The sequence below is a fragment of the Excalfactoria chinensis genome, chromosome 3 (assembly GCF_039878825.1).
Source record: "Excalfactoria chinensis isolate bCotChi1 chromosome 3, bCotChi1.hap2, whole genome shotgun sequence".
NCBI lineage: Eukaryota > Metazoa > Chordata > Aves > Galliformes > Phasianidae > Excalfactoria > Excalfactoria chinensis.
Genome location: NC_092827.1, coordinates 28,882,279 through 28,954,367, shown reverse-complemented (window position 1 = coordinate 28,954,367; position 72,089 = coordinate 28,882,279). Strand labels below are relative to the sequence as shown.

The window sequence follows — 72,089 nt, the reverse complement described above, 5'->3', positions numbered from 1 at the left end:
CTGTCCAGTCCCCCTGAAAAAATTTTGTGTGATCTAAGGTTTATGCCAGAGGCCAAGGGGGCTGAATCACTACTGTGTGCACAAAGTCTGTCAGACAAACAGAACTTGGAAACAGGGTAATGGTCAAAGAGGGAAGAAAGAGCTCCTTGAGTTTTTTATCAACAAGTCCTTCTCATCAGGGCTATTCATAATTCATTCCCAGTTCAGCCTCTATTTGTACTTGAGATTGCCGCAACTTAGCTGCAGAACCTTGCTCTTGGCCTTGTCCCACACACTCATGCAGACTCTAGTCATCATAGTATCATAGTATCATAGTATCGTGCGAGTTGGAAGGGACCTTAGAGATCATCGAGTCCAACTCCCGGGTTTCGAGCCCTCTGTGTAGCGAAGTGGCACTTCTACCCCTGTGCCACAGGGGGGGGGGATTCGAACCCGGGCCCTCCAGTGCCGCAGGCAGCAGCTTAAACCACTGCGCCACTGGGGGCACACAAGTCCTTCCAGACAGTGAAGTTTGAACTTTTGTTTCCAGTTCCCTCGAGAAGTCTAGCAATGAGGCAGTTCTATAAAGCATTGCAAACTGACTGCTAGAAAGCCCCAACTCCAATATTGAGCATACTGATGAATTTCATTCAAGAAGTACAGCACAGACACTGTCTGTCAACCAGTGATTCCACTCCCTTTGTATGTTTTGAAGAAGATAAGTAATGATTTTCAACTCAAAAGCATAACTGTGAAGTATTTTCTGTCGAGCTAAATAAATGTGTAGCTTTTTGAGATTACGGTAAAACAGTTCTGATTACTTCATTGCTTAAAAAAGGCACCTGTTGTTGATGCCATTGGAATTGAGAATCTAACCACACATTGCAATACTTCAGCAGGCAGAGGGGATTCTCTGCATGGGTCTTTTTTTCCTGGTTACTTGATCATCAAAATATCACTTTAATTTCAGAGATGAACATTAGCTGAAGAACACCATGGCAATAGGAAAACGAAGCAAATAGATACTTCAAAGAAGAATGTACATCTTTAAAGAAGAATGTACATACATTATGGCAGATTCATGTACATATACATCTTTTAATTCACCAGTTTACATCTTCATTGTTTTCTAATACTGTGTCATACTGATGGGATTTTATAAAGGTATTCAAGTCATTGCAAGTATCTACAATGAGGCTGCTCCTTTTGACTTTTCTACCAAGAGAGATTTTGACATATTTTGACTCTCAAATTGACTCTCAAAGATTTCAGCATCCCTTATTACAGGAACATAAAGCAAGTAGATCTGAGCCCCAACTCTATTTCCATCCTAGAAAAAGGGAAGATTTAATACTCTTAATATCTAAGTAGGAAACCTAGTAGAACATCTGGAATTCTGTTTTCCACTGTAACTGAACTTTCTTCAGCCTGAGGCAGAAGACACTTCAGGAAGGGCTCATCAAGGCACTGATGCTCCAAGCTGAAGTGTTATTTATATCAAGAAGGTTTTCAGCTGTTTTACTATTAGACTAGATAGTGTAAATGTAAATAATACACACAGATGAAGAAGTGCAGGCAGCTGATGTAGCTAACCTACATGTATTATTCCCATAGACATAATACTGTACATAAATAATACAAATTTATTTTGATACAGTAAGCTGTCTCAAACAGGAAAACGTGGCCTACAAAAGAATAAGAGAAGTTATACAGCCAGAAACATCTTTCAGAGGCATCAGAGAAAATAAACTCTCTGTGTGACTATTGCTGTGTAAAATATTTAAAAGTGCGTAAGCTACACAACCGTCTGACAACTGCAATTTCTGTTATAATTATCCTTCTCTGGGTTTCTCTGAGCAGGAAAATTCCTGAAATGTTTTTCATTAACCTCCCTTATGTAATCATCTAGTTTCATCTGTTTATTCTAATTACTTTCTGCTTTTGCAATTGGAAATATTCAGCCTTTCTCTCCAAGGCCTCGGGAAACTGGACTACACTACAGCTACAGGACAGTGCTGAAGAACTGCTCATGGGCAGACAAGAAGAAGATGAAGAAACCAGGAATCTATCAAAACTGTTCTGCAGATTTTTTCTGGTTCCACATAAAATTTCTCAGCTAAATGCTGTTGTAGATATAATCCTGCAGAGTTTAAGAAAATAACATTTTTATTCCACACTATTACTATTTTTAAATATATATATATTTTTTTTTCTACCAGTGTTTCATTTCAGCCTATGTAGCTGGAGTGTGGAGTCTCTGAAAGAAACAGCTATGTGGAGAGATGTATTCTAAAGAGATCTTGCTATCAGCCATCTAAGCCACAGGGGTTCCTCATCAAGTAAAAGATCTGTGGTTTTGAGAACAGAAGTGAATCAAAGGCTGCCTAGCCCAACATACTCTCCCTGCTCACTGGCCAGTGCTTAGGGAAAGAATACAAGAAACAAGGAGACTACATGTTAAGTTTTTCCCCAGTGGATTTTTCCAGCTTCTTGAAAAGAATAGATAAGGGACTTTTTTTAGCCAGAAGCGCCTATCATGTTTAGTAGCTGCTTCATAAATCCATCCAATCCTTTCATTTATTTTGAACATAATGTCTGTTGGTTTCAGTGGATATCCCTCTCTGCTCATGCCAAATAAAGCAGTGTTCCCAGGTATACCTCTTAGAAGGTTTGAGACTGTAATGTTTAGTGTACTGTCATGAAAAAATGATCCTGTACCATCTTTCCTAACCATCATAGTTTCTTTTCTTCCAAGCCTAACATGAGCAGAGCTCCTCTGAGCATGTGCAGTTGGAGTATGTGTTTTATGAGAGATCCAAGACATAAAAATATGGTTAGCCACCCCACAAAGCAACAGTCTTCATAATTCTAGACATCACCAAAATTGAGCTCAATTATAAATTTCACATATTAAGTGCTTAAATAAGCAGGCTTTAAAGTAGAGAAATGAACTGCATAACAAAACAATAGACACTGAAATTAAATTACATTCTTACCTCTAAGTTATAGAATTATGGTTATAGCTTTTATGGTTCTTATTTTAATTATTAATTTTAAAATAAGGCTGTTGTGTTCCAGCAAGCATTTTTTTCTAAATAATTCTGCAGTAAACCCAAGTTTAACTGAGAAATTACAACCTAATACTACAACAGACTGTAAAGTAACAAACATAAGAATATGCTTTTCAAACATGAGGAAGAGAAGAACTTGTGTAGAACTGTATCTAAATTGAAAGGTTTCCCATTCAAATATAAATTTCTTATGCACAAGTGGAACACAACAAGAAGTACACCGTTTCTTCTGTCAGTTCTTATTTCTTGCAGTAATAATCCTTCTAATGCATTAAATTCATTTAAAAAAATGCTTTTTAACCCTAAATAGCATGCTAAGAACTTGGCCTTCGATACAAATGCATAAATTAGCTGTCCATGTCGGTACCAAATATACTAAATAACAGCTTCAGTGATAATGAACTTTAACAAAGCTGCAGTAACAAACCACTCATTCAAACAAAGTAGAAGCTGTCTGACCTGTTACAAGAAGAGTGCTATGTGCCTCTGTGTGTTTGCTGAGCAAAACACTCTCAAAAAGCGCTGTTTAAATATCATGTTAATCTCATTCTTTTCAGGGAGATGTATTATAAGTCAGAAAGCACTCACAACTCTCTAAACCAGGAGATAATAACACAACTGCTTGTACTGTGAATCCAACTACAATGTAGTTTACACCCAAAAGGCAGAAGATGCTCCAGATTGATCCCTTTTCTTCATAATTGGTAAGTTATGTGGAATATAAGGACGTGAAAAATCTCAAAATATAACTTGAAGTCATCTTAAGAAGCCATGGAGAATATCATCTCCTCTCTTAACACTTTTAAATATCTTTTGATGCAATAGCTGTTCTGGGGAAATAAACTTAAGTGTTCTACCATATTGAGGATAACAGTGGGATTCTGTCAATTCCCAGCAGGTAATTAAGACACCGAGATCAATACACTCATTTCTCTTTTCCAACAAGTTTTCATGATATGCAAAAGGCCTGGAATATGGCCTCAGACAGAGACCATTCTACTTGGACTTCCCATTTCAAAATCATTCTTTGACACCTAATACAGAATAGGTATTTGCAAGTAATAAATCATGAATCCTCATGAGGAAAAAACCTCAGTTCTACTGTCTTGGAATTTGCAGATTTACAGGATACACCCAACTCATTTCTTTCAGTAGCAGCTATAGCCCAGAAGCAATTACTCACTCCATAGCTTCTCCAATGATTTTGAGAAGACAGACACAGAAAGAATCAATCAGAAGATTAACAAGGACAAAAATCAACATCACTGAGAGAAATGGGGATTAGTCCTAACATCAGAAAACTGATGGTCAATAGTGCTAAGTAAGTATATGACAAAAACCAGAAAGCTTATTGAGGAAGAGGAAGATATAAATTGACTGCATCCATAAAAAAGAAACTATGTGCACTGAACAATTACTCTGAGTCTAGAAAACAAAGTGTTCTTGCAGATGTCAAGCTTTTCACTAGAGAGTGACTTGATTTTTCTTGTGCAAGAAAAGGGCAAGGGAAAAATAATTATTACAGCTACAGATATTTTCCAAAGCATGTAGGAACTGAGGTAGTTATTGACACAAACTGAATGCTGATTGAGTATTCCAGCTTCATAGCACTCAGTACTTGTGTGACCAGAGTGCTGTGTCTGGTTCTGGGTTCACAGGGTACACAAACAAAAAAAAACCCCAAACGAATAATTCTCAGTGATTGAGTCCAGTGAGAGTAATTGGGATGGTCAAGTGCAGAGTACAAAATATATAAAGGCTAAGATAAATAGATTTTTACAGCTTTAGAAAGAGGAGGCTTTATATAGTCTTCAGCTATGTATACAGTACTGTGTACAAGACCCATCCCATATTATGGTCTATTACATTTTGCCTACACCTTCATGTTCTAGCTACATCTCTAGACAAGGCTTACATTCACAGCTACATTGTCAAGATATTATGGGCCTTCATACAGTCCTGTGGTGATGACCTTTGGTATGTAAAGACTTCTTGTTACAAAACAGTTGTCAGGTATTTTAAGTGGGGAGGGAAATGAAACAGCTCAGGGGCATTGTGCAGAATTTTCATGTATAGCATTACAAAAAAAACCAGAGAGGTCTTACATTCAAGCTCATTATTCTACTTTCCAGGTAAAGCATATCCTGTTTTTGAGGTGCAGAACTCTCAATCCTTAGGTTGCTACTTCTATCAGCCAGACAAACCTTTATTTGTTTAGCAGAAGTGCTTAAAATATTGTTCCAGTGTTAAGAATAATATATTCATATTGCAGGAGATTTCTGAATGCTGTTTATATGTCTGGCCTACAGTACAAAGTCTTTCTCATATCAGTTGAGGAAATCTGTTTATAAAATATACAAGTTTGTCTTCTCTCATAAGAACAAAAGTAGAGCTTATAGAATAAATGACATCACTGAAAAGTATCAGTTGACAGAGCTACAGAAACTCGTGTAGATTGCTACTGTCATTTTGGTTTAGCTAAGTGGAGAGAGCAAGATTTTCAAACAGCTATTCACATTTCAAGAAACTCCAGTCCCTTCCTGGTACTTCAATTAGTGGCAGAATCCAATACAGGTAAAATCCCACCAACCTTGAGGGACTGTTTTGCTGGACTCACAGAGCTCTGCAGCCAAAGATTTGATGTAGTCAGCTTTACTCAGTACTAGTCTGACACTCTGGTTTATGTCTGCTATCTAATAAGAGTAAAGGAAGTTTTGTTACATTGAAGGGTTGTACTTTGTCTTCAGAAGAACTAATCGGTAACAAATAATATAAAATTCACTAATTCCCCAGAAGATCTCTCAGTGTTAACAGAGCTTTGCTTGGCTCAGTGAAACAAGGAACTGTAACTTTTCTGATATCCCCACATATACCCTAAATTTCCCATTAACTACAATGCTGTAGATCTGGTTGAACAGATTTCAAGAACATATTGGTTGTTTGTTTGTTTTTTTTTTTCATAACAGTTCAGAAGCACATGAAAAAACATACTTCAAAATTGTTCCTAGAGGTACTTTATTTAAACTTTATTTAACTCAAAAATTATTTGGCCCCATCATTCTGTACTAGCTTATTTTCATGCCGGTGAATGCAGTAGATTATGCTAGTTTCTCTGAAAGTTGAGTTCTCTAATTTTTGAATGGATTATCACATTGCATTTAAACATTAATACCTTTAGACATAATTTTATTTATTTGCACCTAAAGAAACGGAAAGGGGCTGCCTGCATTCTTCAAAGAATCACAGAATCACAGAAATGTAGGGGTTGGAAGGGACCTGTAGAGATCATCGAGTCCAACCCCCCTGCCAAAGCAGGTTCCCTACACCATGTCGCACAGGTAGGCGTCCAGGCAGGTCTTGAATATATATTCTTAAATTTGACATTTCAAAAGGAAGTATAGAATTAATATCATATTAGATATAAGTTGTTTCCCTTCTCAAAATACTACAACTCTGTGCTTTACATTCTTCAAATTAGTTTGCACCTCGTATGTAGGAGAACACCATTGAACTTGCATTTCACATTCAAAAAGATGAAAAACTTGTAACTTCATCAAAACATATCTCCAGCATTTATCTAAATGCTATTCATGCTCCCTATAAAGCATAACAAAACACTGTTCCCTTCCTGTTATTTGAGAACATGATCTAATTCGGTTCATCTGCTGAAGCTTTTAATACATATTAATGTTGATACAAATTTATACATCTCTTCTTGCAGCCTTTAAGGCAAAGTATGATCTTGATTCTGCTCTCACATACATAAGAGCACTAGCTGCTACCAAATCAATTAAAGTCTAAGGATCTGTTTAAACAACATAGTTAATACAAGGTCTGATGCAAGGAGTCACACATTTTGTATAAATAAATAAAATAAATTGCCTAATACAAATCCTCAGAAAAGCAGAATGATCATATATGTTCTGTACACATTCTTCAGTTTAGTGCTGAAGCACTGTAACAGAACAACTTGGGATGGATGGGTTTCTGTCATAAGAGGTACCCCAAAAGTCAGTCTTAAGCTAAAATATAAAACATTTTTGTGAAATAATATTTGAAGAAAAAAATCAATCCATTATTTTTTCTTGTAAGGGGAAAGGTTTCCTGATTTGATCCTTTGGCTGTATGTACGTCTTTGTTCTTCTCGTGAGTGACAACTGCATTCCCATGAAAAAATAAGTACATTGTCAGGACTCTAAAATTTACTCTCAATGAAAGAAAAAAAAGGTATTAAAACAGTAACTCACATAGTCAATAAACTAAAGCCAATGAAAAGAAAGTGGGAAAGATAGATAATATTTTAAATGCTGAATTTAAATGAACAACATAAAGTTACCTTAATCTTAAGAACTTGCTAGGAATAAGAATGCAGCAGGACTGACTTGATGTTGACATTAATAAAGTTCCAGCGAGCCAATTACCCAGTGGTTTACATTCAGCTGACCTCTGATTATTCCCTCGTGCCATTTTCTTCTGAGAAAATGTTATTTCTCACATTTTTTAAAACTCTACTGAAGAGTAGCAAGCAATTTAAAGTGAGACAGCCTTCAGAAAATGGATCCCTTGGCTCTGAAAAGATACCAAACAATAGATTTCAGTTCTACAGCCTTTTATTTATTTTCCCAGCTTACCTATTATGTGTTCTATGCATGTCTCTATGTATTTGAAAATAATTCCCACTTTATCCAAAACTACAAACCTGCAATCAAGTTAGGACACGGCACAAAACAAGTAGCAATAAAGTTGAATGATCTATTCTTCTGAGGCAATTGCATTGCTAAAATTCGTCATGCTTAGAGACTTTTTTTTTTTTTTTTTTTTTTTTTCTTCTCTGGGTTTATTTCGTCTGTTTCATGAACTCAAATTCAGAAAAAGAGAAACAATTTCCAAATAATTTCCTAAAATAATTTGGATTCCCATAGTAACAATCCTTGCCACACGCCAAAGAAGTGTCTTGTCACCTCAGTGTTTACAAAAGAAATGATAAGCATGTATATTTGAGTGTTTAGTTATCTAGCTGAGGATTTAAAAGTATTCCCCCTGAAATTAATATACTGAAAAATAAGCAAGAACACCAACGTGAACCAAATTCAATAAGTTTCTTCCATGACCTGAAGATCTCACATGAAACAAAGTATTATCTTTCAAATTAAGTATATGATTCCAGTCACAATTTTTTTTAGCCATCATAGAGAATTAGAATTTACCCCTTTGGTTAGACAAAGAGATTTCATTAACCAGAACTCCACTTTTCATAAACAGTTGTGTAAGAAACTCTACTTATGGAACATTTACTGAAAAATGATCAAAAGTATGTTTTTAAAATGAAATTCTGAATCCACAAAATCGAGTTGGACTCGATGATCTCTAAGGTCCCTTCCAACTCGCACGATACTATGATACTATGATACTATGATGATACCAAACTCTCAAATGATCCAGATGTGGAGATATCTCTACTTCCTTTAACAACTAGAAAATGTATAATACATGTAAATAAACACTGCAAGGGTCTGGAAAAAAATATTAAGAAGAAATTATTAAAAAGGTATTCACTTGAACTAGAAAATAAATATTTGTATGACTTTCCATCAATTGCGTAAAAATAGTGTCTAATATATATATATATATATATATATAGACTGTGTCTATCATTATGTAAGCCTAATTACAAGAAAAACATGCAAACTATTTACAGTTCTAGAAGATTATAAGTTAGTACAACATACTAAAACAAATTACTTCCAAGTAAAATGGTTGCTTAAATATTCAAGTAGTTCAGTCTAAATCCCTCCTTAGTAGGTAACAGGCATCCCAGCTGAGAGTCCCAGCACTTCTTCAAAGCTGTAGTGTTATCTATAATTACTTCCCTGCTATGGTTAACCATAAAGCTCATAATTTCTGAGAGGAATATACAGGACTCAGAAGAAATATAGCTCTAGCATGTTACAACTCTATGAGGAATTCGAGTGAAGCCAGAGTGCAATAGAGGCTTAGATCCCCTTAGAATGTGGTCTATGAAAATTTTAAAAATGAAAACAGATTTAATTAAATCAACACTAGCCTCCCACCCAACCCCACCCCCCCCAAAAAACAACCAACCACAAAACTACCAGACAGAGCATTTCTTTCCCAAATATTGTCAAGAGATGTTAACACCATATTAGTCTACATGATTAAAGGGAGATGATTGAAAGGGAGATGGTATTGTTTTACCAGTCTCCAAAAGGCCATGTCAGATCTTGGCCAAGACAATGAAGGCTTACTGACCATTTGTTTTAAAACAGTAACACCACCAACACCAAAATCTCAACATTTTTTATTTCACCAAAGATTCATACAATTTATTGTACTCATTAATTCAGCAGAGAAAGGAAAGCATCTCATTGCTATCTACAGCTACTTTAATGGAAGATTATAGAGAGGATAGAGCTAGATTCTTCTGAAAAGATTACTGTAAAGCATAGGAAATAACAGAAAAAAAATAGGACCACATACCTCTTATAACTCCATATCATTCTGTGAATCTGTTCAAGTATTTATCGGAGCTGCAGTACAAAAGAGTTTCAAATACCACCTAAGAGAACAGAAAGCATATTAAAGGAGGTACAGTTCCACACAGTAGCAATAACTGCATGCACTGCCTGCAAAGAATTGTAAAGTCTTAGAAACTTTAGTCTTGTGTCGATCTCTGTATTAAGAAAGCTGAATTTGTATGTTTTATCCTTCATATGTGTCCTTTGCTGAATCACGAAGTCTTGGGCTATTTATTTAAGGGGAAAAAAGTGAAAAAGGTCATATGCATCTTTTCACATAGGTTCAAAAAGTTACTATTTCTAGTACTACTAGTACTAGAATCTGAGCCCAAGTAGCCAAAAGGGCCAGCATTACCCTGGGGTACACCAGGCCCAGCTTCCCAAATGTTGATATTCTATTTTTCTATACTACTACTACTATTTTTACAACTGCTATTAATTACTCTGCTTTTATACTTGTCCCCTGAATATTTGCCATTGGTCTTCCACAGGGGTAGAAGACAAATCAGAGCTAGTATTTGGCCTGACCTGCTGTGTTTGTTTATATCTTGGGTTTTTATGAAGAAAATGTAGAAAATGAGATATACACAAATACTTTGTCCACTATTTTGAAGATGATACTTTTATACTGTAATTAAACACTTTTTTTTTTTTTTAACTACAAACTGGTATATAAGTTTGCATTAAAAATATGATGTAAATTACCAAGCAGCCTCTAACAAAGAATTTGAACACCAAAGACTAAGCAGATTCTTCTACTTAAGTAGTACAGTCACCATTATATACTGCTTAGTTGCTACTCATGAGTAATACTAGAATAATAAGCTCTATTACAAACAAAATAATATTAAAATGAAATAGAATAAAACAAAACAAAAAGAGAGATGAAACTTTCATAGCAATTCTCAGTAACCTTGTCCAGGAAGGATAATGATTTCAGAATTCTTTCCAATTTTTGCACATCCATGTTGTTTAATGTTGTACTGCTTTATAGAAATGGTGGAAAAGAATCATTCACACCAAAATTGAGCCAGAGATGAATTTTTAAGCACAGATAAATGTACTTTCTTAAATTTTATATTCAGCAGGTGCCTTATCAGAAATGCTAGGATTCTGTAAATGATTTATACCATTTGGATGGTACAGTAGGTGTGGGATGAGCAGAAAACAGGTTTCACGGGAATATCAGATCACTGACTGACATTTTGAATCAATCAATATTCATGGTGTCTCTTTAAGAGCTAAAAAACTTTGCCCTTATAAATGCTAGTAGGATTTAATAATAATACTCTACACCTATTAACTCACCTTTTAACTAGGGGTCTCAAGACAATTATCAAGAATCCATGAATGAAAATCAATGTTACATCAGATTATTCCGGTGAAAAAGAAACAGGAAAAGAATGGTTCCATCTCTTACTGGATTTTTCATGAGAAATGTTGTAGAGGAAAAGAAAACAGAACTAGACACAATATCCCATTAAGTAAAACCCACTATGTTACATGGAAACTCCACTGTGAGTTCAGGACCACTTCTATTTGGGGTATTTATTATTATTTTTTGGGGTATTTATATTATTTTACATTATTGTATCTGGGTGGCTCTGTATTAAGACTCCAATATAGGAGTAGTTCTACTGCTTAGCTAAATATGAACCAGCAGTGTGCCCATGTAGTCAAGAAGGCCAAAGGCATCTTGGCTGGTATGGGAAATAGTACTGCTAGCACTATTATATCTAGAAGGGGAGTGACTATCCCCTGAAATCAGGTCTGGTGAGGCCACATCTTGAATATTATGTTCAGTTTTGGACTCATCACAACAAGAAAGTTGTCAGCACATGCAGAGAAGGGCAACAGAGTTGGTGAGAGAACTGGAGCACAAGTCTTATGAGGAACGCCTGAAGGAACTGGGATTGTTCAGTCTGGAGAAAAGGTTCAGGGAAGACCTCATTGCTCTCTGCAACTACCTGAGAGGAGGTTGTGGTGAGGAGAGGGTAAGCCTCTTCTCCCACTTAACTAGCAATAGCACGAGAGGAAGAGCCTCAAGTTGCGACAGGGGAGGTTCAGGTTGAATATCAGGAAAAATTTATCATCCAAAGGAGTGGTCAAGCACAGGAAGAGGCTGCCAGGGAGGAGGTTGAGTTGCCATCCCTGGAGGTGTTCAAGAAATATGTGGTACTATGGGATATTTTTTAATGGGCAATATTGTTGGTAGGTGGACAGTTGAGCTCAATGATTTTGGAGGTCTCTTCCAGCCTTAATGATTTGATGATTCAATTATTCTTTCAAACATACATTACATTGCATATGTCGATAATAAACTTACTGCTAAGTTTCCTGATTGCCTCTAGAGCTCCGTTAAAGTTCAGATGTAGAATGATATATATGAAATATAGATTTGAGTAAACCTAATACACTGGGACAGATTCTATTCTAAAGTATGAGTCAAAGAAGATGAACAGATTTCTGAATGCAGACAAAAACCTTTAAGAATTTTAATCAAGAAAGGGATACATCATTTTTTGCAATATATTCAATCTCTCTAAGCACAAAATATTGTTAAATAATATACAGTTCATTTTTAATTTTTGCTTTACATGTATTGTTCTCTTAATAATCAAAGACAAACTGAGCTAGAGCACAAATTCATTTCCATAGGATTTTTGTTGTCTGTATTTTGTTGTATGCCTTCAAAATTTCTGATAATTTTAGAAGAAGGAGTCTAGAAAAAGTTCACAAAAAGGAGCAGAGCAAAAAAAGTTCAAGAGATCTCTCTGAATCGAAAAATAAAGTTTCTATTCTACACTTATGTAAAGAAACTTAAAGCAGCCTTTACCTTCTCTACAAATAAGCTATCACTCACGATACAGGAACTGCTGCAAAGATGATAAAGATGATACCTGAAAATCCATCTTATAGGAGACATAAACAGAGAAAATGTTCAAAGCCAGGATTTGAGTTTAATTCCTCAGGAGAGATATTTTCAAATAGATTTTTATAAGGAAAGTGAAATTGTATGGAGAAACATTACATCAGCAATTTAAAGGCAAAAAAGAAGACCTATAAAGAATTAGATGTCCCCAGAGTCCACTGACATTTCCAATATAGAAAAAATCTGTCAGGGATTTATTTTTTTATTTTTTTATTTTTTATTCTTGGTGCAGTAGGGAGCCAATGGGAGTTACATAAATCCTAGGAAGATATTAAAGGTAACTTGGCAATGACGGGCAGTTTGTCTTTTTGTCTTCAACAGAGTTCAAATATGTTTTCCATAATAATTCCCCTGATGAGTCCTCTCTAAATGAAAACAGAATTGACAAGCTAGAAGTTTCTTTGTTAGTGATCTTTTTTTTAAACTATCATTTTAAACTTGTAATTATATTTTCTGGTAATTCAAGGAAAACATTCTCTTATGTAAGAGAGGAAACATATAACATTTTGATTATAACAATAACTTATTTAAAGGATACCAGCTTCATTATAAACCAAAACAAACAAAAGCTTTAGCAGTATTTGCTGTTAACCAAAGTATTTCAAATATGGCATTTAATACAGGAACAATGTAGATGCATAGGACAATTACTAAACTAATATGAACTCAGGAATGAGAGTAAAATAACAATCAATCATCCAGACTACACAAATGTTACTCTGATACCACAAACAAGATATCTGTACACACATATTACTATCAGTGAATCATAAACTTGAGCAAACACCCTGCAAGCACCTTTTGAAGGTATAGGTAAGGTCAACACCTAAACACAACTCAACCTTCCAGTTTTCAAATGCTTGTGGTACTTCCATTGCTGTCCTAAAAGCCCTTATTAACATGTTCCTCCTCCTAGAGCTTGGCAAGTTTTATGGAAATCAGTTCAACTGTTCAACAAAGCCCCAGCTCATCAAAGCCTGGAAAATCCCTGACTCCTCCAGACTGCAGCCATGGGGATCTGGCTCAAGGGCTTTTCTGAAGGTCACACAAGATGCCTGTAGCTGAAGAGAAAATTCAATCCAGCTTTCTAAATCCCCTAACATTATTCTAATTACAGTTCCTTGAATTCCTATGCTTCAGGGAGATTGCTGAGATAGTTTTCCTATTTGAGCAGTAGTCTGATGTTTTACATATAGATACCTTCTGTCATATTAAAGCTTAGTACCATTCACTGGCAAAATATGTGAGAGAGAAAACTGATAGTGTTTTGTTGTTTCAGTGAGCTTTCACATTTCATGGATCAGGATTATCTAAGTTACTTGTTCACTTGACAGTGTCATTCACTGCTCTCATTCAAATAATACTCAATAAGGCATATGAGGCAGCATTTGCACATATGTGAGATTATATTCTAAACACCAGCTTTGGCTGCACCAACCCAGCCTCTTCTGTCTATGCTTCTTATCTACAGTGAGTGGCCATAGCCTGAGGAATGTGTTTAGCTGCAGTCTCTGATTCAGACATTAGGTGTCCCTGTGCACTGTGAGGGACTATGTTACATAGCCCCCTGAAAACAACACAGAGATGAACTAAACTAGTTCTGGGAAGTTTGCTCATTGTATTTGCACTTGTTACTATCCTATTAAATCAAACGAGTGCCTCCTCTAAGAAAGTCTGTTATTTACCAGTTCACAGAATCCAAGTAATTGCATATCCAGAAACTTCAACCTGCTAAACCTAATTAAGCAGGATAGCTCCTTTTATTCATTAGTACAAGATGATGACAATTGGCCTTTAAGTCAACCCTTTTGTGTTGCCCCAGTTTAGAGTAACACCTCCACCACTGACAACTACAGATCAGACTCAGTTCTCATCTCTGCATCTTCCTTTTCCCTCTCCACTTACTTCTATGTTTTTCTCCAGCTGCATAGCCATTTCTCTCTACTCATCTTCCTCATACAATAAGCAGTCCCCTGAATAATGGAGTATATTCTGTGGGTTTGAAGACTTGCTGATTTTCTCAGAAGTTTTCTGTTTTTCATTAGTTCTGAATTTTTCCATCAGCAATGTCACAGCCATGGTCCACCATATTTGCCACAAATTAGCAAAGCATACAACAGTAAACAATTAATTATATTCATGTTTGTATTTTATAAAATACCGCATGATATTATTTCCCTTGAGACCATAGTCAATTCCAACAGGAGCAACGACTGCACAATTAAAGTAAAACAGTCTAGTTTGTGTTATATCAAAAGAATGATTATTTCCTGCCTTATCAAGGTGAGGAATGTGTTTTCACAGTGTGCATAGCAAGCAGTGGAAGTTTCAGCAGCAAGTCCAGTACCAAGGTATCCACTGAACATCTGTAGTCTTGAAATAAGCCTCGTAAAAACAGAGAAGTGATTTTCTGCCCTCTCACTCTGCAAACTGAACTTGCGCCTAACACTATGTTCTGATTCCCTTTCACTTAAGTAGCTGTCTTGTGAATTTTGTAAAGAAAATATACTCAGAAGCAGATATTAAGTGTTATTAAATGTTTTCTCCCTGTAATCAAGTCTCCATATATGTAACAAAAAACTAATTATGATTCTAATTACTTTTCTATAATACAAACAGAAATGATGGCATTTTAATGGCAGTTTAACCTCTGCAGTTTAACAGATGTGTATCTCTGTTATTTGCCTTGTATAGTTTAATGTAGAACTATGTGGGTTTCCCCACTCTCAAAAGATGTTTCAGCAAAAAGATATTTCCTGAGCATTTTACTGGTAGAAAATGCCATAAATAACCTCTTTGTCTTTAAAGAGCTTCTAACAAAACGAGTAAATGCTGTGATTTAGTCTGAGGAAAAGGAGGCTGAGGGGAGACCTTATTGCCGTCTTCCAGTACCTGAAAGGTTCTTACAGTGAGAGTGGGGCAGGTCTCTTCTCACTAGTGATAAGTGACAGGACGAGGGGAAATGGCCTCAAGTTGCGCCAGGGCAAGTTTAGGTTGGATATTAGAAAGAACTTCTTTACAGAAAGGGTGGTTAGGTACTGGAATGGGCTCCCCAAGGAGGTGGTTGAATCGCCATCCCTGGATGTGTTTAAGAGCCGTTTGGATGTGGTACTCAGGTATATGATTTAGCAAAGGGTTTTTAGAGATAGGGTACTGGTTAGGCTGTGGTTGGACTTGATGATCTTCAAGGTCTTTTCCAACCTGGGTAATTCTATGATTCTATGATACGTCTCCATTCTGAAACTACCAATCTTTCTAGAGTCCAGATGCATTTAAATTCTTGTGTAAAAATAAAAATAATAATAAAGTCTCCAGTGAAACTGCACCCAACTTTTAGATTCCAGTCACAATCTAAAATAATTGAAATACAAAATCCAAAAGAAATAGGTAGTTTGTCTGGTGTATTATTCATGCCATGTCTTTGCCACTTATTTAACATTCTAAGACAGCTGAAAATCTGAGGAGACAAATACATTATGTTGAATTAGGAAACTATTATACAAGCTTCTCTTAAGTCATGTTAAAGGGTTTCTGTCATGCAAACACACATACATGCTACACTTTGATTGCAAGTGGAATCAGTAGTTTCGATGAGACTAATTATGTACTTAAATCATGTACCACTGTGTAGAACTCAAGCCAAAAAGATAGTAGAATCAAGCCTTTTACTGAAAGTGTGCTTGGAGCACTTTGTTACAGGACCCTTCAGATTATAGCTCTCCATCTGTTAAGTGTTAAGGGAATTAGAATAAAGCTAATTTTAGACTTGAAAGGCAACGCACTTTCACTAAAAAAGCACAAATCCAGTCTACTAAGAGGGTTACGAGAAGAATCAGTAATGCATATATAAGATACTTAAGTGATGTTGCTGGCTCTGTGTAACTTTCTGGAAGGAGGAGACATCTTCCCATTCTTTAGATGTCCTACCTTCCATCTCTGCAAGTTTGCAGTAGGTTTGTCTGCAGCAGTTCATACCTGAATTCTGTAGTAGAAAATGATTAAATCCCAAGCGGGACTTTTCAGTTACTCTCATAAAGAACTTCAACTAATAACTGTTCTACAGCCTGCGATTCTTTAAGGAATGTAATACAACTTAAATGCAATAAAATTAATCTGTAGCTTAGTATATAACAACCAAAATTTGTGATATTAACTGCTTTTCTGCAAGCAAATGCCATATAACATGAAAACATTTCTCATATGTTTTCACATATTCTGAAGTAATGATGATGTCCTCTAGAAACCTTTCTGTACCTTTTTGTTGGTTCTGTAATGTTGAAGGAGGAGATGTATATCTTTGTTTTATGCTTCTCAGGTAAGAAGTGTTTGCTCTGCCAGGTGAATCATTTGTATGTGAAATCAGCAGTCTCCCTCACAGTGAATGCCATTTTTAGCCAGCTTGTTCCCATGAGACATGCAACACATACGGGTTCAAAGCAGATTCTCCAAACTCGGGATTGAGATGATTCTATTCACCAGTTTTGCTTATTTGTTCACCATGCTGTGATATTCTCTGTGAAAGTAATGTTTCCAAGGTGCAACAGGAAATCAGTGTCAGAAGTCTTGCTGGGGGAATTATAACATCTAGGAAATAATTTACTTAATTTCTGTTGTTACTTAATTTCTGTTGCCTTTCTTACCAGGAATTTTTTTCTTTCTTTCTTTTTTTTTTTTTTTTTTTTTCACATCTGATAAGACATTTTACTGCATCCTTCCAAAGACACTTTTCTTTCATTCTAAGTTATCCAAATTGCTTGAGGGAATACATTGGAGCTGCCTCTGATGCCACATGCCTCCAGAGTCTTCATGTGAAGACAGGTTAATGAGACCCGTGTGTTTTATGTGCTGTTCTAGAATATTTTTATGTAAATTAGCACCCAAGAATATGTATAATTCCCCCAAAAAAGCCTTCAGCCTTGTCTGATAGTGTCAGTGAAGGCATTCAATTCTACAAGCAAGACCTGCTTGCTGCAGCATACCTCCAGCAAACCCCAGTAAAACAGTTGTCATTAACACCATACAGACATGGCAACAACAGCCTCTAATGACCTTTGGATACAGCATGATATTAACACTCACCGCATTTGTTATCACAGTACATAAGAAAGTGGAGCTTGCACAATATCTACGTAGCATCCCTTCTCCACAACAGCTTCTTATCTAAATAGACAAGCATATAGAAGCTAGAGAATAGGATTAAATATACAAATAGAGAAAGAGGAGCATCAGCCTGCAGATTTCGTATCAGTTCAGCTACTCTCGTTTATTTGTCTTTTGGATAGATTTTAATTAGTAAGGGATTAGATAACAGACAGACAGAGGATAAGGGATGGTAAAGAGAGAAAGTGGCAAGGCAAGTGAGAGAAGCAGAGGGTTTCTGGCATGAGGCTGAGATGACTCTGTGAGAAAGAAGGTCGGGGGTTGCAGAAGGTGGCTGTATAGAGCATGGTAGAGGAAGTCATAACCCAAATCATTAAAATAATAATAATAATAAAATCTGATGTAGTGTTGACACTCTATCCTGTCTTGCCATTTGGCTTATAGCAAGGAGGCAGCCCTGAATGGGTAGTAAGGATACACAGATTGCCCAAAGCGTGACTCATGATCTTTACAGAGATACAGCTGTTGTGCAGAACACTATTTGTTTTACCATCCTCACAGCCAAAATCAGCCATAAGCTGGCTCCTCCAGAAGCTGCTGTCTGGCTGAGTGCCAACATGGTGTAAAGAGCTGGTCCATCCCAGAGGGTGTCTGTGCTTTGCTGTGCTGGATCAAAGAGCTGAAGAGCCCCAGGGACTTCCAGCTGTTTAATCCCCACATTCTCAGGGCTGTTCTTGAAGGAATAAAAAGAAAAATCATACATATATATATAAAAATAAAATAATCCTTTTCTATCTGCTTGAGCAGAGAACCAGCTGAAAATAAGGCTTGGTTTCAGGAACCTTCTTTGTATTGCAGCATGAGAAGGCTGGAGACCACTGCAGTGGTAAATTCTAAGGTGGCAATTAAGAAAGAAATGTCACCCTTAAAAAGATTCAGAAAAAGACATGAAATAAACCCTTACACTAACATAGTCCAATGCAGAGGATGTGGAGAAAAATACAAAGATGTTGTTGTTTCCTCTTCCTAATACAATATAAGATATGCAGTCTTTCTAAGTGATAACACTTGAAAATTCTGAAGGCAGGAGCTACCCACAGACTGCTGTAGGCTGCAGTGAAATGCAGAAGGAAGGAAGGAATTGCCAGTGGAGGGTGGTATTGTACAACATAAAATAAGTTGCCTTTTCCTTCTTTGGGGTTGCTGACAAAGGGTAGAGGTTAAACCTCACAACAGCCCTCCAGTCTTAATTTCCAAAATAATACATAACTTCAAATCAAGGACATGGAAGAGATGAGTAAACTGCAGAAAGAAGCTGAATTAAATTAAGAGAGAGGATGAAATAAGGTCAGAGAAGAAGGAAAGTTGATGCAGAGAGGATGCAAACCTGAGGAAGGAAGACCAGATGGGGCTGATAGTAGGACAGGGGATCAAAAAGAAGAAGAAAAAAAAAAAGCAATATGAGTAAATACTGCCTTGGTGAACCGTGACTGAATAGCGATGAACAGGACCTATGTAAAACAGATTTCCTGACCAAGTTTCTCCCTTCTTGTCATGTACTTAACACGATGGAAAACACAGTAATGTTGGCACAGCAGGAAGGTCCTAGGCTTCAGCAAGTGAGGATCTCCTCAAACGCAACAGCTGTGAGCACATAAATATAGATAAAAAGCTGCTTACCTTCAGAAGGCCTCAGGTATGCAGGGACCACCAGTGAGATATCTTTGCCTCCACTCCCAGCCCTTAAATGGGGTCTGGGAAGGGGTGGATCCTGAGACCTTTGGCCAGAAAGCAGTATTCTTTTTCAAAAATTAATAAAATCTAGAATTTTTTTTTCTTGTTACTCAATCTAAAGTTTTCTTTTCTTTCTTTTTAGTCTTAATAGACTCCTAACTTTACACTGAGTTATTCTTCTTGTTCAATATAAAGTATACTTTAAAATATTTCTGTGTATTTCTATCGGCCACAATATCACACTGAAAGTACTGTTTGGAGCTAAAGGTGGCTTGTGGAGGACCTACAGCAGGCAAAATGAATTTTAAAAAGTTAATTGCCTCTTTTCAGCTGTTTTTGTTCACTCACTGAGAGAGGCTTATAAAACCACAGAACAGCTGAGGTAGTAAGGGGCCTTGATTACCATCTTGTTCAACTATGCATCAAGGCCAGAGTCAGCTAGAACAGGTTGCTGAACAGCATTCAGTTGGATTTTGAATATTTTCAAGAATGAAGACTTAACAAAATATCTGGATAACACTATTCCAGTGTTCAATCAGCCTTATATAATATGTCTGATTAAATGGAATTTCTTGTATTTCAGTATGTGCCCATTGCCTCCTATTCTTTCAACCATCTACACTGAGAAGAGCACAGTTCTGTTTTCTTCACTCCTTCCCATCAGGTATTTGAAAATGCTGTTAAGATTCCTCTCGAGCCTCCTCTTCTCAAAGCTAAACATCCCAGCACTATTCAGCACGCACAGTAGAGCATGTATAATACATTCAGCTCTGCAGAATAGTACACTGATACTGGAAACACTTCCAGAAATACACATCTGTAAGAAAGAGAGGCAGCTTCATAGAAAACCAAGGTCATAACATTTTTAAATAATATATGACAACTCCTCAAGCTGCTTAATGAAAGTGAAAAAGCAATTTTTAAATAGGAGAATGACTTTGCAGTGGTCAAAAACATTTTTTTTTTTCCTGTTTGGAATATATAGTGAATAGAAGCACATCTAATTTATATTTCCCTTAAAGTTTATAAGTAAAAAAATAAAAAAATAAAAAAATTCAAAATGAGAAAGAGCAACTGAGCAACACAAACATGAACTATAAAGTGGTTTGAAAGAACAAGCGCAAACATCTGTGTCATTAGGTTGCATTAGCCACATTTCCAAAATGAAAGGAATATTGGAATCTATTGGAACAGGCTTCCCAGGGCAGCAGTCATGGCACCAAACCTGCTGGAGATCAAGAAGCATTTGGACAATGCTCTAAGACATAGGGTTTGATTTTGGGGTGGTTGTGTGCAGCCTGGAGTAGGACTCAACAAACATTATAGGTTACTTCCAACTCAGGATATTCTGTGTTTCTATCATTGTAATGCAGAATCAGGATGCCACGGAGCCATTTGGAAAGAATGTGAAGTAATAATACAAGTTTATTTAATAGTCTAAGATAAGGTGACTAATGATACAAGGAACAAAACTTGATCTGAATAACGGCAATGTCATACTGGTTATTCTCAACAAATCATAAAGCATGTGAGATTCTACAGAAGGATCCAGAAATAAAAGCACTAGAAAAAAAACAGGTTTTGCACAGGCACAGAATCTTTTATCTAAACAATGACACGTACAATACTGTCAGCTGCAGAAAAGAGACAGGAGTGTATCAAAAGCATAAAACAAGATTGTTTAGATGGCTGGCCAGTACGTGAAAAGTCAGCGTGCAACTTACCTCTGGAAAAAAACAAATTTTTCACAGAATTTCGTAGTTCAAACACATTTACTTTATAACTGAAAGTAAATTAAGCAAAAAAAGACCAATAATGCCAGTAACAACAGTTTAAATTACTCAAATACATCTTGAAGACTTGCCAGGCAGATTTCAACATTGCCTCCAAACTACTTCCAGTTTTCCCACACTGTGTTAAGAAAATCTTGGAATTGAGTTAAGTTTGGATGTTTACTCTTGCAAGAACACAAAGTGTTAATACTGCCATTAACTTAGCTAATGACAATTACCAACATATGTTGGTAGGGAAGTTCAGGAGCACAATAAGGACAGAAGGAGTTCTGTTAACTATTGGTGCCGGCACAAGGTTCACCAAGAAAAAAGTAACACTCGCCTCTCCTGAAAAAGGAGAGACGTTTTTCCATTCTCCCCACAAAACTGAACTCAGCTAGTATAGATACTGGAATAGTGCTATATGATGTGCTTTACTAGAGGTCATAGACAGCAATAGCACTGATATAATAATGAATAATCCAGGAGATCAAAAGAAAATCAGAAATGAGGATTCTCACACAGAATTAAATATTCTGTGGGTTTTTTGTTGTTGTTATTTTGTTTTGTTTTGTTTTAATAGCAACAATATATAGAAACACTAGAAATGCTAATAGGAGGGTGATGAAGATTTGATCATAGGATTATAGAAGACTTTAGCCTGAAAGTGACATGACAGGTTGAAGAGATGATTATCTGTTTTTTTCTCGTAACAAGAACAGAAAAATCACCCAGTTTAATTTTCAGACAGCTATTTTCTGTCTTATTCCTGAGCCTTTTGTATTGTTGGTCTCTGCAGCTTACTAGGACAATAATATTTTCAGATATTCATGACCAAGCTGGATGGGGTTCTGCAGAGACTGATCTAGTGCCTGATTTAGTGGTTGGAAACCCTGCCTGTGGCAGGGAGGTTGAAACTAGGTGACGTTTGATGACCTTCCAACAAGCCATTCTATGATTCTATGGTATAAAACCAGAACTCAAACTGAGATTATACCAACTTCTGTTTGGAGACAGTCTATTTCATTTGCTTGGGGAACATGAGTTAGCTGACACATTGTTTTTCAAACCTAAGTAGGGTACCCAACAGGCAGTACTATGCATAACTAATTTCAGATCATCCTCATATGGCACCTGTTTTGCCCACCATTTGCATAAAAAGTCTTCAAAACAAGGTCCTTGATGGCCCAAATTGTCATTTTTCTGCAAACAAAGGAAACAGCTTTTGTTGTATTTAAACAGCATGTCAGCATATTATTTTAGATATGTGCAGTGATTCACTGAATTGACCATTAACAGGTCTAATTTAAACCATTTACAAGCACTTATCATGGATGAATGGATATTTTAGTATACGCTTTTGCCCTTCCCACATCTTGGTAGCATATTTGTAATGCACTGTTGAATTTCAGTAGAATTTTTTAAATTGCTTCTTTAAGAATATATAATCATTGTCGTTAGCAAACTAACTAAAAGAAGCACTTCTAGATTAATTAACAGTAACCTATAATTAAATGCTACAGTACTTAGAGATGGAGTGGTCCCTAGATAATACTACTTTAGCTGTAATGAATGTTTGTCATTTTTGTTTGCTTTCACTGTGGCAGTCATCAAGCCTAGTTACAAAATTTCCTAATTAAATGGAAATACCTAGAATATACTGCCTTAACAGAAAAAAAAACAAAAAAAGCCTGAAATAGTCATGAGTTAAACACCAAACCAATTTATGCAGACTCCAGCCCTAAAGTTTTTTAGTCAGTTTACCCATGGAGTTCAGTATTTTCCTGAAATCATACCTTGATGCTAAATAGCAATGTAGGGTCTTCTAGGCTTATTCGTGCATATGTTCATTTTAAATTATCTGAAAGATAAAAGCACGTTTTCCTCTTTGCGTAGCTAATCCAACACGTGAAGGGCTCACTTAATATTTTAACTTATAGCTTTGGTAAAAGATTTCCAATTCTTGGCTCAGGCTACACTAACAGCCTTGCACAGTAATTAAGAAAATCTCTTTATCACATATTTTCGAAACGCATTCTGATGCTTAATTTAGATTCAAAATAGAATTAAAGGATCATATTCATACTAAATTCTACAGGAAGTTTGGTAACTGAGTTGCTGTGAAGAAATAGGCTACGACATTCAGAAATATCAACCATGAACACAAAATGGTAACATCAGAAAAAAAGTTGATTCCATTGCTATGAGAAAATATCCGTTTCCAAAAGGGACAGATCCAAAACTAAAGCAGCCAAAAATAAGATAACATAATGGGGGAACATCTTCATTCAACTTTAATGTGTCTATAAATGTGTACTAAAATTTGCTTGGATTATGAAGGTAGTCCTTATATCTCTATAACATATACCATATGATTAATAAATATGAAACACGTAAGGTCAAGTATTGATCCTACTAAAGAATGATCCTCCTGTAATATTCAAATTTTTTATGGTAGAAATCTTGACCATGTCCATTGTTGCCTTGCATTGGGCTGCTGAAATGGTCTTCCTATTTTGTTTTGTTGTTGTAAAGTAATGTACCTGAAACAAAATACATAAAGCAATAGAATGAGTACTAAAAATCAGATAAATATTTGAAAAATAAGAAGCAGACTTGGTTTTGTCCCGTGGTCTCTTTACTATCTTTTCTAAATAGCTACAATTAGTCAATCTCAGGATGAGAGGGAAGCTGCCATTTTTTAAATACCAAGTAAAAACAGAATTCAAGTAAAAATAGGGTTCAGATGAAGTTTATTCTTAAAGAAACCTGCACTTACAGTGCAGATACAAACAGATTCTTGCTGCCAAACTAGATATTTCCTATGATAAGTACAGGTACACAGAAATTTCTGAAGTTTAATGGGTCTTTACAAATACCCACCTGGTATTTTTTTAGATGTAATGAAACACTATAAAACATTCTTGAAAACAATAAGTATGATTCTCTTTCACATTCCAAATATGAAACAACAGTTATTTGGGAAAGTGGAACAGAGCTGTTTAAAAATATTCTCTCACTGACTGTTCACGGCTTGGTTATATGCCTGAAACAGCATTTCCCACAGTCTGTTCCTTATTTTCCTTCCATGCAGCATCTTCCCTCCCCCACAACTAATTTGGAATTGGCTTGTGCCCTGAACACTGCTGCAATTAACTGCTGAGTCACGTAATTTCCCTGCTGTCACAGAACAGCATCACTACCACCGTGATAGGAATATCTCAACAGAAACCTTTTGGCATGAGGACAGAGACACACTTCCAAATCAAATGCAGTGGGTAAGTTGAGTATAGTATATACTTTATGAAAAAGCTGTCTTCCTCTTCAAAGGAAGTTCTTTGTTTTTTGTGATCTCAGGTTTGGAAGTAGCACAGTCAGCTCTCCACATTATTTTACTTCTGCTCATGGGCCAAACCTCTGCAGTGCCCAAATAATCAATGTTTGAAGGCAATAGGCACCAGAAGACACTTCCGTTGTTTATCATCGTGCTACTGAAGTCTACTGAAGTTGACAGATGCTGCTCCAGAAGGTTAATAAGATGAAGAAAGCTCTTCCAGCTGGACCGTAAGAGGGATTATGTCTGAGCAGCAGATAAAAAGATTATTCCAGAAACAGACACTGCTTTTTTTTAAAACATCGTCACTCTTGTCTTACCACTCCAGTCCCCCAGGCTAGAAGTGTTTGCTTTGGAGGGGTTTGTCCAGCTCTTGCATCCTGAAACCTGTTGTACTCTTCATTTTGTTGTGATTCAAAGCAGTCCACAGCTGAAGACACCTGAAAAATAACTAACAAAAAAACAATCAAACATCAAACAAAGAAGAAGGAAGTTACTTGGGGATTTTAGCTCTTTAAAAAATCTTCTACTTGACCTCAATATTGTAGTTTCTTGCATGATTCTTTTGAAAACCGTGAATGATCGACAGACAGCATGCATTTGAAAACTGGATTAATATTCTTGGCCATTTGCCTTGCTCTCCAAGTTCAGGGAAGCAGAGGTAAGTTCATATATAAACGGATTATACTAATTTGCATTGGTTGAAAGGAAATGGAAAGATCAGGCCATTTTATCGCAGAATTTATTACATTATTACTTCTTTAGAATTTGGTGTCATGACAATTCTGAAAGAGGCATCACAATTTGTGAGACTGTTGTAAAGCTGAAAAGAGAAAGGTTGACAACATTTCTCATGTGCGTTCACTTTGTTTTACCTGCATATGTTCTGTTATGAAAAAAATATAGTTAATTTCAAAAACAATTATGTGGAAGGGCTAAAATAACCGAAAGAATATCTAAGAAAGTGCTGACATTGCTAGAGGTTATCCATTATCCTTGAAATGAAGGGAAAGTAGTAAAGTATAGTTTTGTATTTATTAGTCAGTTTTAGAAATTTCAAAAACTTTTAGATAAATAAATTCTTTAGGAAGAAAACATACTTACAAATAAACAAGAAATTGCTCTGTACAGAACAGAACAAGCAGGAAAATATAGACATTACAATAGGAAAATAAAATGAATGCATCAGTACATCTTCGGGAAAGATAAAACAGAAAGAAAACACCTTATAATCACAGTAACAGGACTGAATATGCTCCTTTTGTGATACACAGTATGACTTTTTTAAATGTATTTTGATAAACAGAGCTCAATGAGATAAAATGAAGTATTGATTTGTAAAATTATTTCCAAGTCAGTAGAAATATAGACAACTTTGGTGTGCTTGGTACAACAGGTAATTACTACACCTTTTCATAACATCAGAAAGTTCAAAGTAATTTCAAAGGTTTTTCAACAACAGAAAGTAAAGTTGATGATGAGATTTTTCCCAGTTCAATTCCATATTCAATACATTTAGAAGTTTGGGGCAAGTTTCTAATTCCGAGGAATTTTCTTACTAACTTTTCCATCTACACTTTGACATTTACATAATTGAATTAAAATCCAACATCACAACTGCTTTGCACTCCACTCAAGTGAAGGAAATCATGTCCACGAAAAGTCTTTTTTACATAATATATTCTTGTCTTTTCAAATATACCAACTAATTGCAATGGCAGCTATATAACAAAGCTTATGTATTCACATGTGTATATAGATAGATGGTCTTTTAATTTTTTTAATTATTGATGGCATTAAAGAGAAAAAAAAAATATTTTCGAACATGTATTGGAAAAATGCTTTCCCAATAATATTTTTTAATTCAATTTGATATGAAAAAACATATAATAATCTCTTTTTATTATCATTTAATTATGCCATATTTAATATCTCTAAACTGTGTTGTTATCTCAAATACATGCATACAAATTTCAAAGAACTTAATTCTTGTCTTATGTATCTTCCTTACCAGAGCAGAGTTGCATCCAGAACTGCTATTTTGTGACTTAGAACTTGGGTCAGATACTTTGGGAATACATTTTTGAAAGCATGCAGACTCTCCCAGCAGTGTGAATACTTATTTTGATCACTTGTTAATAATCTTAGCATAGATGATTAGGGTTATTCCAGTTTAAAGTATATTTCAACTACAAGAAACTAGAAAATAAAAGATTAAGTATACCACCATCTTAACAAAAAGATAAGTATAAAATCTCCAAATATTTGTAGGGTTGGTTGTCATTTTCATCATGAAAGAAAGTATCTGAAATTCAAGTTCCATTTTCACTTTACTTTCACATCGATATTCTAGGGTAAATAAAAATGGGACTTAGAAATGCCTTTAGATCCTTTCCTCCCTACCCCTATTTCAGGACTCATCCACCTTGATGCTAATTGGAGCAACCTGCAGTTCCACAGCTAACAAACAGGAAACTGTAGGGAGCAACATAAAGCCTTCAGAGATGGAGTGTTTATCTTTGGTCATGGCTAGTGCCAAAATCCAGGAAATGACCTCAGGACTTGAACTCAGATCTTTGCCACTGTCCTGATACAAACTGTCACTAATAATAGGAAGAGAAAGTGAGGGAAACAAAAATTGTGATACGGCAAAAAATATACAAGAAAAATAGGACAGTAATTATTAACTGTTGAACTTTTAAACACTGAGCAGTCAGACTAACCAACAAAATTTAGAGAAGATTTAAACTCCCAAAACTATGCACTGATTCTGAGTAAATCCTAGCACTTGATACTGAGAATGTGAAGGAGACAGAACACAAATGGCTGCTTAGTGTTAGCTTTTAATCAGCAAGCAAATATTCTCTGTCTACTCAGTCATTCTCTGAGACACAAAAGCTTTCTGTGTTCTCTATGAAATCATTTTAATTCATTCTGACTTACTCCTTCCCTCTCAACTGTTCTAATTCAACAACAGCCATTGCAGATCTTCATTACTATAATTGCCCTTGAAAAAAGGGTTAAGCAATTCTCTGCCAAACACAGAGCAAGTCAAAGAGCATATAAGGCCTCAAAGAAAGAAAGGAAGAGAGGACATCAGCTTCCTGCACTAAGATTATTCTCTACATTCACACGTAATAAACGGATTAACAGGTTAAAGTTTGCTGTCCTGGTTGTGCTTATAAACAGACAAGAAGTAAAACATTAAAAATATATATATGGGGATTATTCTTACTTAACTCCTATCTATTTGAAAAAGAGTCAAAAAAACTTGAATAAAAATACAAAATATTGATATGGAACCTTAACGATTAATTCTAGATGTCATAGCACCCATTTAATACCAATTAGTGAATTATAAATGACTGAACCATTAGCTGTGTGAGTATTTTTTCTCTGAATACAGCCATGGACAAGACAAATATTCTTAATAATAAAATGATTAGTCTCTTTACAAACAATATTTTTTAGATAACAACAAAATAGTTTTATGAGTTGGTCTCGATTTTAGAATTTGGATTTGATGATTCTTATGGATCTCTCAACTCAGGATGTTCTAGATTCTACTTGGAGTCTTAACCTGCTAGAAATCCAAATTACAGTTGATGTGAATCTCTACATCTCTACTCTTCAGTTAACTGTTAACTGAAGTCTAGTGGCTTCAGTGCTTTACCTTTTACTTTGGTATCTCTTTTCTATTTTCTGTCAGTTTGGGATCAAAGCAAACAGTATTTACTCCCTCTTTTTTTTTTTTTTTTTTTTTTTTTTTTTTTTTTTTTTTCCTGATTTTACCAGGTGAATTATCCTGAATATTTTATGTGGTTTGCAGATTGCCAGTTTTCAAACACACTTGCCACGTTGTAGGTGTGTTTATATTCTCTCAAGTAATTTCAGCACAACTTACCACAATATGCAAGCATACAACCCGACAGAGCAACATCACTATCCTCATGTCACAAGAGCATGACTACCAGAGGTATCGCAGAGAAACTCCCCTGTAAGAGGCTCTAGAGTCATTAAGCACGTCAACAGCAGTTTAGCAAACTGAGTCTTAAAGCAACTGTCTAATCACAAAGACATCTGCAAGTCTTTAGGACCCCGATTCTGTTTAAGAATTAGGAAAACTAGGAGCCTACATAACTGACTGAACTTGGGCCACCGTGCTTGTCTTTTCAGCAGTGAAGTTATACTGGCTCTAAAATTTCTACTTCACTGCAGAGCCAAGAATATCTGCTTGTTTACCTCTCTGAATCTTTCACTAGCTTTCTCAGGCATTATCCAATCATGTATTAACAGTCTTAGGATTCCTGAACCTAAGTTACCTGTAATGCCAGTTTTAGTAGGCATGCTCCTTTCCCATGTATTAATCAACACAGAAGTCCCAGATATTTCAGGAAGGAGGTAATAATGTACTCGTATTTTACTTAATGACACTGTTATAGTTCACCATATATATGGTGACACTTCTAATCAAGTTCTCTTCCCTCTTTTCTTCTCCCTTAAAAGTGGATACATTTGATCTAGATCAAATAATTGGACAAGTTGATCTCCAGCTGTCCTTCCAACCTAACTTCGCTCTGTGCAGCTTGACACTTAATGCTTTTCAGCGATTCATCTTGGTTCAGTATGGCTGAGACCAAATCACTCTCTGTCAAAATAAGAAGGAATCAACCATCCTATTGTTGTCATATTTGAACAGAGCTACCTCAGAAAGTTTATTCTGCACAGCAGCTCTTTGACCTGTGCTATCACAATGGTTGAAATGTTGATTTATGTGGCAAAATATTACTGTAATTTGCACTTATGCTGTTTCACTGAATTCTCAGAGGCTGGCTGTACATTTTGAGTATGACTGGTTAGAAAAACAAATAACAGAGGTGCTCAAGTGAGTGTTACACCACCAAAGATTGGATGTATTCTTCCAGGAGCTGCTAAAATATTTAAAACACTTTCTTAAATGGTTTGATGGAAACAAATCAGATAACTTCAGGTCAAATGTTTTCAAGATGTACAAAGTAATACAGATATGTATAGATTTCATACATCAACATTAAAAGCATTCATTCTTCAATATTTTTCTAGTCTGAATGATGCATCTTAGCCAGACTGTTACAGAACTCAAATGGCAGCAATGAAACCTTGTATGGCATTTGATATTTTTTCTCTGAATCCCAGCTGCACCAGTCTGTAGAGATAAGAAACTACAATGAAGATGCTTCATCAGAACTTATCAGCACTTATCTGTCTGAAAGTGAAGAGATATATTTCTGCTCTAGATGAGACATATGATGCCAAGGAAAACATGACATTCAGTTAGGAAAGAAACATATCAGAATCATGTTTTGACTCTAAAGGCTTTAACATGTTCAGTATTTGTGGATGCTGCATTATGGCAAATGTGAATTCGTTGCTGGTTAGTATATGACAACACTATTCACAAAAGTGGTAGAATCTTCCCAGTGGCATATTATGTTTTCTGTTCTCATCTGTAGTAGGCAGATAATTCACCAGAGTTCTTACATCATGAGTTGTTTAGTTAGAATGCTAGTTGTTTAGTTCAAGGATGCTACCAGATTGTCTACTTAGAGAGGAAGAAATTATTTTGTTGGTCTGTAAAAAGATCTAAGATCACATTTCATAAATACTGTGTTTCAAATGACCATCTTCTTCGCCTTCTTTCTGATGCTAATTGAATTAACAACTGCGTTTCTCCTCCTGGCATACAAAATCACACAGATTTCTTCAAGTAATTGGAATCAACTGGGGGACTGTGATGTCTAATTTAGTTTCTCAGCATTAATAACTTGCAGATATGAAATCCTTCTCATTTACTGACAGACACCTAAAGCACCTTGGTTGATGAGATTTTCTTGTACCATAATATAAATCCAGGTTACTTTAAAGGATTGTGCTCAAGAGAAAGAAAAAAATATATATAATAATAATAATTATTATTATTATTATGTGTATATGCATATTTACAAAACAAGTGATACACAAAGCAATTGCTCACCATCTACTGACTGATGCCCAGCCAATCTCAACACAGTGTCTACCCACCCTACTCATCTTCAGTTTTCATTTTTTTCTCATGATATTATATTGTTTGGAATACCATTTGGTCATCATAGGTCAGCTGTCCTGGTTATGTCTCTTTTCAGCTCCTTGTGCCCCTCCTTGCTAGTGGGGCAGTATGAGAAGCTAAAACATCCTTGGCTCTGTCTAACTCTGCTTAGCAACAACTACAAACATCATTGTCTTATCAACATTGTTTTTCTCCCAAAACCAAAACATATAATTATACCAGACACCAAAAAGAAGATCAACTTTGTCCCAGCTGAAACCAGTACATCTGTGAACATGTGTAGGTAGTATTTTGTCATCTGGAATGCAAGTGAGTGATACAGGGACTAGATTTGTTGCGTCTTCAATACAGATTCCTTACTGCACGGGCAGGATCTAGCAATTCCTTGGCTTGTGAGGTGATGCTAAATGTAGTATAACACAAACTACCCAGAGGGTACATTGGAGTTTTTGTACTGCTTGGGATGGGACATCAGGTTCACAGTATTTAATAGGAAGTTTTCTAGTAGACATCAGTCAACACAGGGTCTTTCTGTCTGGAGACATGTCCCTGTCCCTCACAGCTCTTTGCCACATCCAGATACCAAGGCTTCATTCTACGGGTAATGTTATTGTACAGTGGCATGTAAGAACGACATTCACACAAGACAACATATCGAATAGCTAACTCATTTTTGCCAATATTAATTTTAAGGAAATATAATTAATTAATTTTTAAGATATTTCACTGTCTGCATCAACAATAGTTGAAGTATATAATGTATCAAATATAAATACAAGTAAACCATATAGTCTTGCACACATATGCAAGACCTAGGCTGCATTTAATCATAAGGTTATGGCATATTTTTATTTCTCTGTTCATCTAAGCTCCTTCAGTCTGGTCAGACCATTCCCAACTGACTGTGATAGAGACAATGTGGCATTAAAGGGATATTAAAATGAAGACAAGGAGAGAACACATCACAGATGCCTTGTCTGTCACTGGCATGTGCCATTTGAATTTGGGGTCCTTGCTACTCCCATGGCAGGAGAAGACCGATTCAGAGAGAAACAAACATCCTCTGTTTGTGCTTTCTATGCTCCATCTGGTATCTACTGTAATCAGCCCTTTCACAGATAAACTATGACTAGTCATCCTTACTTTTTCCATGACTAGTCATCCTTGTTTTTGTTAACTACATGCATTATCAACATGGGAGTTGCTGAGCATGTTAGTTCTGCTGTATATTTTATATTGGTCACATAAGCACAATTACGGCATCCTTCTTTAATTCACCTTCTTTGATAAGCCCTTCTCATGTTTTATTTCAATAGTTCCTCTTAAATAAGTCTTGTTTTTTAATTAATAATTATTTCACAGTGAAGGCTATATGTCTCATTTATCAATCAAGCATTCCTCTCTTTTCTAAGAATATCAATTTATTTTTCAGATTAACCATGTTCTTCACACATGTCAAATCTTGTGATGATTTTAATGATGAATTATTCAGACTTCAAAAGCTTTGTCCTCATATCACCTTGAATTTTGCTACTAAAACCTAGTTACCATATTTAACAATCTTCACAGTATAGAATGGTATCTTCATTGTAAGGTCAAGTGAAACCAAAAGGTTACCTCTGAGTGTACGTTGTTGATGAATGTTCCTACACAGAGATTGTTGCTGCTGCTAAAACAATCAAGCAAACAAACAAACAGTGACAAAATCAGAGGCCTCCCGAAACTATTACTATGAACAGTTAGGTGTGAAGGTACAGAAAGTAAATGAGGATTTCAAGTTTTTTATTTGAGAAATTCTTACTGTTTATCTTCCTGAAAACACAATCTGAAGAACCAGCAGCACTACAGGCTTGACAGACCTCTAGGAACATTAAAGCACTTTTGATTAGATTCAAATACAATTAAGATTGTTTTATCATGTTTTGAAAAGTGCTTTATCAGATTTTAAAAGTCTTTACCATATTTGTCTAAATTCAGGACAAACATCGACTGTCATTGATCCTTACCAAAACTACATCATTTTTTTTCCTCAAATCAACAATTCAGAAAATGAGGAAAATTATGCAGATTATTTCATGCGAGCATAAGGAAGGAGAGTATGGCTCTGCATGAGGCACCCCTAGAGATTAAGCTTAGAGTCAAATATTAACAGACTTTGACAATTATCTACTCTTCTGACCTAAAACCATAAAAAAAACTAAAAATTTTAGACTTACCTTTTGAAAGTGAAACTGAGATAGTCACCAAAGTTAAATTGGGCAGGGTAAGCATTAAATATATTAACTCCATATGTTTGAGAAAATATAGTTATGATAACAAAATATTTGAAAGAGAACTTAATTTTTAAGAACAGTAAAACAACTTTGTATTATTTGAATTTCTTTTCCACAATCAAATTGTGTACCCCATAAAATTTACACCTTGCCAGTTCACCCAATTACTGTGTTGAGCAGCAAAAAGAAAAGGCTTCAGTCTTATAATAAAACAAGCCTTTTACAATTTTGCTCAACCTAGGACACTGAGAGAAAATCATTTCTTAAGCTGTAGATGGAGTCATAGTCAAGCACATAGATGAAACATGCTAGTTGAAATTATCTTATTCTTAGGTAAAAGTTTATCCATTCGGGTTTTCCAAAGACATGGAAGAAAGCACAGCTCGAAGACTTATGAACAAATAATGTTTGCACCAGATAATCAGTCTTCTTCAATTCATACTTAGTAAATATTGAGAAATAGGTATTGACAAATAATTTGGAGAGAGGATGGTTGATGTTTCTCCAGTTCAAACTGAGTTTAAGTTTAGCAAAAAGTCATTTCTAAGGCTGATAATAATAAAGATTCATGAAGGAAATTTACTAACTGAAAGATATAAATGGAATTAAACCTATTAGAGTAGGTATGCTTAAGTAACATATTCCTCCCATTTAAAAAAAAAATAATAAATAAAAAGGAAATTAAATATAAAAACAGAAAAAAAAAAAAAAAAAAAAAAAAACCATGACACCTACCCTGAGTAGGCCAGCAGAATAGTGACATCTGGATGCAGATAAAGTACGGCCACTTTTCAGACAAAAAATCCCAAATAGCAACCCTAATTTGAGAATTCGAGGTCATTACATCAATCATTTGTGAAGAATGTCCTTTGTCAGTCTTATGAATAGTGTAATTCTTAATTCAAGTTAATGACTTAGGGGCAAATCCTAGGAAAGAAGCAAATCCTTGAAGGAAGGCCTCTGCTCCATGCAAAAGCTATCAAAGAGCTTAATGGAAAAATCCTCTGCTCCAGTTGGTCAGACTGCCTGGGCAGCTGGGCTATAGCAGTTAATAGAGCTTGTAACAGGTAATAGACTTACAGCTGGCTTCTTTCCATGTAGATTTTTGGTATTTTCTTCAAGAGGATTAGAGAGGGCAGCTTTAAGATCTTACTGGCATTGTCTTTTCCTTGATGGTAAATCTATCACTCTCTCCTCATATATCATTAAAATAATTCAGTTCCTCAAATGATCCAGTGTTTGGCCCCTTTTGTTTTTTGGTGAACCCCCAGCCATGTTTTCACAGAGCAAGTTCCTTTTATTCCTTATTACTGTAAGGTTCCTTTAAGGATACTGATCCAACATTATTGAGAAAAATAATTACTTTCATTGCATTTTATAAGACTATATGACTGCATCATCATTTTCCCTTATCTTGCAACAATTAGAAACTTTTAGGCTTGCAGGCTGCTACTTCTGGCATGTTTTGCTAGGCCATAACAGTCAACTGTGTGTCACTGTATAAACTACTGCATTTGTAAAATACCCTCATAATCAAGCAGTCAACTTATTTCCATCTCAGACTACCATCTACTTCATGATATATGTTGTTATTATGCTTTGAACATCAAAAATATTAAAAAAGAACTGAGATATATGTGCACATACAAACTCTCAAATATGGTAGAATTTCTCCCATTCTGTGGCTGAATACTGTTCTTTTTGCAATAGTATGATTTTATTTTTCTCTTATAATTTATCTGCTAACTTGTCTTTAAACATTTAAATAACAAAGTTGCCAATTGTTAAGATAATGTGATTTTAGCATCCTTAGTTTCTCTTGATTTATGTAAGAATGTGATAATTAATGTTTGTTAAAAACTGCATAATATTTAGTCTTTCTCTACCAAACTGACAAATCTTCACTCTTCATTTTTTCAAGACTATTTTTCTCACTGTTTCTACCACTCATTGATCTCACTCTTTTTCTAATGTAGTTGTTCCACTTTGCTGGGAATAATTAAAGATCTATTGAGAGCACTCAGGTCACTATTATCAAGTGGCAAAGATGCATAATTGCAGTCTGTTCTGATTAATATTTCAGTTTTGTTGAGGGATGGAAAGAGCAGTGCACTGTGAAGTGACAGAGAAAAACTGGAAAAAAGATATTTCTGTCCCCAAAGACAATAAAACTCCTGTTCAGCTTTTAAAAGAATGTTTTCCAGTGTCTAGTTTTCTGAAGGGAGATGTGCCCAGAAGCCCAGAGTGAAGATAAGAACATCAAAAAAGTACAGCTATTTCTCACATCCGTTAGCATAGATTTCTTTTTATAGAGTAAGCTAGTACGATATGCTTCACCTTCTCCAGGCTCCAAATATTTATTTATTAAAGTGCTTTACATTTAATTATAGACTTCTACACAAATGAGATGCTTTAGCATGAAGTTCAAATGCCTAAGTATCTTCTGTGGATCTAACACAAAATCACTTTTTAAAACAAGATTTAGGGCTTCTGAAACTTTTGTTTTGTTTGACCTGGAAGTTATATGATGAGTTATAACTATATTACTTACCAGGTTTTTCAGTCCCAGTGGTCCAATATGACAACAATTAATTCAGCATACTGACAATAACACAAAGAGCCCTTACGCTGGTTGGCATGCATTTTTCAAACATGATCTTGCATACTATCTAAGCAATATATGTTTATGTGCATGTTTTCCTTTTATCTTTTTTAGAAATCCCCAGTAAAACAAATCGTGGTGAAGCCAAACAACTTGCAGATGCCTCAGGGTCAGACAAAACAGAAAGAACAACAAAGAGGTCCAGAGTGTCAACTATAAGAAGGATATTTGACATGGCAAAACACCGAACAAAGAGATCACCCTTTTTTTCTACTGGTGTGAAAATCTGCCCACAAGAATCAGTGAAGCAGATTTTAGCCAGTCACCAAGCTTACTATCGATTAAGAGGTAAGATTGTACTAATTGTAGATTGTACTTTTTCCTGCAAATATTGACAAAGATGTTGCAGAATCTTGATCTTTATCTCTAGACAATGTATCTGATACTTATTTCATGATTAAATAATACATGCACATCAGTACAGCTCAAGACAGGTAATTACCAGAACAGAATAAAACAATTCACTCAAAAGACTAATGATCTCAGTGAATTTTATAGTTTTTTCTAGCATGGCAGAACATAACAACCAAATCAGTCTTGCACTACTGTATGAAGTTGTACCACTTTTCTAAAAGTATAGCAGGTACTATCTTTGCTACTCAGAATTAATCCCACTCGTTCAAGACAGGTGATGAAATGAATAGTGCCTCATTTCACAAATACATTGGTGAATCTGCAGCTTTATTAACAGTGTGGTAGTGCTGTCACAATACCAACACCGAGATAATTGCCAGCAACACATGACAAGACTTTAGTCTCATTTGTAAAAACCTAGAAGGTGGCTTTTCCTGCTCTTTTCCAACTCCCTCCCTCTCTTCTTCCTTCTATTTCTTTTCCTCTCATATCTTTAGAGAACTTACAGAGTTATCTCTTTGGTTTTAGATCCTCAGAAATCATGGGAAAAACAGCCCTCTCTTTCTGATTTATTTATTCTTTAATCTTCCTCCCTCTCTCACTCCCATTCAGTGGCTTCTCCAATTTGTATTAAAAACAAACAAACAAAATCAAAACCAAAAAACAATCAGAATTTCAGGCTGCAACTGGACTTTCCAAAGCTAACTTTGAAACCAAGTCAGCTCTTCAGGGATGCAAGTACCTCCGGTGAAATCTTAAATCAGCCCTCACATGTTCTTTGAAATCAGCTTCACTCATGCACCTGTTCCTCTCTATTGATCTTCAGCCATTCCCAGAGCTGCTTCTCAGCTCTGTTTCAGGGAACCGCCTAGTTCTCTCTTATGTGAAACCTGTACATGAAGCTGTGAAAATTTTATTCTAGCAGCCACTTCCCACATGCAGAGCGGACAAGCTACACCAGTGTCTGTAGTCATTCCTATGGATACAAACATATCCAGAAAATTTTGTGGGATTGATTTCCAAGCCAGTGGGCATTAGAGAGAATTCTGAAACCTATGTCAGAGGCTGATCCTCAAAGCCTTTCTTAAACATGAATTAATCCTGAAAATCCCTAAAAATCACTGGTCATGTCCCTGACTGATCTGAAAACACAGTCTCATAGGACATGCTTGCATCATTAGCTGAAAATCAAGTACTGTGACTCCGACATTCTCCTTTAAAAACTGATGATGTTGCTAGTAACATCTTTTTGGAAAGCATCACATCAGTTTAGAGTGACAGATTGAATTCTGTAAACCTTGTAGTTTAAGCAGGTTTAATTACAGATCTTCTTTCCCAGCAGATCATCCTACACTCAGAAACTCCTCTGAGTAGATACTTCTCAGTTCTTCAGCTGGAACATTTACCAAAAAGTACACAAGAGAACAGAAGTCTGCAGCTGAACAATTTGTATACACATTCAGTAAAAAGCTACTGCATGGAGAGCTGCACGTTCTCTATTACGATGTCCTTCGTTAAAACTTCAACAAATCTTTCCTTCAAGGAAAAGATCAAAAACCAAGACATTTGTCCTCCCAGCTGAGCATGCTAAAATATCTGATGAGTGTGATAAATGAAGAGAAATAAAAGTAGAAGTGAATATTTGGCGATGCAAACGTTCCTGAAGTAGCAGCCAGTAACAGCAGTACAAGCCTACACAAGAAGATGTATCTGTGTAGCCATGCTGGAAACTACACAGTGGGAGAACCTTGTCTTCATTTTGTTTTTCAGATGTCTGTTCTTTGCCTTATATAAAGTCTGGAAGACTATCTCCATCCCTCCAAGTCCCATAACACATTTAAAAATGTAACAACCCTGTAGATTACATCTGTTCTCTAGAGAATTTTACTGCTTCCTTAAAAAATTACTTCTTTTTTTTAATATTCTAATTACTTCATGCTAAAACTCTTTCAGGATTGAGCACACAACACAAAGCTGCTCAAATATATGTGCTCAAACAGTAACTATTGGATAATCATCATCTTGAAGACAGACTCTCAAGTGCATGCAAAAATGCACATGTTCATCCATGCCTGAGGCCCCAAGCTCAAAAAAGGCATGGAAGTGTTTGTCCAGAGAAGGACTACAAAGACGATCAGAGGGCTGGAGCACCTCTTCTATAAAGAATGTTTGAGGGAGTTTGGCTTGTTCAGTCTGAATAAAAGAAAGCTCTGGGGAAACCTCACTGTGACCTTCCAGTACATGAGAGCTTATAAACAGGAAGGAAACTGACTTTTTAGTCTGAGAGTGATAACACAATGGGGAATGACTTTAAACTAAAAGAAGGGAGATCTAGATTAGATGTTAGATGGAAACTCTACTCAGAGTGTGGTGAGGCACCGGCACAGGCTTCCCAGTAGAGCTGTAGATGCCCCATCCCTGGAGGGGTTCAAGGCCAAGGTGAGTGTATCTCTGGGCAATCTGATCTACTGCCGAAGAGGCTAGAACTTGATAATCTTTCAGGTTCCTTCCTACATAAGCCACACTATGACTCTATGAAACATGCATGGAATCAGCTAAAAAACCCGTTCATCTGACCATGTTTCATTTATATCTAAACCCTGAAAACTGGATTGCTTTTCAACATATATAACATTTTATTTAGCAGTTAACACACACGAAAAAATGAGATTTGTGAGAAACAGATAACAGAACATAGCTCTAACCTCTAACTCATTATGAATAAATGCTTTCAAAAGACAGCCTGTTGCTTTTTAATAATCTGGCCACCTATGCTTCCCATACAGCTGTCTCGTTTGGAGGGCAAGTTGTTCCTGAGTTATTATTATGATGTCCTAACAAAGAAATGTGATTACATCCCTACAGCAAGTTTGGATAATAACCATTTCTAGTACTAATTGCAGACACTGGTATATTAGATAATGCAGACAATTATCTCACAGTAAGTCAAAGCAGGTATCAAGTACTGAAGATAAATGTCCCATCTCACAGTAATGAACCATGCAAAATAAAGTGCTGAAGGCAACAATTCTTAAATCGCTAGCAAAGCATTATAAAAATGATTTTTCAAACATGTTGGAAATTCCCATTCTCTAAAAGCATTTAATTTCAAGCAACATTCTGAAAAAGTCTGTTTCTTCATCTCAAGTGAGTGAACACTATCCTTCCACAAAGTGAAAATAGAGCTGGCTTTGTTGACTCTTGGAATACCAGAAGAATCATCAAGAAGAAACAGGCTCAGTCACCCACTAACTGGAAGGCAGAGTGACATCTGAAATAAACTGAAATGAGTCTACTCAAAACACATTGGATCTAGCTGCCACCAGGCTATGATGGCTATTTTCAACAACTGTGTCCAAAATGCCTGCTGGGGACAGCCTGCAGAAGTGAACAAATCTGCAGATGATTGGGGACATTCACACAGAACAGCACATTCTGGACAGGTTTGTGCTAGCCTGAGGATCCCTTTGCACCAGTCAGTGATTTTAAACATTACCTCGGTACCGACAGGATTTGTTCAAGTCCTAGCCCTGTACTGTGCAAAGTTCAATGAAATCCAAAAAATATTTTTGTTAGCTCAACAGGCAGTAGCTGTCTGGAGAAGAGAACAGTTTATCTGTCAGAATATTTTGAAATTATAAATGGTTTCAAGTTACAGCAAGGAGGAGGCTTCAGCACTCAGAAGTGTAGCCCCACCTGGTCTTCTCTGACTTACAAAAACTCACTTCTGTAGAGATACTTAGGACCTCTATGCTAGGAAAAGGAAAATAGACCCTATTAAGTATTTCGTAGCAGATATTTTATATTTTAGCTGCTGGTGCTTTCTTCCCTTCCTTTCCTACTCAAGCATGTCATGATCTTCACTCAAAATGTTAAGAGAGCAAGTTCTTTGCAGCAAGAGCATATCTTTTGCAAGTTTTCCTTGAAATGCCTGATGGAGTTCTGACTTCCAGAAAAGAGTTTTAAAAAAAGGCAACAACCAAGACCAAGCCTAAATATATCTAGTACATTTGTAACACATGAGCAGTGATCCAACAGAATAATTATAGAATCAGTCTCCTCTATTATGTTCTATATGCTCTCATATAATTAGATCAGTTAGCATCCAATAAATGAAACTCCTTTAAAACCATGAATACCATCTTTTCCAAACCTCCTCTGCTGTTACATTTCCTTTGTGTTCACTTTCATTTCTCCAGATGATGCAGAATGCTGCTGTTCTCCCCACAGCCACAATCCCTGTTAATATCCTTTGAGGTAACATGGCATTTAACTGGGTTATTCACCACCACAGAGGAGATTTTTTGATATTGAGCATGAGCGAATACTGTCATGAAGTAAAAAAAGAAAATGGAGTTCTTTCCGAATGAATTTTACCTATACCAAATAATTCAATTTTCCCAGAGGTGCTTAAAGAAACATAAAAGCACGTTTATGCTACAGAAAATCCTTATCACTTATGTCAAAAAGGCTGACTGCATTGGAAATTTAGAACATTAGAAAGTCATTTCAGCAAGCCGCATTAAAAAATAAATAAATAAATACACAATATAGTGCTTTCTTTCATATCTGAGCAATATTGAAATCTTATATATTTTTTTTATCTTATTTTATTTTTTTCTTATATACCTGTTCCAAACCTAGTTGTGTATGAAACCTGCGTATATGGTTTAAATTTTTATTATTCCACTATGGACTGCTAGGTATTATTAATCTACTTCCCTGTTTGCTGGAACTTCCAGTGCATGTATCTTTAAGATGAACAAAGTGTGCTTTGTGTTTGCCCTCTATTCATGCTGATGATATTGGGCCAAATTAATCTGTTATTTAAAATGAGGAAAATAACAGTCCTTAACTGAGAGAAAATGAATCCCTCAGCAACAGGGCAAGTGACTGGCAATTTAGAAATACTTAAAAGACCTAGAAATACCAAGAAGATGGACTTATTTACTAAGAACAGTAAAATGTGTAAATCCCAAATCACTTTAAAAAGACTTTCAACATTATTTTTTGGTAAAAAACATCTATCCCTAGTCCCTTTCTTCTTACTCAGTCTGCCAGGAAGCTGTGTGGGAAGCCTTTCGTATTTTTCTGGATCGGATTCCCGATACTTCTGAATATCAGAACTGGGTTACTGCCTGCCAGAGGGAAACCTTCTGCATATTCGACATTGGCAAAAACTTCAGCAATTCCCAAGAGCACTTGGAAATAATCCAACGGGTAAGGATTATTGACATTTATTTAAAAACTGAGGGAGACTTCCCCATCTGTTTATAGAAGGGCAAAGTATTGCTCAGGAAGAGGAGGGGGCATGTACTACAAGCAAATAGTACAAGTAGAGTAAACAAAGGAGCTAGCAGGCTACTTACTGATGTTTGGATACACCCACCAGTAAAATGCTGTTTTTCTTACTCTTTCCACAGCGAGTAAAACATAGAACCTTCCAGGAAAAGTAAGTAGCACAAGTAAAACCTCACCACTTAATGTTACTGCCTTTTTTGAAAAAGATGCAATATATATAACGATATATTAATATCGTTAGAGTTGCATTAAGATTAGTATTAGTCTTATTAAGGTTAGATTTGACTAAGTAGATAAGTAATTCAGTTAAGCTGAGTACAATAGTATAAGTATATTGCATAGAACATATAGAATAATATCAAATTTATAGTAGATTATACTTGGGATTTTAGTGTTCACATTGAAAAGGGATAAATTGTTGTCTTGGGGGGCGGGGAGATGTTGTAGATGCTAACGAGGCTGAACCTTGTAGTACAAGCATATAGGCGGTAGCGGGGCTTTTTCGGGATGTGACGGTGATAGTAATCCAGGAAGTAATTCAGCCTCTTCCGTCTCAAGCCCTGTGAATTACATTGGCGCGCATTTCAAACGTGCCCTAGGGGGCGTAGACGAAGTAGTAAGGTATATAAGGTGTTGATTACCCCTAATAAACGCCATTTTGCCACGTTCCTTGATGAGTCACGGTGGTCTTTTGGCTCTAGCAAAGGTTTCGCAAGAACCTGGGAAATTGGGGGTTTCCGAGTCACGGCAACATAGATGTGTGTGGATATGAGCATATATATAAGGATATATAAGGATAGCATCGTGTTGTATTTAGTGTGTGCTGTGAGAGATGTGTATGCTCTATGTTATAGAACACAGTAATTAGATCACAAATAATTAAGGCAGAAGGATACCCACATCGTCTGTTCAATTTAGAAACACCAAAGATGTCTTCTTAGGCTAGCATAAGCATGAATCCATGTTAAAGCCACAGCCTTACATTAGAATAGCATTGATGGGCAACATGACAAAAGATTATTCAATTACACAATTCCTACAGTTTTTAAAAGGAAAGTCAGGAAGGTTAAAGAAGTTTATCTGGGAGGCTACATGATAAATAGTTTAAAAATTTTGTGCTTTCACTTTAACTTTTGTCTGTATTTTTACATAGTATGCTATTATAAATGAATATAGTGCTTTACTCCAATAACTCTATTGGAAGAGGATAATGCTCCTGGCAATAATCACAAGTCAGAGATGGCAGGATTAAAGTTATGATATTGAATTCTCTCTCTCATAAATATACTGTAGTACAGATGAAAAAATATCATTGTCCACCATTTCTGATGAATATATTGTTTTACCTTCAAATATTCTTAGATTTTCAGAGGTAGAAAATAATATTTTCCATTCATACATTGTACTGTCTCAAGAATACAGAGCTCTTATGTGTCTTTACTGATTATGACATGGGAGCCTTGAGTATTCTTCTTTCTATTAAATGTATTTTTAATAATGTAGGACTTAATTAAACTTTGCCAGAAGTCCAAAGGGAGATCTTCTCACTCAGTCTAGTGCAAACAGCAGCAGGAAGGCAGTAAGTGAAGTGACTGATTTCAGAGTTCTTATGCTCTGTGTAAACAGTGTGGTTTTCTCTAGGCACAGTTCAGAAGATGAAGTAAAATCTATGAAATTATTTTAGCTGGAAAAGCAGATAGCTGTGATTACACATTGTTTAACTTCATCTTTACTACTGTGTAGTTTTTGGAAAAGTTCTGTATCTCTGTAAGATATCACATAAAGGGATAAGTCTCAAATCATTTGACATTATGAAAACAACATAAACAAATTTTGTTTCTCACCACATAGGATTACCAGAGAACGTGCTAAGTTAGGAGCTGTCCATGCTGTTTGTTTATGTTATTCAACACCTAGGCTGGTCCTGCATAAAAATGCAGCACCACCATCTTTTTTGTCTATACTACAAGCTTCTTGTTGTCTCAGTTAATGTCATACCACATATTTGCAGAGCCCATAGGTTTTTCATTCACATCAGTCTTCACATAAATTGCAATTGCATATTCTGCTTTAATGATAACCATTTCTACACAAATATTAAGGAATTTATCATTGTCAGTTTCCATGATGGGGCTTTTCACTTTCATGCTCTTTTTATATTTTTCCCCATTTTACTTAAAACCCAAAACAAATTAAATTCTTCACATCAGCTTACATGAAAGAAAAATCTCAGATTTAAAATATTCTTAGCTATGAAACTAAGTGTTTGTATAAGGTACAAAGTAATAAATACCATTTTTAAGAGCACAAACTATTCTACAGCCTTAACTTCAGAAATCTTCAATACATCCTTAATAAAACGTACCATTACTTTGCTGACAATACAAAAAACAATCCTGCAAGGTAGAAAATCCTTACCCCAATCCCTTGAGTTTGCAGCCATCTTTCATGGGGATCATGGAAGGCATTCACTCACAAATATTATATCTAGATCCAAATATAAATGTTTTTACAATTATAATAATCTTGAGCCAGGAATCTGATTTTAAACTATCATCAGTTGGTAGTGGTTTGATGATATTCTAATGTAGGCTAATAACAAAACAAAAGGTCCTCCCATCTTCCTCTCACAGCAAATCATGAAATGCCCTTGAAATCACGATATTTCCATTCACTCAAAAATTTTAAGGCCAGAGAACTCATAAAACTATCCTGATAGTCAGAGATATAGCAAAGGAAAGATAATAGATAATAATGTTTAGATAATTCACAAAGCCTTGTTCACATTACTGCCAGTGCTCAAATATTCAGTGACTTAGAGGAGAGGTAAGGAAGAATCAGCACTGTGTTCATCTGTGTGACCCACTCTTTCTGACGGCCCAGAAAAAAAATCACTATGAAATCTCATGAGCAGACTCACAGAACTGGGAGGAGAAACATAATCTGATCAGTACTTTTGTTCATTGTTAAGAGCAAATACCAGATTGAAGAAGAGGAAAGGAGGCAAACATTTCTATAAACTGCTGAATATAAAACAGGATCAAACTATTGCATTGCCCTGTTTAACCATATCATCAAATATTTCACTACAAATAACTTCATTTAATCACATTTAATGTAGAAGTCATTTCTACAGTTTGTTACACCTTCATATTTGCTTGTAAGTATGCTGATAATTAAATCATCCATTTCTACCTAATTAATAGGAAAGATGAAATATCCACAGACAAAACAGGTGGCAAAAAGCTGGAAGACATTCCTTCTGTTTCCACAGGTAAAGTCATATCTGCTTGCTCTGTACCTGCCCATCAAAAAGAATTACCAGTGATCTTAGAAGGCTGTAACTGAACAAATGCTGTAGAAGCACGGCAAGTTCAGTAAAGTACAACAAAAGCAGCTTATCAAAATAGTCTATAATAAGCAGTTCTTTCTAATTAGAAGTTTTTTCTACAGCATGTCTGCTGTTGAAGGGTAGCATTCCACATCTGTTTTAATGTCTTTAAATGCATCTTATAAACTATATTTTGCTAGTTTCATGTGTAGTGAGTGGAGCATATTTTTCTTTGGTTATAAAGCAGCATCAAGAGCATCTGCTACTTCATTTTTTTAGCCAAAATAATCAAACAGAAGAAAAGCAATATTATTTCTGATAGAAAGTCACAGTGAAGCCTAGACACTAATTTGAGTAACTGGTCTATTCAGACATACCAACACTGCTGCATACCAAATTCTTTAAAATGATATAAATATCTGTAATTATAAACTGTAAATACAAGCATTTGGTTCAAGGAGGAAACATCCTGCACACATTTTTCTAGGAGGGCTGAATAGGATAGAATCACTGATTGTAAATATTAGCAAGGTAGTTGTGCCTCCAAAAGGAAAACTATCAAAACCTCTTGTTACTTTAAATTAATCAGAAAGGAAAATCACCATAACACAGACAAAGATCTCTAAGCAAGATGATCAGAGGGGAAGATTTTTCCATCTTAATTCACAAACATTTCACAAACATGATTTTATTTGCAACCCTGCCAGGTCCCCCCAGTGCATCCCTTTCTACGTTCACACTGGTACCTAATGGAACCCTACTCAATGAAATTGTCAACGAGACCAAGACTCCTGTGAAGGTGAGATGAAGACTGACAGCCTCTTTTCCTATTCAGTCTTTTCATTCAGTTCTTCCTCACTGTTACTGCTGGTTAGTTTTATCAGCATCTGTTCTACATCATAAATGATGTTTACTGCATCTGCAGTGGTATAAAAATATTTCAACCATTTTTTAATTAGTCTTTTTTTTTCTTTTCTTTCTTTTTTTTAAATCAGATGCATGTTGCTTATTTTACACCATTTTGCCAACTTGCTTTATATTTCAAACCTTCTGGAAGCTCTCTGGGGTCAGATTGAGGCCTCTCCAAGGCCCAATGGTGCCGTATGGACTTTGCTGCTGAGGAGTCCTGGGTAGGAGACAACACTCCTTTTCACTTTTGCTCTCAGGATTCCTTTTCTTTCTAAAAACTTTACACTTCTACAGTAGCAACTTGGAAAGCTCCTCTGTATTTTTGTTGGCATGTTCTGGATGTGAACAGAGATTCATGCCACCCCACTTCTACTTCAGTGAAATATAACAGGCATATTGGCAGTTTTTCTCTTATTAACCAACATGCTCTGAGGGTAGGATACCAACCAGCTTTTAACATTTACTTGTTTACTTGAAGTCAAGAATTGTCCTCCAAAGTGGTAAGTAAAGCTATACCATTTTAATGATGTTGGAAACAAGAATTGGTAACTGAAAAAAAAAAAAAAAAAAAAAAAAAAAAAAAAAAAGTTTGATTTGCTTCATCATCTTCCTTTATGAATATAAAAGAATATAAACTGAAGCTCTCAAGTCACAGTAAAAAAAACAAACAAGCAAACAAAAAAACACTCATTTGCAGAGGCAGAAAAATAAAATCAAGTGGCTGTCACCATTTGTAGGTGTATTGGTTATTAATATACAGATGATAGCAAACGTACAGAAGGAATAAGTAAAGGGAAAACTCACCAGTGGTGGTGCCTTGGCTGAAGAAGCTGGGGCAGTCCTCACTGGTGAGCAGTCTCCAAGAGATACGGCTTCAGTGGGAGTCAGCCCTTAAATGAGGTCTCAGAGGGGATGGAGTCGAATTCCACCCCTTCCGGGAGCACAGCTACATCACTCTCACCTGTGCTCCCACAGCTGAGCCCATACTTGCCTCAGCTGATTAATCAGTGGTTCAGGCTGTGATTACCAATCTCCCATACAGTAGGATCTGGTTCAGAAAGGTTTATGGGGTATGGTTTTAAAAAGGAACTCATCTATCTAATAGACTTTGAAACGTACGGGGGAAATATACACTTGCCTTTATTTCTCTTTTTTTTCCCTCTCCTCTTTCAGGAGCTAGGAACAAATACAGTCCCAGAACTTCCTTCAGAGCAAATGGTAGAATTCAGTGTCACTCTCACTGATCAGGAATACACGGCTGAACTGAGTGATCCCAGTTCCCCACAGTATCAACAGCTAGCTGCCAAATTTCAATTACAGGTAAGGAGGCTTCATGAATACTGAAATCTTGATCTTATACCTTGTATAGATTTATAACATGAAGCTAACTCCACCATGAAGAAGAACTAGAATAAACCATTCTCATTTAAAGGAGACAATTCCTACTGTCTCAAGACCTTCAGTTTTCCTTCAGGTATAGCCACCTTTTCCCAGTGTTTTGGACATTTGTCCAGCCGCCAAGCTAACAAGCAATCATCTTGGTTATCAGTGAAACCTCATAACTCATGAGAAGAATGTTGTTCCATCTGTAAATTTAGGGATATCATTTGGGATTAATCGGGAATTCTTGGACAATATTACTTTGTCATAATTTAATTTCTGCAATAAATGTAATGAAAAATGTAATATAAATGTTAAAAGTAATTAGCTACTGTGGTCTGAACTATTTTTCAAAGGACTTTCAGTCATTTTTGTTGTGCATTACCATAATTTCTCTAAGAACTGGAACATCTGCACTGTCTTCATATAATTAATAATGATAATGTAATGTTCAACCATCATTTTTAGAGATAGCAGTTAATGATGATGTTCCCAAAATCTTTTCTTAGTAAAATTAAATGAGTCTTCTCATCAGTTTCATGAGTGCTCCTCAGTACAAACTATTTCACTATCCTGGTTCAATTTCAGATATGCATAGAAAAAAAGAGAAAAAACTGTTGGCAGAACCAATAAAAACTGGATTCTCCAGTGTTATCCTCAAACAGAACTGCCTGCATACTTTGTTACACATGTAATGGTGCAAGTCAGCAATATAACTTTTATTTAATTAATTTTAAAATATTTCTATAGCATAGAATAAGTATCATATGAGGAAGTGCATGCAGGAGGGAAAAATACAAAGTCTCTTGATTTATTAGCTATTTGCAATTGTTGTGAAATTTTATCTGATCACTTTATAGTGTCTATAGCTGTTATTGACATGAAATGTTGACAAGATAATGATTTGTAATCCAGTAGCATGAAACATAGATGATGCACTTTTCTTCTTACTTACATAATTATATAATTGTTACTTCTACATCATTTTTACTGTTATATCAAAAAGTTACCTCCATTCCTTTGCTTAGTAGCCAAAGAAATGCCTAGGTTACGTGCTGCCAGTTCCATAGTATGACCAGAAATTAAATCAGAAAGGAACCGTGTTTTTAAAACACTCTCCTCTTTCAAAATAAATAAATAAATAAATAAAAATAAAAAAATAAAAAATAATAAGTACATAAAATACCTAATTTGGCTCAGCTACAACAGGAAAAGACCAATTTGTATTTATCAGTTAGCTGTAGCTCAAAATACTGTCAATTACTGAGATGCTGAGAAAAAATTTATTCTAATCTGAAAAAATGTATGCAGAGGTCACATTTATTTTCAACTTCATTTGCCTATTAACAGCTAAAGCAGATGGCAAAGATTTTGTTTCAGTTGAACAATGACAATAGCACAAAAAGGGTGCTTAAGGTTGTTTCCTAAAGCCCTCTCTGAAACATGAAAAATACAGTCTAGGTATTCAGCCTGTAGTTTTGCTTTTTAGCAGTAAGAGTTACACTGAATTAATGAGTTTGTGTTTTTCTGTAGATGCAAAAAATATTTGAGAAACTTCCAGGATTTAAAGAAATCCACGTATTAGGATTTAAGTAAGTAAGAAAATGGGGTTATTTTTTCTACTGGCTACTAGTATTCTACTCTCTCTTCTTTCCTTCACATGAAGAGACTTATTCCTAGTGGAATGTGTGTTGCTATAAATAGAAAATAGTTTTTTGGGAGCAATACTGCAACAATACGGAGAGAAATGCAAATACATCCCAAGTGAGCCTATGAGCCTTCAAATTATTAAGAAGTAGCTTTAATTCTCTGAGAAATCCTCCTTTAGGTGAAGTAAAATAAATGCTTTGAAATTATCGCATTAAGGAATTTCTTAAATGACAAGGAGTGTTAAAGGTAGAATCACTTAGATGGCTACACTTTTGTGCATGAATCTTGTGCTCTTCACAATCAAAGTAAGGTTTTTGGAAAGAGAAAGTTGCAGGAGGACACGTTCACACACAACATTTTCATATAAGTTTCTACCCAGTGTGTCAAACAATTCTTTGGATTAGATTCCTGTTCTGTCTTGCCAATACAGTTAGTGTTAGCTTCTTTACGTATTTATTGCTGATACAAACTGCATTGTTGTTGGTTTTTTTTTCCAATAGAGAATATATAGTTCCTATCAAAAACTTCAATTGTTGTGCTTCAGTAGACATAAGTAGATTATATAAAGAGTCAAGAGAAAACTGGATTACTAAAAGCAGTAAATAACATAGAATGAAAGCAAAGAAAGAGGAGGAAGCGACAGAAATATGTGGGCTTATGGCACAGCATTAGGAACATTCAACTATTCTTGTAATATTTAATAGATATTGAAAAGCAATCGTATCAAAATAAAATTTTAGAAAAGCATTCTTTTTCCAGGCTGGATGTGGCTCTGAGCAGCCTGGTCTAGTAGTTTCTGACCCTAAGCATGGCAGGGGGATTGAAACTAGATGATCATTATGGTCCTTTTCAACCCAGGCCATTCTATGATCATATGATTCCTAGCTTTTTGTTCGTAAAATTGCTTACATAACATTATGATAATTAAAGTAAGAAAAGAAAAAGCTAGCTACTTCAAAACACGCAAATATCTGCAGTAGCACCTCAAAGACACAACTTACATGAAGTAACCTCTTTCAGTTGTGACTCTAAGAGACTTGTAATCTATTTCTGCTTAGTATCAAATTATTAGCTCTCTGTAGCTGATAAGAAAGTACATTCATCAATGTGAATGTCCACAGCTGCCCATCATCTAGTGATTTAGCTAGCTAGGTCCACAAAAACAGGCCTTAGATATGTTGCTGTCCATTCTCCTTTGACGGTATCACCACAGTTATTCACAGCATTTTCCACAAGGCAATATGAAAAGACAGCATTAGAAATATGCCATAGAATTCATCAAGGGAGATAATGATAAGAAGGTCAACATAGGCATGTCCTTCAAAGTGAATAATAGATCATCACCCCTGTGACTAGGATGAGAGCAGGTACAATGTGAAGTCACAGTAACAGTTGCTTCTACCATCAAAGCTGTTCATTACCACTGTAAAGAAATGATCAGCAATGCTCAAATTGCACTATTGGTAGTGACAAATAGGAAAGCTATTTCAAAAATTTCAGACTATCAAGGTAAAGTAAAATTCCTGTTTTTCCACTCAAAACATGATGATTTCCACTACTCTGATGGGAAAAAGAGCAATGATGGAGAGCAGGCTGTCATTTTCACACAGAAATAAAAATCATAGGTAATACTTAGAAGATAAATTGTCAGCAGATCTTTTTGATGTACAACTGATTGATTTACCAGTATATATAACTCTTTGTTTCTTTTTCTTTTGCAATCCACTATGGTACTCTTTTTTTTATCCTTTTCTGCAATGAAATGAAGACAGAAGAAGGAGAAAGATGGGTAATTTGTCTCTAATTCATAATGAAGTTAGATCATTTTATAGACTAAGAAATTAAGACAAATCAATAAACAGTATTTATCTTGATGTGACTAAGTGAATTTGATTTGTGTTCTGTTCAAGTACAGAATTTGTGACAGAAAGCAGCAGGGACAGCTTTCATTTTTATCTGTAAGGTTCATACAATGAAGCTTGTCAGGATGTCTTTCAAGGATAGGAAATTGCCTGACATAAGAAAATTTACATTCAGATGGTAAAACATCTCTATCAGTCATAAACTTAAAGTTAAAAAGAAAAAAAAATGCACATTTAACTTTCAGTTTTAATCATCGCTTTCCTAGCTGTGTTTCCACACAAATGTTATCTTCAGTAAGTATGCAGGATTTGCTTGGTTACCTGTGTTATCATGGTGAATAGAGTGGCAATGAGAGTAGTTACTAGCTTAATAAAATGCAGGGAGCTATTGACTTGTAATACAACCCTTTTGGTACGTTCCTGTATAATTAGTAGGTGATTATTGCTTCTTGTAACTGCCAGCATGCACTTTGATTGTTTAAATCAATAATCAACTGTCAACCAATATTACCAGCTCTACAGGTCTCTGAGTAGTCATCTTAAACAGGATGATGCTAGAATATTTTTATAATTGTATTCAATATATGAAGTTTAATTTAAAAGTACGAACAGAAGGAGAAAAGGTCTAGGCATAGTAAAAGTAATTTAAAGATTACAGTGTCATTAGAAAGCAATGCATCTGTGTTATTTTTACAGTAGAGGATATGCTGTGTTGCATGAATCTTTGTAAGACCAGCCTTCAGGCAGTAACTGATTTTGCTGCACTGGTCACTCTTGCATCTTTCCTTTGCAGGTCAAGCAGCACTATAGCACGATACATGGTAAACTTTGAGAGAGATGGCTCAGATATCAAAAGCACTGCAGATGACATCTCAACTATTGGATCAAACAAGGTTGAAAATGAAAAAGAACCACTATCTGCAAAGGAAGAGAGGGAAATATCAGCAACCAAACTCACAGTAACGGACCTTCAGCAGCTGGTTGCCATAGCACTCCATGAAGACAGGTCCCTACCAGTGGACCTCGGGACACTTCGGTTTACTGATGGTCAGTAGGCAGGCCAATACTGGGCACAAGTCTGAACATTATCCTTGCAAATTTATGCAGGTTCAGTACAGTGTCCTTAGCTTTGTTCCAGGTCATTTTTATTTGATGTATCTACATCTCATAAGTGCTGCAAAACAGTTAAAGTTTATAACAAAATACAGCTCTGTGTTTAAATAGTTGGACTTCCAATCATATTAGAGGGTCAGTTTTAATTTGTTTAGAAAATCTGGATATTTTACAAACTAGGGCAAACCAGAGAAGAAAAAAATAAAACACTAATTCATTTTGAATTCCCAGCATGGACAATCACCCTTCTTTAATAAGTAAGGGGTTTCTTTAACCTGAATTTAGCTTTCTAACAGCTAAAACTCTATTGTAAGTAAGCCCTGTAGCCTCCTGATGGAGAAACAGAAAGGGACAGGCACCTTAAAGGGCAGAGATGAATGCAAGTTTAAGATTTAAAAGAAGAATAAAAATCTAGGATATTAATATAAATGGGTGAGAATAGCCCTAACTGAAGGGCTGCATCTAACACAGTGCTGCAGCTAATAAATACCCCCTTGTAGTCCATCAATAATTTTTTCAAAACTAGCAAAGCCCTAGCATTGGAGAGGTGAGTTAAAATGATGGCAATAACATAAACGCTATTGTTGGCCATGAGCCAGCAATGTGCCCTTGTAGCCAGAAAGGCCAATGGCATTCTGGGATGCATTAAAAAGAACATGGCCAGCAGGTCGAGGGAGGTGATCCTCCCCCTCTACTCTGCCCTGGTAAGGCCTCATCTGGAGTATTGTGTCCAGTTCTGGTCTTCCCAGTACAAAAAAGACAGGGATCTCTTGGAAAGAGTCCAGCGGAGGGCCACAAAGATGGTGAAGGGCCTGGGGCATCTCCCCTATGAAGAAAGGCTAAGCGAGCTGGGTCTGTTTAGCCTTGAGAAAGGAAGACTGAGAGGGGACCTGATCCAGGTCTATAAACATCTAAAGTGTGGGGGACAGAGTGTTGAAGCCAGACTCTTTTCAACAGTAGAGACAGGACAAGGGGAAACGGCCAGAAACTGGATCATAGGAAGTACTGGACGAATGTGTGCAAGAATTTCTTTATGGTGAGGGTGACGGAGCGCTGGAACAGGCTGCCCAGGGAGGTTGTGGAGTCTCCTTCTCTGGAGATATTCAAGACCCCCCTGGACACCTACCTGTGTGACATGATGTAGGGAACCTGCTTTGGCAGGGGGGTTGGACTCGATGATCTCTGGAGGTCTCTCCCAACCCCTACAATTCTGTGATTCTATGATTCTGTAGTCTTCCTCATATGCATGCTCATCAAAAAGACATTAAAACACAGACCATATCATAGCTATACTGTTTCATTTACAGGCAGGAGAATTTTCTCCCCTTTAAAGATATATATAGATGAATTAATACTTTCTGTAGTATTAAAATATCATCTTTTAATACAGATTAAACGTGCCAAGCCAAATTTTCATGAATATAGAACACTTAAATAGTGTCTACTTTTAATCAATTTTTTCCCCTCTAGTTATGCCTAATAAACAGTTTTAGAAAAGCCAAATGCCAAAACACTAGCAGTAGTGTGGACTCCCGGAAAAACTGAATATAATTTAGGCTTAATCAACAATGGGGTGTGATGAATCATCATAACCCATGTGAGTTTAACTGAGTGGTTCAGCTGATTTTAATCATTCATCCAGCTATGCCCAGTTCAGCTCCCTGCAGCCCTATCCCATTCATACTAAATAAAGAATACAAAGAGTACTGCATATAAATCTCCTGCTTTCTTCGTAATTACCAGTGTAATTTAAAATTTATGCCTCTCTGTTCTTAACATGGACTTTTAAAAATCATCTTTTTAATGGGGAATAGTTTTAGTGCATTTTTTCTTTGTGTTTGAAAAGTTTTCAGTGTGCTTTTGCTGAAATACTGTTGGTTTTTTTGTTTGTTTGTTTTTTTCCCCAGAACCTATTAAACCATCAAGTGATTTTGATAATGACATCCAAGGCATGGTCACTATTCCTCTGGCAAGCCCTGATTTGGTGAGTTAATTCCACCTCTTTTATTTATCTATTTCTTCATGAGAAATGACCTTAAACACCAAGAAGGTGCTTGAAAATATACAGCAAATTGCTCTTTTGCAAAAATATATATCTGCCTTTTATATATGCTATAATAAGGAGTGCTGCGGTGATACAGTGAAAGGAGAGATATGGTTTAAAGCATTCACAGGTGAATATTACCACTTGATTGCATTTTCCAGTTTTAATTAAAAATAAACAACAGATCATCAGTTCAGAAGTACATCTCAATGAGAGGAGAACAACTGGCAGGGTTGGTAAAGGTTATCCTTCTTTGGCTGCATTTGAAATACCAGGCAATACGCACATGCATATGTCAGACCTTTGGTGTATACTATGGCTTCATGCAGAATTCAGTTCCCACGACTAAAGATTATTGGCTGTTTTAGCAGTGAAAGTTAAACATAATAATGAAAACTACCTTTAAAATCTGCTTCCCTCTGAAATCCTTTCTTAGGATGACACTGTAAGTGCGGAACTTCCACTGGTTTATCCCAGCCCAGCAACTGTGGACCAAACCAGAGACATCTTTGTTGATGAATTTACAACTGGAATCTCTGATCTAAGCAGAGAGATAGGTGGACCTGAAGACTTTGATAGTAATTTTATTACATCTGAACCTGCATTCCCTACCAAACCCTCCAGAGAACCACCTCGTGACAAATCTCTAGACACAGAAGATATCACTACTGACTACCAAAGATTCACAGTGCCTTTCAGTGCTCTGGTTAGCACAGACAGTTCTACAAAACCAGAGGATTCCTACCTGCCTCCTCCAGCAGATGAGTCAGAAAGCAATGACTTAATCACCGATGATGAGGAGTCTCCAACTGAGCAGGTTATCACACTGGCAGTTTACACCACAGGCAGCTTCACCCTACCTACTTTCCTGCAAGCCACAGATGAGGATACTGAAGCTGAGATGAAGAAAGAACTGGTTGGAGTAACAGAACCACCTTTCAAGGAAGCTGATAGAGACAGCCTGTCTGGACAAGGTAAGATGAAATAGACCTTTCTACAAGAAGAAGTAGGAAAAATGTTGATATTAAACATACGGTCACATGGCACAGGAAATATTCTTTTAACTTTTCACTTTTAGTTGTGACACAAATATTTCTGCACCATCAAAATCGTACATTGTATTTCTGAAACAAACAAACAGAAACAAACCACTAATTCTCAAGTATAAGGAAATAAGGCAGGATTTGTGTTGTGTATTGTGGTAGAATTTCAAACTGACAAAAGACATACGGGAAGAACAAATAAATAAAGGCAATCCCGGCTAACACAAACAAGAACTTTTACAGCACAGAAGGTAAATTATTGTGGCATATCAGTGGCATATCAGATCTGGATGATAGCCACAAGAATATCATAAAATTATACATTTCAAGCAAGGAGTACCATGTATCAGAAAAGACTACATTTCTGGAGATCTGAAGAACATAAATACTTCACTGGATGGGAGGAAGAGATAAACTTCCCTCTGGCCCCGAGGTTATGGCTTGCTTGGCTATTCCCCCGTGGCAGTGCAGGAGCACCCTTCACTTGGCTCTCATAAATGTTTCAGGTCAAAAGTAGAAGCTGTGCTTCTAAACCATCCTCAGACACACTGCATTGCATAGTTTAGTGACTATCAGTCCCATGAGGCAAACATCAGGGAATTTTAGGAAGTATAGTGTAAATAGAAAATTCACTATTAGAAGAGATCCAGATTTTGTTTACAAGTTTTTCTCATGTACTTTTAAATTCATTGGAAAGAAGAAAAGAAAAAAAAAACAACAAAAAAAAAAAAACAAAAAAACTAAAGCCATTATTGTCTGTGCTCACACAGCACTCCATTTTTCACTTAAAACTTAGAGTTGCGTAAGTCCTGTGAATGCAGGTTTGATCTTTTGGAACAAGTCTTTTAATCACTACTTTCAGAAGTTATTGGTTGTGTGTTTGGTTTGCAACCTATTGATCTGCAAAGCAGAATAAACTGCATAGAGTATTAAGAAAAGAAAGCTTCCTCCAGAGAAGGCCACCATCTTGCTCCTCCTCTTTAAGCACTAGTTCGGCCTATAAGAAGCACTGACATATCCAAACTTCATCATCACTTCTGCAAATGAATAGCAGGAGAAAAAAAAGTCTTGCTCCAAAAAGGTGGGATGCCACATTAGCAGTGACACATAGCTGTATTATTTTTGCTCAGAATCTTCTAGTACATAAAACATTAACAGAACAAAGACACTGAACATTCACCGAGTTCTTAAAAGACTAAGCTGTGCATACTCTTTAAAACTTTTTCTAAAGCTTTTTGGCACTACTGCAGCAGCCTCTCTATTCTTATTTTCCCATATTTTTGCATATTTTATAGGAAAAATAGATAAGGAAACTCAGAACTTAACAAAATTTATCACATAATTTTTATGAAAGTCAGTAGTACTGGTGATATTAACTGCAGTACGGCAAGTAAAATTCTGACTAGCAGGTATAGACTTTTTGCCGTTTTGTGCCTGGCTTCCTCATTTGAGAGTTGCATTTCTTATCAACCTTTAATCTTTTATCTACTGTTGGTGTGAAAGAGCAAAAACTACTTAGATCACTCTGTGTGAGGCTGGACAGCCTGCAATTCTACTGCATTTATTCCCAGCCATTTCCCTGAGCTACAATACAAATGACAGACATTTAGAACTTAATAAAACTTTAAATTCACTCACGTTCATAATGAAGGAAAGAGGTGGCTTGCAAAAATAGCTTAGTCCGCTCTTCTTTTTTTGTGTCTCTATCAGCTTTATGTTTCACAGATGGACTTACTTGCCTTAGTTATCACCTGTGCATAACTAAATATTACTCATTACTACTCATTACTACAGAGTCCTCAGTACTGAGTGGCTGAAATCTACTCCAGCCACTTTAATTGTGTCCACCTGAAATCACTGTGCACAGGAATGTAAAAAAAATATTTCGTAGCTCGCAGGAATATCTGCAAGCCCCCACACACAAAGTTCTCCATACAAGATCCAGGGAAAGGAGAATAAAAGCAGGAAGGAGTTAAATCCATGACAGGTGCTTTTAAGACATGAAGGATGGCATTATTGAGGTATGGATAGGCAGTGGGAAGAATGACCTAGGAGCAGATGTGAGGCTTCTTTTGTGTGGTACTGTACTCATTCAAGATGGTGATGATGTCCATAGACAGTAAAAGACAGACTAGTGAGAATTAGAGAGACTTTTTGACCAGACAGGATAGTAATTACTGCAACCCCTGAAGCAACTTAGAACTACTAAGAAGATGCAAAGCTACTTTTCAAATAAGCCTAAAGTGTGAATTTCAAATTACTTTTTGAGATTTCCTAGTAACACTAAGAGAAAAACCTTCGTACAAATGTCCCGTCCTCTTATTGCCCAGCTATGGGGTTTAAACTTTAAGTAGTTATGAAAAGGATTTTCTTTGCTGTAGAACCTTCAAAATCTGCGCTTTCATTCTCTATTTATGGATAGTGCAAACAAAACTGCTCTTTTCTACTGAGATACCTGTTCAATGTCTTCTAGAATTCTTCCTCTGGAATCAACTCACCTCTCCTTCTCCATGGTTAAATTTCTTCTCCCTTTCTTTCCAGTCTTCCCATGAGCCTACCTAATGCAATGCTATTATTCAGAAAGGAGTGTTAGACATGTTGTTATTTCAAAATCCAAGAAAATTCCAGGAGTAAAACAGATAAAGATGTTTATGAAGTCTGTAATAACAATAGCGAAATACTTTTATTCCTAAACAGCATGGAGAATTTTAAATTGCAATTGTTTTGACAGTAGCCACTTACAGTTCGTATAATCAAGGTAAATGGTTATCCACAAGCTCTGACTATCATGCAGGAAGTATGAAAATGAGAAAATGAAAGTAGTGCTAAAATACTTCAGCTATTTTGTCATTCTCATACATCTTGATCTCATCAACCTGAACCACCCTCAAGAAACACTTTCAGTGAAGACCATTCTGCAGAGTGTATCACAGTGTTTTTCCTGCAAGGAAAAAAGCCCACACTGATGTATAAACGGTTGCAATGAGTAGCTGATAAAAGATATCTGTTCCTTTTAGTAATTGCTCTCATATTTTATGCAGCCTTGTTGTGAGGCATCCTTTGACTTCCTACTCCTGCCCAGCAGTTAATTCAGTCATACACTCCTCTCTCGCTACTATTTCATAGCAATCTCTAGAAAAACTCAGTTTTTTGGATGTTTGGGGATTCTTCCTGCCACTGGTTCATTCCCAGCTGCCTGTGGGCCATCTGTGGTTAGCACAGCTCTCTATTTGGCATAGTCAAGATGGTCATGGAAATGAAAACGCCATTACATCTTGCAAGAACATCTCCAGGTGTTTGGGGTACTGGAATTCACCTCTACTTTGTGCCAGGAATTCACATGGCATTTTATACAAGGTAAGAACTCTTTTCCTGGCATGTTTTTCTGTTTTTCTCTGCGTGTTTTCTTAAACATTAAACTGACACTCCACATTCTCCCTCATCAGATTATTTTGGTGTCATTTCTCTTGTAACTTCGGATGTGCCAAGAATGCTTTTTGTGAAGATGCTGCTTTAGCCTGATGCTTGGAAGAGTGAACAGGTAGGTCTAGCTGTGTAATCCTCAATGCAATATATACACTAGCAAAAAAGTTATCTTTAAATTGAAGATGAGGCTGAATGCAAAAGTTTCAGCACGCCAAAATTAAGACATGACAGCCTTAAAAAAAGTCATCATATATTAACAATTAAGTCATATAAATTACATACTTAGAGTACTACAGATATCCTGAAGAGTCTGAGGGAGTGTAGGTTAGTATAACACAGCAACTGGTAACAGCTAGTTATTGTTTTAGACACTGAAACTCCCAAAGAACACTGCTCGGGTTATTATGGGCTGCACCAACCACAGTGACCTTTTAATGGGCACAATCACCCCTAAAGCATCTGGTCCAAAATCATTATCCATATCACTAAAATTGAAACACATACTTAAAATAAAACCAGTAGGGTCTTCTCAGATTCCTTCCATCTCTCCCTTACTTGTTCCAAAGCAAAACTACGATAAAATCAACTTGCGTATATCCAAGGTGCACCAGAAGAACAAAATAGACCTCACATTAATTCTACATTTTTCAAACCATGATATGAAAAAATAAATGTATTCAGTGTTGAAATTTTTCTTTGCGAGTCTAAAAGTGCTCAGTTGATGACAACATTTTAAAATAGTCTCAGATTAAACTTTCTAATTTTCATTTTTTCTTCTTCTCTGTTTTTAGATCCTTGGGTCACCACACTACTTGAATGTATATCACGCCTTCTGTGCTATTTTACCATTTTGCAAACTAATAAACTTGTCTGACGGTCCCATGACCTACAAAAATTTGTTCTCCTACTTTTTTTTCTATCGCACAGTAGTGGAAAATGCAGGAATTGAGGAAGAATTTGGAGGATCCTTTCAATTCTGAAGGATTGGTAGCATAACTTTTCAGAACACGTTTCTAACAATTATAAAGTAAAATAAATTAAAAAAATAGTATTTCCAGCTTTGGGGTCTCAATTTAAGGAGCTCCAAAATCACGTCAGTGGCATGGAAGAGTATGGGTGGCATTTAGATGGCTGCTTCTATACCATTCCTGGTTTCTAATGCTTTAGGTTGTTTTCACACTGTCTCTTATTCAAAACTCACAATGTATTTTTGCCAGTTTAACTGTAGAGCCATCAACAACTGGAATAAGAACTGTTAATCCACCTGAAGCTATGGTTTTAAGCAAGATGTTTTTTATCCAGATTTGACTCTGTTTCTTTGTAAAAGCATATTCATATTTGCAAATTCACTGCTGCTTAGTTGTTTCTCTGTTTAATTCATTAATGCAAATACCATACAAGTTCAGACATCTCAGTTTAGCATGGTATCTTACCTAAGATATATTTTTTATGATTTTAAAGGCTAGCGAATGTTGCTGCATTTTAATACAGTTTAGCTCACAAGAAATGGTAGCCACAGCAGCCCTGTGCAATTTTTGCATGTCTTCACTGTAAAAGAAATTGGGATTCACTTAAGACGGAGGAAAGGGAATTCTGTTTTCACTTAACACCAGACCTGGCTTCTGAAGGCTTCATACAGACAGAATGACAGCTCTAAAAATTAAAAAGACAAAATCAGTCATTAATTATGTACCACAAGATATTTGCTGTGACCCATTAGGTTAATGATCCTCTTCCCCTGTTATTCTTTTAATCCTCATCTTATTTGAGCCTCAGTTAAAAATGGAAGACCTTGAACTCAAATGCAGTACTTTACCTGTTTGTTTGTATATAACATTCCTGCATCCAGGGAATTTGTGGCATTTCAATAAGCAGAAAATATGCAGATTTGAATTCAGCTCCTTGCTGTACCGTTTCACCTAATATGTGCATCAGCAGAGCTGTCCATATGGAGATTTTTTACTCTGATTGTGGATTGTTTTAACTGCATACTTTTTCCTTTGTTAGTTATTTTCTTCAGTTAGCTTGGTTACAAATATCTCTATATAAAGTGTTGTACTCTAACTTTCATATACAGAACTGCATGTCAGTGGGCTTGTAAAAAGCATCCATTTCCAATATGAAATGTCAGTGCTTATTAAGCTCATGAATGAAATGAAATGCCAGGTTCTCCTGATGTACAGCCTTCTGGGCATACTTATTAATGCAAAGCCACTAGAAAACCTTTCAATTACAATCTGAACTTTAACAAACAGCAGTTCCTTATTCACGGTCAATTTGGAGGCTTTTCCTCACTTAAAATATATAAGAGAACAAACTAATTAGACAAAGTTGTTGAAATGGCAATTGATTTTTTTTTTCTGATATGTAAGTTGAGTCTATGCATTTTAATCCTCCAGCTGGGGAAAAATACCTCTGCATATAGCTCCTCTTACAAAGATTTAGTACAGCAGTGCACTCTTCGTTTACTGTTTATGTGTCTTTGCCAGCAGCAGTCTAATTTCAGATATAAAACTATCCTCAGTACACAGTGGCCCTGCCTTGTCCATATAATACATAAAACACCTACAGATTCCATTGAACAGCTTTACAGGACTGTAAGTAGTAGCTGAAACTTGAGTTGAGTTTTTTATTAATGATGGTAATATTTAATTCCATGGCATTGTTTAACCTTCAATGTGGTTACTCTGGGGTATATGTATGAGTTCAGCACCTTATTTCCTGTTCTCTGTGGGTTTTTTACACCAGAATGATATGGTTTTAGAGCAAACAGTGCACTGAAATGAAGTCTGCTGAGAAGAAGAATACCTGAACCGTCAGTGTTCATGCTTTTAAACGTCTCATAAAATAATTACCTGTATATTTCCTGTCTTTCTGTTGTAATAATCTCACTTTAAAAAGGCAAACTGGATAAAGGGTTACCACTAATTGCTCTGTGAAGAAGTAGTTTAAGTGTGCTTTGAGTTCTATTTCAAAATAACAGATACATATATATGTGCACATATATAAAAAAAACAATATTTTATATGCAAAAGAGTCTTCTGGATTCCAAATATTTGAGTCATCTTTATGTTTCAAGAATATTTTTAACTCACTAAGACTGATCTCATCTCAATCTCATGCAGACAGAGGAAGAGCTTGGCAAAACCTGTTGCAAATCATTTTACTGCTGTTTTTAATGCATCTCTTGTGTAAGCAGTAGCATAGCACATAGTGCAAAAAAAGGAAAGGTCAGAGACCCTGCAACTCATGCTGTGTTGCAGTGAGTGCTCAGCAGGATTTTAGGTGAACCCATTTCCTATCACATTGCAATACTTCCATCACCTCTGTGCTCCATCACTCTCTCAGCTGAGAGACATTGACCGGGAGGCAGGAACTAGCAGCATATGAGAAATGGTGATGCATGCACCAGGGGTCAACTTGTTGTGCCCTCAAGACCTCTGAAGTTACTTTGTTTGTAATAAGAGAATGACAGAAGACATTTATAGTCTATGTTTAGCTTTTATATATATATATATATATATATGTATATATATATATATACAATGTTCATGTCTAGACAACTACTCATATAGAGTTGTATTTCAAATATAATAATGTAATATATGTATGGTTATACTTTTTCACACTTGCTGCAGCTTCACAGCTGTTTCAGTACCTATTTCTCCTGAAGTTACATCTTCCTAAAATATAACCCAACAACTCCATCACAGCCGTATGCTCAGGTGCATGTTGTCATGTTTTCCTTGCTCTGTGGAGCCACTGGTTCATCCCATCAGTAGATAATCCTGCATTAATGCCACAAGCACTAATGCTAAGAAATCTTTTCTGGGTTCCCTTAACTAATAAGGGACTCTCACTTCTTATCAGCATCACAAGTAATGACAAGAGCTTTGTAAATGGAGAACATCACCAGGTTTGTTTTGGATTCATTTACCTAATCTGTCTGTATCTTTGATTACACAATAAACATAAGGACATAAGAGAAAAGCATCTCAAGATCCCGATTAAGCACTGGGGCCTTGAGCTGTAGTGTAGTGTTTAGTGTTTTATGCTCCATGCAGGACCCTGGACTTGCACAGCACTTTGCTCTTCTCTTCTGGATACTCTCTAGGATTGCAAGGATTAAGGCTGTGGCCCTCTTATTATGTTCGCATCTATTATTACTCATTACTTGTTAAAAACAGCCTTAAAATACATTGTGCTAACAGCCAGATATTTTTGTAATGGAATAAAATTTGCACTACTTACAGATACAGTGACTGCACAAATGGAAACAGCTGCTGCCATGGTCTTTCCAGAGTGTTTTGTCTGAAAACTTCAGATAAACTTCAGCCTATTTGGGTTATTTCTGAAACTATCTGTAAGAGTTCATTTTCCTTCAGAAAACAAAAACAAATTAAAAAAAAAAAAGTAGAAAGCTAGATCTTTCCTTTTCAGAGCATATTAAAAATTTACAACAGATGTAAAAATGAAGAATTAAGAGGAGCACTTCACATTTGAGCACAATTCTGGTGTTCTACAGTAAAATGCATGGGACGTTCACCAGTGTCAGAACTATGCTTGTCTGCTGGTAGAGTCTAACTGTATGAGAACCCATGAGAACTCTCACCATGAGAACTGTTTTCCTTTCCAAAAAAAAAACCTGTCTTAGTTCTCATCACTCTCAACACTCAAAGAAGCCAGTGAGCCTCAGTAATGCTAAGAGGAGCTGAAGGAATTGATTTAGATAACAAAACCTGTGTAAGAGAAAAATTGGGCATCTGATGATCCAACATAGGTTTGGACGGTTCTTTATTTGAGATAAGTGCTTCTCTGGGGTCTAAAATGGAGAAAGGATGACTGACTGGCTTAGAGGAGGCACTTAACTTTTAAAAGTTCCCTCGAAGTGCGATCAATACCACAAAAAGATGTATTCTCAAGATTCCCAAAGAGTCTAAGGCAAAAACAAAAATTAAATCTGTCTCTTTCACAAGCACTAGTAAGTTGCGTGGCCAACTTAGCAGAATGAGGCTATACATTCCTAATAAAGCATGCTAGCCTCACCCAGTGTACAAAAATGCATGTTATATCAATAGAGGAAAGAACGATGACAGGGAAGTAGTGTTTCAATAGTGGCTCTATAGAAGAAAAAAACAAACACACACATTAGGCAGATTAATGTTTGGCCACATCATTCTATCTGCAGGGAGGAAGCAAAGAGCACGTCAAAATAGTATTGTAAACAATATAGGCAGCAATCTTACCTTAAGGTTTTCTTTACTGAAAATAAACATTTTTTTCCCCTAAAAACAGCAATACAGCAGCAGTTCAGTCCTCATTCATTCAGAAGCAAAGAAGCAGAAAGGGACACAAAGACCTTCCATGGGCAACTGTTTGTGGAATATTTGTCATCTCTCTCAGTGAGGGTTATTCTCGGTGCAAACAATCGTTCAGTTCCTTCATTGGCCCCTGAGAGGAAGAAGAGAACAGAATAATTCATTAATTGGAGGAAAATTGTCCTATTAGGAAAAGGACACAGCTTATTGAGTAGATGTCTGTGGGATAGAGGCCATCATTTTCTGTAAGGTCATGGCAGGCACGTAACTGAAAGCCACTTTCAGAGTTTCATCACACTTCAGATTTGGATTTCAGGTACATCCATCATAAAGCCTAGGTCCATGCCAAGCCTTACTGGGAACCTCATGAAAGTTTAGCATCAGGGTCAGACAGCGGGTGGCTTTTTGAGTGCAGCAAATGATTTCTTAGGGTTTGAATTTGTTTTCACTGCTGCTGTTGTCTTCCAAGTAAATCAAAGGAGATTGCTTCACCATTTTGCTTGGAAGCATTTTATGATTACTAGCAACTAATAGTCTTAACCTCTAGCAGAGAGGGGAGCAGCAGAATGACTCTGGCATAGAACTGATCCAAGAAGACAACTCAAAGCTGCAATCTACTCTTTCTGTCAATATAAACTGACAGCACAATTATATGCCTTCAAAACAAGACTGCATTAGGAACTGCTCAGGAAATACTTACGGGGTGTAATTATTACTTAAACACATCACCTACAGAAATCTCATCACACAAACATGTGGATGAGGTGTTTCATTCCTGTAGTTCTTCTTTGCTGATGGAAATATCATTTTCATGTTTAAGTAGCATTAAATCTTCCTTTTAAAAATGCTTCAGTGGAAATACCACATAATGTTGGCTCCATGCTTGAGGTTTGCTATGCTCATTTTTTAAACTAGCTCTTTGTCTTTCCCCTGTTTTTCTGCAGCAGTCAAGATCATGGATGAACTAGAATCATCAGGTGATGACATTTTGGTTACAACCAGCACTTACAAAACGTTGCCTTTCCTTATCGGTTCAAGCGATCTCTTTGCCACACAGCCAGAGGTCACTTTTGCAGCAGCACTGCCACCAGACCAAACTCTGCCACCCACAGTGACCAGTCCATTCTACAGCCACTCTGTTGTCATTGACCAGTCCCCCGAAGTAGCAGACACCACAATGCCAGCAGCTGCCAGCGTTCCTCCTGATCGTGCAAGTACAGGAGTGCAGGACATTGCTGCTGAGTTGGATGGCGTTGGTGCGAAGAGCACGGCAGTGCTGGATGAGGCAGAGCATGGCAGTGGCTACATCTCAGTGCAGACAGCTGAGCCTGCAGAAGCCACCCAGGCTCCCACGCTGAAGTATGTGACCACCAGCACCATGACAACAGCAGCCAAAGGCAAAGAGCTTGTGGTTTTCTTCAGCCTGCGGGTAACAAACATGCACTTCTCCGATGATCTCTTCAACCGGAGCTCACAGGAATACAAAGCACTAGAACAACAGTTCATGCAATTGGTGGGTGAAGAGCAACCTAACAACACATGCAATAGTCAGACACAGTTTGAAAACAAATGCACATCCCTCATCACTAAATTACATTAATTATTGCTCCATATTACTCAGGAAGAACAGCAACTAGCTTTATGCCAGAGTTGTACCAAGGGGTTTTGGCAAGGAAATTCTGCCAGGTGGTTCAGTCAGGCCTGGAGAGCACAGTATTTTAACAGCATTGGACCCCGCTGCAATTCAGTCAGATAAGCAGCACAATTAAGGGACTCATAACCCTGGGATGTTCTCTGGATGTGAAAAAGCACTCTATGAACTCAATTATTAAAGTGTTTACCTGTTCAAGGGACTCCAGATATATGCCTTGCATGTCATTATTTGGCTTTAGCTTAGATATTACTTCAACAATTCTGAATACATCTAAGACTTGTGTCTCTATGCCGAATTTAAAAATAGCCTTATAAAAGATATCGTAGCTTAGCAGAAGCTAAGCTGGTGATTAAATATGGATTTTCTTTATGGGTACAATAGGGCAACAGGTCAGCTCAGTAGCACACCTGTTATGCTATGTCCTAACCTGCCCAGATTGAACATTTGAAAAGAATTACAGTTGGCTTTTGAGCGCAGTGATATTTTTTCCTTCAGATGAGTAAGTTCCCCAGCTGCCATGCATTTCGGTACAGGGAAAATTACTGCTGTCCAACTCAATACATTATTAAGAAAGATGCAAGAGTCCCAAAAACACCAAAAAATAAAAAAGCGAATTTGGTGGTGAAGTTTAGCAACCATATTAAAATCAGAGAAATAAGCGTGCAACGCGTGTACTTGGTAACTAAAAGCAACTAGAAGAGAAATGATAGCAGGTAGACATTGACAGTAAGGTAAAATAAAAACGCCTTTTTGTTTTGCAGCTACTTCCATACCTTCAGTCCAACCTTACAGGTTTTAAGCAACTGGAAATACTTAATTTCAGGAATGGAAGTGTGATTGTCAACAGTAAAATGAAATTTGCCAGAACAGTGCCATATAATATCACAGAAGCAGTACATTGTGTTTTGGAAGACTTCTGCGACGCTGCTGCCCAACGCCTCAATTTGGAGATTGACAGCTACTCCCTGGATATTGAGCCAGGTAAGACTATGATACTAAGATTTATGCTAAATCAAAACCAAGAAGGTATTTCTTTTTCCCCCAAAAATTCTACAGCTTTAGAAAGATTCAGTTTTTGGAAATAATTATATTATGAATAGCCTACTAGTGAGCTATCAGGGGTAATACAATATATAAACATATATATCTTGCAGATTCAGCTATCTACAGATGCACTTCCATACTATAGTGAAATACTGAGCAGAAATGTTGGTCTCTGCACATACACCAACTGCTTTTCAGATCAAGAGCGAAGTACAGGGAAACAAAAATTAGGGCAATGGCTGGGTGAAGACAGGAATAATAATAAAAAAAAAGCTCAAGTGCAGCTCACAGGGATGATTCATCCAGATCTTTTATCTGAGTAGGTAAAACATCATTTCTGATTATTTTTTCAATGTAAGAAAACCATTGCTTAGGACATCATTAAATCTATCTTTAGAGAGCCTTAGATTTCAGGGCAGAATAAAAATTTCTAGGAATACTAGGATTCTACAGATACTGTCCCAAATATTACTAATAGATAACTCTCTGTGGGTTTATGATTCCAGAACCTCTCCTGATTTAAAACCTTCCATTGTCATAAAATAGTCTGGGTTGGAAAAGACCTTCAAGATCATCAAATCCAGCTATCCACCTGACCTACCAAGTTCCCATCTCTAAATCATGTCCATTAGTGCCATGTGTACTAATGTGTCTTAAATACCTCCAGGGATGAGTACTCAACCACTTCCCTGAGCAGACTGTTCCATTGACTGACCACCCACTCTATGAAAGAATTCTCCTTGATATCCAATCTAAATCTCCCCTGGTTAAACTTGAGACTATTTCCTTTTCACCTGAGAAAAGAGGCTGATCCCTCCTCACTGCAGTCTCCTTTCAGGTATTTGGAGCAATGAGGTCTCGCCTCAGCCACTTCTACTCTAGAATAAATGGCCCAGTACCCTCAGCTGCTTCTCATTACTTTCTAGTACCTTCAACAGCTTCCTTGCTGTTTTCTGCAGATGTTCAAGCAATTCAGTATCCTTCTTGTAGTGGGGGGCCAACACTGAATACAACACTCAAGGTGCCAAGTACAGGAGGACAGTCACCTCCCTGCTCCTGCTGGCAACACTATTTCTTATAGAAGCCAGGATTTCATTGGCTTTCTTGGTCAACCAGGCATGCTTCTGGCTTCTGTTCAGCTGGCTGTGAGCTAACACCCTCAGGTTCTTTTTCTCCATGCAGCTTTCAAGCCACTCTGCTCCAAGCCTGTAGAGCTGCGTGAGGTTGTTAGTTACGACCCAGGTGCAAAACCTGTGCTTGTTGAAGTGGCCTTCAACAAGGCCTGGTTGAATATCTTGTGACTGGACTAAGCCCATCAAACCAGCCAATCCAAGTCCCCTTGCAGAGCCTTCCTTTCCCTCAAGCAGATCAATGCTTGCATCCAATTTGATATCATCTACACCCATCTTGCTACCTCTATACAAATACACACGTAAGTCTGAAGTATTTGCTAAACAGAAGAAAGTCAGTAACAGCATATCTAGACACCAGTCAACTATGGGAAGTTTAGAGTTTTATGAGTTCTGCCTTTTTGTTGGTATTTTTCTGCACTAACTTCTGACAACTTGAGCACAAAATGTCCATTTACCATTCATGCAGACACTTTCTAATGAGTCTGCACTTTACGCATCTCCTTGTGGCCACTAAGAGAATCAGATGCATGTGGCAAGAAAAGTTAACAAAACTACAGTCTGAACTGCTGCGATAAACTGATGTATTACTGAATGAGGGATAAAGGACTCCTAGAAAAACTGAACTCTGGGCTAGTATAGGTTTTCTGCTTTGGTAGTAAATATGGATTAAATAACTTCTAGAAATTAAGCATATTTCCATATGGGTGTTTGATAGCCCCACTGTATTTTTGCTTTGTGGAAGGGCAGGTAGTAGATGAAGGTAATGCCATCAAATTCTTATTAATTGTGAGAATAAGAGCCATCTAGCGGTAAGAGTGTTACATCACAATGAAATGCTAATAGGAACTGACAGCCCAAAACACAAAACCAGACTCAACAGCTTTTACAGCTGTAAAATGACTAACTACATCAGTCATAAATAAATAATAACAAGCAAACTTTTAAAAATATCCACACTCATTTTGGTTCTTGTCAGCTAAAGAAAGTGAAAACACAGAGTTAAAGAGCATGGCAGGTACAAAGTCCAAAACTTTATAAAGGGAAATGAAACACCAGCACCAAAAATGAGCCTCTAACACAGCAGTCTGCTCATGCCTAACTCATCCAGTTGTAAAGAAACACTGATACCTTCCAGCTTCTTACCACTGCAGGACCATAGCACACAGCATCATAGAATGGCCTAGGTTGAGAAGGACCATAATGATCACCTAGTTTCAAACTCCTGCTACATGTAGGGTCATAAACCACCAGACCAGGCAGCCCAGAGCCACATCCAGCCTGGCCTTGAATGCCTGCAGGGATGTGGCATCCACAGCCTCCTTGGGCAACCTGTTCCAGTGTGCCACCACCCTCTGTGTGAAAAACTTTCTCCTAATCTCTAACCTAAACCTCCTGTCTTAGTTTAAAACCATTCCCCTTTGTCCTGTCACTATACACTCTTGTAAACAGCCCTTGTAAATGCTTCCTTCAAGTACTGGAAGACTGCAATGAGGTCTTCCCAAAGCCTTCTTTAAGCTAAACAAGCCCACTCTCAGCCTTTCCTCACAGGAGAGGTGCTCCAGCCCTCTGATCATCACATGCTGACCACAGAATCACAGAATGGCTTGAGCTGGAAAGGACCTCAAGGCCCAACCCCTTGCAATGGGCACAGCTGCCCCCTATCAGCTCACCTGCCCAGGACCCCATCCAACCCAGCCCTGAACACCTCCAGGGATGGAGCAGATTTTTGAGTGATTTTGATTTCTACAGACCAGCTGTTAAACCAGATTCTTCACCACAGCTAAGACAAGGTGCATAAACCTCCTTTGGAGAGTCCAGGTGACTCAGGACCTGCCGTGCTTGTAGCCCTGCTCCTGCCTGTCCTTCTGATCTCATTTCCTTCTCTATGCTCACTCTTCTTCACACGATCATTATTTTTTTGCCTTACTGGATTCACACGTCTTATTGAAACAGCGTGCTGATAAAAATAGAGTCTGTATGCCCTGTGCCACTTCTCATCTTCTGCCTTCTATTTATGGGCCTCACCTTATGACACACACGAAACCACCTCCAGGAGACGAGGACTGCAGCCCTCCTTCTTACAACTCCATCAGCACACAGCTGGGCTGAGATCAGCCTTTAATGGCTCCTTCTGGGTCCTTCATGCATTTCCAGGAAGAAGCAGAGAATGGCAAAGAAGAACAAGACTTCTGTGACAGCTGAAGTCAGGGCACTGCACTGCCTCTGATCTGGGCCTGCCCAAGGCCCAGTGTTTAATCTCAGAGAGGCCTCTCTTACTAATACTATCTATCTATCTATCTATATAGATATAGATACAGATATAGATATATACACACTATGCAGCAAAGTTTCCCCATGCTAATGCACATATTTTCTGTGGACAGTACTGTTATTTCTAGCTTGCAGTCTACATAGTGTTGTGCAATACTCACTAAGCTGATTCCTCATTATGTAAACAAAGTATCTGTTTCAGATGATTACAGCAAAAACTAGTTTTTACACATATATAAGATGGTAGCATACCATCCTTGAGTACAAAACAAGTGCTTTAAGTAAAAAACAAGAATTGATCAAAAAATTCAAGTATGAACATTTTGTCAGTGAGACAAAAATCACAGGATGCGGTAAACAACTGTACAAGTAAACATAAGCTTGCATGCTTGTTGTGTCACCCAGAGAAGAAAAACATGTCCCCTTATGTCATACTATACCCCACTAATATGCACAGGCATGCAATGTTTTCTCTGGCTGCCACGCAGCTTGCCAAATACTTGGAGGGTGATGTCTCAATGATCCCATTAATGATTTACCCATCCTTTACAGCTGATCAGGCAGACCCATGCAAATTCATGGCATGTGACGAATTTTCCAAATGCATAATGAATGAGTGGACAAAAGAGGCTGACTGCCTTTGTAAACCCGGTTATGCAAGCCAGGACGGATTGCCCTGCAGGAGCCTGTGCGAAATGGAACCACATCTTTGTGACAATGGTGGGAAGTGTGAGTTAGTTCCAGGAAGAGGAGCTGTCTGCAGGTAAATAAACAATGCTTGACTGGAACTCTGTTAATGGACCCCTGGTTCTATTCCATGAACAAATGGAACTGAGTATGTACTTTGCAACAGCATAAACTGTGGTGATAAGCCAAGAACTCAATATTCAGACACTTAACTAACACTGCTGCCATTCATTTTCTGCAGTAGGAGTCACAAAAAAGAGAGTTCAGCACAGTGACTTGCAAGACAGGCCACAGCGCAGCACTATTACAGCTGGGAGCCCTTCACCTCATGGGATCCTCCTGAAAGCTCTACTGCAGAGGCAAAGTGAGCTTCAGCACCATCCCACTACATAAAATAATCGCTTCCCACTTCAGAAAGGTCCAGGTGCAGAAACTACCAAACCAATGGTTGGAGTAGTAGAAGTATTAAAAGTAATACACAAAAACTTTGCAAAGTACATAGACTGGCAGCTTCTGCTTATTCATGCAGTCTGTATAGTAAGTTCTGACCTATGTGGAAGCATCTGCTTGTGAATTCACCCAGACCACACTAGTTTTTCCAGCAACTGGAAACTCTCTGTTCTCATGAAATAGAATAATCTTCTGCCCTGCTTTGAAGGAAGCTCTTTATGGTGGAACTTTTACTTCAGACCCTGCTAGTCAGATTAAAGCCACCAGTAAACAGAATATAGGCTTTAGAGGGATGTTCAAGAATAATTCTGAAACACACCTGAACTGCTAAGGTGCCAGAACATTAATGTTATTTGACCTTCATTAAGTCAGCAAAGAACCAATCTGTGGCTTTTTGTTTAGTGCTCACTGTCATGAACCTAAGAGTATTTTCCTTCCTCTTTTATGAATCACATTATTTCATACAGATACATAGCAACTAATTGTATTGTGAATATTATGCTTGTATTTAATTGCATGTTCTCCTTTGTTTTCATTTGAGGTATTCTGCATTTTCTGCCCTCAAGTTCTGTATATTTGTCTCTTCCTCTCCCCATTTTAGATGTCCTGTACGCAGACACAAGTTTTACCAAGAACAGCGCTGTGCAAAATTTGCTCCAGAACCCACACAACCCTTCACTTTTAAACCTGTCGTTCTTGGCTCACTGAGCCTTGCTTTTCTTTTCATCATGTTAATTATTAAGTTAAGAAGAAAAAGCAAAAGAAACTCTAATTTGGAGTAAGCGGCTCATGATCTTTTCCCTCACGTTTCAAAAAAAATATTCCTTTTTTTTTTTTAATTATGCAATTTGAAACTTACCTAAACAAAAAATGTTCTGCATTGTAGAAGGCCCACTCTCAGCAGCCGCTATTCAGAAAACGCTGCAAGGATTAACTCCGCTTTCGAACACGATGAAGCCATAACTAGCTTTTGCCACACGGTTTGTAGTGTAAGTGCTTGTGCCAGTAGCTCCTCGGAGACCACTGACCGAGAAGCATTACACAGACTTGAAAACACAATTCAATACGGAGGTAAAATGCGTGGAACTTCTCTCCTTGCTCCTCAGCACATAGCACCACTCAAATAACTGGTCCACCTGCATGTCTTAGATCTACAACTAAATTAAATCGGATTTTAAGCTCTTGCTCAGCAATTTCAGAACTAAAAATACTAATCTGTGTATTTACTTTTCACATTTACTGACATCTTTGTTTCCTAATAGAGCACAGAACTGCTTTTGTCTTTTTGTTCTTTTGCATGGCTTTGGTGCTCCATTCTGTCCAAGTGCCTTTTGTAAATTATTGAGTGAAATAACCTTTTCTTTCTTCCCCTCTCTAATGTCATGTTTTAGGTCACCAGACCAGTTTACAAAGCCAGGACTGACAAGTTAGTCTGTGAAATTCTGCATTTCCAGCGTCACCCAGACAAAAACCAAGGTTTGTGATTATTTTCAAGAGCTTTAAACTTCTCCCGTTTCCTCTTAAGGAAGCCCCTCTTAACTAGCTCAGAAAACTACAGAATTGTTAAGGTTGAAAAAGACCTCTCAGATCCCCTAGTCCAACCACCAACCCATCCCTACTGTGCCCACTGACCATATCATT

The 72,089-nt window shown here is 36.8% G+C and overlaps 1 protein-coding gene across 1 annotated transcript; it reads left to right on the top strand.

Annotated features, from left to right (window-relative positions):
* Nucleotides 1-25,042: 25,042 nt before the first annotated feature.
* IMPG1 (interphotoreceptor matrix proteoglycan 1) lies at nt 25,043-71,871 on the top strand. Its single transcript, XM_072333158.1, has 18 exons — nt 25,043-25,119; nt 35,533-35,766; nt 40,886-41,052; nt 41,256-41,284; nt 44,340-44,407; nt 45,172-45,263; nt 46,547-46,693; nt 48,287-48,345; nt 50,172-50,192; nt 51,059-51,312; nt 53,286-53,362; nt 53,859-54,396; nt 64,154-64,722; nt 65,625-65,844; nt 69,864-70,074; nt 71,050-71,226; nt 71,335-71,519; nt 71,840-71,871. The coding sequence occupies exons 1-18, from the start codon at nt 25,053-25,055 to the stop codon at nt 71,869-71,871; spliced, it is 3,147 nt and encodes a 1,048-aa protein (XP_072189259.1). The 5' UTR covers nt 25,043-25,052.
* The last annotated feature ends 218 nt before the right edge of the window (nt 71,872-72,089 follow it).

Coding starts and splice junctions, on each gene's coding strand:
- IMPG1 (XM_072333158.1), top strand. CDS start 25,053: ATGCATTTGAAAACTGGATTAATATTCTTGGCCATTTGCCTTGCTCTC. Junction 50,193..51,058: donor CAGAAGAAGGAGAAAGATGG/GTAATTTGTCTC, acceptor TTTCCTTTGCAG/GTCAAGCAGCACTATAGCAC. Junction 71,227..71,334: donor AAAAGAAACTCTAATTTGGA/GTAAGCGGCTCA, acceptor TCTGCATTGTAG/AAGGCCCACTCTCAGCAGCC.